Source organism: Argopecten irradians, unplaced genomic scaffold (assembly GCF_041381155.1).
Source record: "Argopecten irradians isolate NY unplaced genomic scaffold, Ai_NY scaffold_0043, whole genome shotgun sequence".
Classification (NCBI taxonomy): domain Eukaryota; kingdom Metazoa; phylum Mollusca; class Bivalvia; order Pectinida; family Pectinidae; genus Argopecten; species Argopecten irradians.
The window spans coordinates 3,222-75,310 of NW_027187510.1; the positions used below are offsets into that span (position 1 = coordinate 3,222).

Sequence of the window (72,089 nt, forward strand, 5' to 3'; positions counted from 1 at the left end):
ACGACAAAATACAAGGTAGAAAACAATGTCGATTTGATTTGTTATTTTATTGTTTACAGAATTAATCACCACCAGAAATCATTCAAATATATTTAATATTTATTCAGAATACTAATAATTTATACAGACATGTGAGAAATATTTGTCATTTTGCCAGAAATAGATCGGTAAATGGCGACCTCTTCATTTCCCCTGTCAGCGTAATCTAACGATTTTACATGTCATAAACAATACACGTTTTCTCTCTTTCGCAACGCAGTTTTTACATCAATTATTTTTTTTTAAAATAGTTCAAATGTTTATCTTTATGTTGATACCAAATTTAATTTATTCCATCACACGTAACTATTTTTAATATTTTTTTTGAAAAAAAATCACGATAATATGTTCAGTAAAAAGACACGAAAACATATTTGACCGACTTTTTTCAAAGGGCTGTGTTTATTGTAAAATATCATATAAATTCACTTAAAGCTTATTTATTTAAAGTGTTGTGGACCAAAGCCTATTTACAACTCTAAAAATCTAAATTTAGATACAACGTTTAGAAAAAAATCGAGAAAAATCGCTATTTTTTCACGATAATATGTCGCCAGCCAGTAATGGTATAAAGTAAGTAACTATTGTAACTGAAGAAAAATACTAAATCGTCTGCTCCTGTTTTTTATAAAGAAAAACTGTCATTTGTCAGCGGTGGGGCATCTTTAATGAAACTGTTTATGTAGAATAACATTGGAAAGATTTCGGACTAGAGTCAAAAATCAGTTTGATTTGACTGTAACTTACAGAGTTATTGCCCTTTGCACTAATAATTATTATTAGACCTTGTGAAAACGATAACTTAAGTAAATACTTACAGAGATTACCAGGGTTATGAAACTTTGGATTTAGACTAACATTGGAAAGATCTCTGACTAGTCTTGATTCGACTGTAACTTATGGAGTTGATTACTGTGTTGTGTAAATATTTTTATGTTCACAAAAAATTGTTTCCTATTTCGTGAATTTTTTGTGAAAAGGAACAAAAGACATCAGTTGGCTAATAAATATGGATCAAATATCAGGTGACTGTTAAGGTCCCATGGGCCCCTTATCCTGTTTCCGGTTTTTACGGTAAAACTTGGTTTTACCAGTATTGGGATCGCAATTCCGGAACTAGCTTTTTACCCCCCCCCCCCCCCCCCCCGGCTGGTGTCGTGAAGAATAAACTGAATAACCACACATTTGTGGTATATGTAGTTGTAATTTGCACCCAGATACAATATAAACTAGTTTAGAATCTTTCTGTAAACTTATTCAGCAGCATCAATATCAATTTAAGTGGATTGCGAAGAAAATAAGAAAATTTAGTGAACTGCATTTCATTATTAAGTTAATAATATTCACAAGGCAATTAACATATACAAGTGGTGTCGTGGTAAGTCCTGAGCTTTCTATGCTGACGTCCGGGGTTCAACCCTTGTCGTCGGCAGCTTACTTTTATTTTTTTTTATTTCATATTTTTATTTGTTGTTAATTCACCATGCTTGAAAATATTCTTTTATTTTGTCTTTATATTTATTTTTGTTTTATTTTATTTTTATTTTCCAAAAGTTTATTCCAAACATAGACATGTACTGTACAGTATAGCATATACACTAAATTACGAACATCCCACTATTACGGCCACTTATTTTCAGTTCCGATTTTTTTTCTCTTCAGAAATACAATCACACCGCTATTCCGTTTTACGACCAATTTTCATAGTCCCAACGACCACTAAATTAAAGGCCGGGCACGGGGTATAAAAGGGAGACAACTTGAGAAAATGGCTGGAAATACAAAATTTTGGCAGCTCTCACTTCAGAGAAAGATTCTCTTTTATTTCATGTTTTTCATTAACACCTTTATATTAAATTCTGTCATGGCAATTCATATTTTAGTAAGGAATCTGAATATGTAAATGGTTTTTTTTTATCAAAATTATCTTTTAGTAGTTATTTCAATGTATAGAATTATTTGGCAAGATAAGGGTCCTGTCAATCAAAGTTTGAATTTGCCGTTGATCTCACCGGAAGTTTATAGCGGATGTTTACAGACACACTGTTGCTATGGTCTAGGCTACGCATGCTGAGTAACAAGTTACCCTACCTTATCTCAGTTTTGGCGCTAATATCCAGAATCTCACACAGGTTTTATCCAATTACCAGAGTAAATACCATAGTTATGTACTATCCATAATCCAGTAATGTTAATGATACAAATCAAATACAACACAGAGCTTCTAGTCAATGGTTCATATTTCACCCAAAGGCCGGTATGATTTCACACTATAACACATTGATGACCAACCACTTTTTGTTTCTACATGAGAGGTGATTCTCATCAAAGAATAAATTCATGTGGTTAAGGAGTATCCAAAACCATCAACATTTAACCATTCCTTTGTATTATCAGCTTTTACATATCCTTTCTGTGTTATGTCGTTTCCCGCCATATCTGTCTTATTCTTCAACAATCCCAACTCACAAGCTCATCTTTGTCTTGTTAAATCACAAATCAAATTACTTCCTTGGTGTTTCCATTGTTCTCTCTTATTTCTAAATCCTTATATATTTTGTCTCCTGTTTGTGTTCAAGCATCAAAAGTTGCACAAACTCTGGGAATTTCCATCACCATCAGACGATGCCCTAGTTTTGTTATCTATAACTCCTTACTAAGTGTCTGGAGGGAGACTGATGGTCAGTCTTTAGCATTGACCGGATGGAAAATAAAGGGCATGGAATTTCAGTTTCATGTTACAGAGGAATGTTGTGAAGGGAGTGTAATCTATTAAATACATTACATCCATTTCAGCTTTGGATTACATATTCAAAATTGTTCATCATTGCACATTCCTTATAAAGGTTGAATTTGGTATTATATTGTTATAAAGAAAATGCATATATAACTCTTCAGTTGTTTTCTAAAGTAGGTTTGATCGTATGCAGCCTGATTATAAAAACATTTATTATAATTCCATAACTAACAAAAGGAACTTTATTTAATGATGTACGATTTTAAATTTGCTTTATTAAATAAAAGGCTACAAAAAATACTTCTTTAATAGAACTTTAAACACTATCATACCAAACAAATATCTTATACCGCTTATAAAATAATGTTATTCTATGCTAGCAGTAATCTTCCCTCACCATCTACAGTATACACTGACCATGTGGTTTAGACCCATGTGGTAGTGTTTACAAGCTGTACCAGAGGCTGGTCTCTATGCACTATAAGTATAGTCCCGCCTTCTTCCTTATCGGCTTAATTGCCAACCACCCGGTTTTTTAAGTAGGTCGTGCCCGGCCTAAATAAATGATATTTTGAAAAGAAGCATCGGAAAATTTTGAAAATATTATGAGCTGAAAGTGTAGACAATCGGTAATTTTTTGAAAATATTATGAGCTGAAAGTGTAGACAATATTCTCTTTACCTATAAGTATGCCAAATTTGGTGAAAATATATCAATAAATGAGATAAGGAAAATTCAAATGAAAAAAGTAAAAATACATATTGCGAAAAAACAAAACTGACGAATACTTACGTCCCACGATTGAAGGTTTATTGTTTTTATTTTTTTTGGTACTATTTTTCTATTTTTTTTTATGTCATCTGCCATTAAGAGTGGATATAATATATATTATAAAGCAAATATTCAGGTAGCTCAAGGAAGAGCATGTTTTTGAAACAAGATCTAGGTTCAAGTCCTAGCCTGAATATCTTAACCAATATCACAAAGTTTTTTATATGTACCACAGGTTCTTGTGGACATGAATATGTTTATAATATTATTTTTAAAGAAAATGCTAACAAAGATAATTACAACATATGCTTCATATATAAAGACACATGTATCTCGGCCTTATAAATACTAATTCCAACACATGTAAATTACATAACAAATTTTCTTTAAAAATAATAATATAGACATATTCATGTCCACAAGTACCTGTGGTGATGACCTGCAGTTATCTCAATTTGACATATTGTATCGAGATTTACATGTTAGCTCGAGATACTCTTGCCCTGATGACTGACACCAGACTAAGACATTATGACAGATGATGACCTGCAGCTGGCCCGATACCAAACGATGTTGGCCATGGCTTATTCCACGTTTTGATATAGCAGTGCACTCTTGCCCTAAACCAGACATCTACATGTATCTGTCATAATGTCTATAAGTCTGGTGTCAGGGCCAGAGTATATCGGGCTAGATTTATATATACGTATGTGTAAATATTGTGAACAACGTGTGTAGGATAGTAAAAACTAGCTAATTCTTTACTTGAATTGTGTTAAACAAAAGTTTCATGACACAAATCAGAAGACTTAAATGCTTCTTCAAAATTTGAATTGATACAGGTGTACCAGGTAATTGGTGGTTGTTTTTTTGTTACTATTTTTCTAACAAAAAAAATTCATGTCATCTGCGATTAAGCATGGATATAACATATATTGTATGTTGGACCTTTTTATCTTGGCAAGTCAACTGTAGATATGAAGCAAAAATTCAGGTAGCTCAAAGAAGAGCATGTTTTTGAAACAAGATCTAGGTTCAAGTCCTAGCCTGAATGTCTTAACCAATATCACAAAGTTCCAACATGTGTTAAAAAAAAATTACTACAATATCTTGCAAGATCTAAGGTGCAGTATACAAAAAGAATGATTATACATACATGTAAGTACATAAATTAAAAAAGTCATCTTCTGTTGCATGCATTCATGCATAAATAATATCCCAAAGTATTTTTTTTATATAAACTCATTTATGACAATTTCTCTTAATACTTTGGACCATATCGTGTTACCACGTGCACACTGTGTTGTTTATAGCGGTTTTTGATTGTTTTTAGAAACATAGAAAAGTTTATTTCAACTTTTAATAAATAAACTGTTTTATAATCAGCACATTTGGTCATTTTTAGCTCACCTGGCCCGAAGGGCCGGTGAGCTTATGTCATGGCGCGGCATCCGTCGTCTGCTCTGGCCCCTCGGGGGCTGGAGTGGTGGGGCCCAATAGGAGAAATAGAGGTAAATCCTTTAAATCGCTACTAGTCATAGAGTTCTGCATGGAATGTAACCAAATTTGGCCAGAAATATCCTTGGGAGAATAAGAACTAAGTTTGTATAAATTTTGGCTCTGGTCCCGGGGGGGCAGGAGGGGCAGGGCCCAATAGGGGAATTATAGGTAAATCCTATAAATCGGTACTTGTCCTAGAATTCTGCATGGATTGTAACCAAATTTGGCCACAAACATCCTTGGGGGAAGGGGAACAGAACTTGTATAAATTTTGGCTCTGACACCCCGGGGGCAGGAGAGGTGGGGCCCAATAGAGGAAATAGAGGTAAATCCTTTTAATCGCTACTAGTCATAGAGTTCTGCATGGAATGTAACCAAATTTGGCCACAAACATCCTTGGGGGAAGGGGAAGAGAACTTGTATAAATTTTGGCTCTGGCCCCCCGGGGTAGGACGGGTCGGGCCCAATAGGGGAAATAGAGGTAAATCCTATAAATCGCTACTTGTCCTAGAGTTTTGCTTGGGTTGTGACCAAATTTGGCCATAAACATCCTTGGGGGAAGGGGAACAGAGCTGACCCCCTGGGGGCAGGAGGGGTGGGGCCCAATAGGGGATTTAGAGGTTAATATTAAAATTCCTTCAGAAAAGAAACAATGAATCTGTATTCAGAACATTACTTGGCATTACAAACCAGGTGAGCGATACAGGCCCTCTGGGCCTCTTGTTATTTTATGCAGAGAAAATATTAACAGCGGTATGCTTTTACTGTATTTTATGCACTATATAGACAGTTAATTTCATTGTTCCCAATATTGTAACCAAATGCACTCAACTTCTATAACACAGAACGTGTGCAGCATTTTTAATGCAAAATAGCCTTTGTGTTTATACTGCCAGGCCTGACCATACTAATTTAAATCAGATCTAAAAGAAGTACATGTATACAATTGCATTCAACAAAATAATTGATTATGCCAGGTTTGCCTTTGGAAAACGGTTTGTAATTATCTAGTTGAGCTCTTTATAGGGCTCAGTTGTATAAATTGCTGGCTGGTAACAGTTAATGGGTGAATTACCAATGGAAAGAAAAGTATATGACTTTTGTAAGTTTTCTTCTCAAACTATATAAGGACCTATCGGATTGTAAATATAGTATCTGTTGTGATGATATTTATGGAGTATTTTCAACAGGATTGTCCCTGGATGGAAAGAGGGTGCGATTTGAAGATGAAGGTCATCCATCTCCTGTAATAAATATTCCGTAAGAGGGCACACCATTCATCATTCTGAACAATGAGGTGTATGAGTGTCAACACGGCCCCCAACGTATTAAAGGAGTAAGAAGCTAATTAATCTATATAGTAATTTATAATATATATATGTTGATGGAACTGTAGTCAAGCAGATGATACCATTGCAGTATATTTTAAAGTTGATGAAGTTTATGGTATCATCAGATGGTAGGCTATTCAAATTGCCTTTCGTCTATGGTCCGTGGGTGTTTGTCCATCGTCCATTGTCCAACCGTACACAATGCTTGTTACCGCTTTTTCTTAGAAAGTTCTGAAGGGATCTGTCTAAAAATTTCATATGTAGCTTCCCCTAGGGCACACATAGTGTCATGCAGATTTTCAGACTGATCAGAAAAACAATATGGCTGCTAGGCACCCATCATGGATTTTGGAAGTTGATATTTGTTCCGCTATTACTAAGAAAGTAGTGAATGGATCTGTCTCAAATTTGATATGTAGGTTCCACTAGGGCCCTAGTAGTGTCATGCTGATTTTCACACTGATCAGAAAACCAATATGGCCGTCAGGCAGCCATCTTGGTTTTTGGAAGTTGATGTTTGTTACCACTATTTCTCAGAAAGTGCTGAATGGATCTGTCTAAAATTTCATATGTAGGTTTCCCTAGGGCCAAAGGAATGTCTTCATGATTTTCAGACAGATTGGTAAACAATATGGCCGCCAGACAGCCATCTTTGATTTTGAAAGTTGAGGTATGTCACTGCTATTTCTCAGAAAGTACTGAAGAGATCATTGCAAATTTCCCATGTATGTTCCCTTAAGGCCCTAGTTGCACATATTGCATTTTGGGACCAATCAGGTAACAAGATATAGCCACCAGGCAACCATTTTGATTTTGAAATTTGAAGTTTGTTACCGCTTTTTCTCAGAAAGTACTGAATGGATCGTTCTCAAATTTTCATTTAGGCTCATCTAGGGGCCTAGTTCTGCCTATTGCATTTTGGAACCGATCGGTAAACAAGATGGCTGCCAGGCAACCATCTTGGATTTTGTTAGTTAAAGTTTGTGACCGCTATTTCTCTGAAAGTACTGAAGGGATTGTTCTGAAATTTTCATATAGGTTGTTATAGGGCCCTAGTTCTGCCTATTGCATTTTGGGACCGATCAGTCAACAAGATGGCCGACCACCATCTTGAATTTTCAGAGTTTAAAGTTTGAAAAGCAGAGAAAATAAGTTTTAAGTTTGAAAAGGTGAAAAAAGAAGTTTAAGTTTGAAAAGCAGAAAAAAGAAAAGTTTGTAAAGCAGTGAAAAGATCCCTCTTTCATTTGTCAGACATAGATCAATCTTTGGTGGGCGCCAAGATCTCTCTGGGATCTCTTGTTAGTCTTGATTTTAAAATGTAGATTTGAAATTGTCTTTTATATGTTTAGTTGCAAATATTACGGAACTGTGTTCTATTAGAGAAAGAGTTACATAAGAGCTGTGAGATGTTGATGAAAGGCTATCATGATGTATTTTGTTTTAATAGCAAAAGAAGGATGTACTGACCAGCAAGACAACCAAAAAATTGAAGTGTCCTGCAATGATCAGGATAAGGAGAATCATGAGATTCCCGGAATACAAGGTATTATGATAATGAATGTTCATAAAGGCCAATGAACGATTAGCAACATGTTAGGGTAATTGAAAATTTAATGAGTGTAGGGGATATTATAAATCACTGACAAAAAATTCTATAACAATTAAATGATACATACATCAATATATATTTTACACAAAATGGATTGTTTGTTTTTTCATCTTTGATACCTATCACTGTCGTTTTATCCACCTCCAGACTACTTGTATGTCGCAGTGAATCAGAAGACATTTCAGGAGGAAAAATTGACCAATCACAACCTTACAAAGACTTTATGTGAGGATTGTAAAGATAAGAACGCTCAACTTTAAAGTCATACACTGCACCATTATTTGATTATGTGGATGGACATCAAGGATCAAATATACCTGTCACACACAGAACCTCCAATTTAGCTATGATTTTTCAGGAGATTATATTACGACAGTGATAGTAACACCTTGTAATATGTAGAATAAGTTATTTGTTACTCTGTCGATTGTCAAATTTTTGTGTGATATTAAAAGAAATCAGTAGATGGAAACAATCTATGCATATATCATTATAACACGCCTACAGGGTTAGGTACACAGTACTGTCAACAAATAACTATGCTGTTATGTTTACTAGTGTATGTAGCAGGTACAAATAGCATTTGTATAACTGGATTCAAGTTTAGAAAAGCATAAACCTCAAGTCTTTTTTTTTAGCCCACCTGGCCCGAAGGGGCCGGTGAGCTATTGCCATGACGCGTCGTCCGTCCGTCCGTCAACATTTCCTTTAAATCGCTACTTGTCATAAAGTACTACATGGATTTTAACAAAATTTGGTCAGAAACTTCCTTAGGGGAAGGGGATCAGATTTTGCATAAATGGTGACCCTGACCCCCCTGGGGCAGGAGGAGCGGGGCCCAATAGGGGTAATAGAGGTAAATCCTATAAATCGCTACTTGTCCTAGAGTTCTGCATGGATTGCAACCAAATTTGGCCAGAAACTTCCTTAGGGGAAGGGGATCAGATTTTGCATAAATGGTGACCCTGACCCCCCTGGGGCAGGAGGGGCGGGGCGTAATAGGGGAAATAAAGGTAAATCCTATAAATCGCTACTTGTCCTAGAGTTCTGGATGGATTGTAACCAAATTTGGCCAGAAACATCCTTGGGGAAGGGGAACAGAACTTGTATAAATTTTGTCTCTGACCCCCCGGGGGCAGGAGGGGCGAGGCCCAATAGGGGAAATAGAAGTAAATCCTATAAATCGCTACTTGTCCTAGAGTTCTGGATGGATTGTAACCAAATTTGGCCAGAAACATCCTTGGGGATAAACACCGGCATGCCAGACCCAAATATTCTTTTGACATGTCTTTCTCTGCACAAGCTATGATAAGTTTAAGATTGCGTTATAGGTAACAACAGAGTTGTTAATAATGCGATATCATTCAACAGTCAAAACTCTTTCCCAGAAGTGTTGGGACCATTTTACCTATAAAGTGTTTCCCTCGGTCTCTGGCCTCGGGAAACAGTTTATGAGGTTGATCCCAACACCTCTGGGAAAGAGTTTTGACTGTTGAATGATAAGGCTTGAACCAACTGTATAATGTTTAATTGACCTATTGTCTATAACTAAGAGCACTATAGATCTGATATTGGGCATGTAACATGCTGGGATGAATCGCTACCAAGTATATGACCGTTAAGGCCCATTGGGCCTTTTGTGAAGAGTTATGCCCCGTTGTTACAAAATAATAAAAGTGCTATTCCACCTACGGTAAATTAATGAAGAGCTATCAATAGTACTTTGTCTCAATAATACTTTGACAGTATAGATGTGCCTACTCTACATCTGAACAAGATACCTGCACCTGCTTTAAAGGGATGTCCCATTATTACAATATTGGTTATGGACCATAAAGTTGCATTGGATGCCATAAAATTTTTCATAGAAATTTTAACATGATAAGATATTATGCATTATTAATATTTTTGTTGAAATAAATGGCATCTTTGACCATGTATACTGAAGGCTCTTTTTATATACCAAGTGGTATATTTAGGAAAAGTATGAAGTTGTTTTCACTAAAAAAATAACATGGAAAGTTAAAACTGGTAGTTGATTGATACTTTGTAATTAATGATTACCATAATAATCACATGAAATGCTGTCCATGACATCAACAAATTATGATAGATTCACAATGAGATTTAATGAATTTGAAGATAATTAAGACTGCTTTGCCTTTTCAGCAACTTCATAGACGATATTCATCCATTATATATATTTAAGGATTAACCTCTTACTTTGTTTAGTTTATGAGATGATAAACCCAATGGAGCACGAGGTAAATTGCGTAAACTAAACAAAATAAGAGGTTAATATTTATATTTACAATATTTTCATTTAACCATTGAGAACACCAGATTCCATTATTTACCGTGTGCTATTCGCCGTCAAAATTATACTGCCGTCATGTTTCACATTGCACAACGGCCATTCAAAAAAGCGTGCCGTTGACTGACAGCTTCATCCGCCCTTTCCAATGCAAATTACCCTACCTTCATTTAAGGTCTTACAGATAAAATTGGATATAAGTCTTTAATGACTAATGCATACTTCATTGCTACTATTTGTTGTATATATATAATAGTTCTTATATTTCAGTTATTTTATTCATGTCAAATAGCAATAACAGATTAAAAAAATTGTTGAATTGTATGCCTCCGTTTGCCTCGTGCATGTGTTATTTGTTAACATTGACACGTGATTTTGTGGAATGTCAAAGAAAGTCCGCCAAATGTTTCAGGTATTCATTCGCACCGAATTGGGTGCACTCAAGTTATTGGGAAATAAACATATTTGCTCCAACTTAGTTTATCAATACAGAAACAATGGCAATTGTAAATATAAAAGAATATTCATAATTATTATTTCATTTCATCTTTTTCAAAAGTAATCAACTAATAAGATCGAGAAAACATGTTATCAATAGATATGTATCATTCATATTGTCAACAGTTTAGACTCTATTTCCTCTCATATACCCCTATATTTTCAAACTGGGAAATTATATCTCCGTAACTGCGCACAGGCGATGAGCCAAAATTTTGCTCCATAACAACGACATCGATGCTATCAAAAATCACATGTACATTAATTATTTGCAAGAAAATTAAAGCATGTAACAACAAGGAAATTAACATTATTTATTTGGGAATGAAACAATGTTGTAAATATTGTTAACAAATATGCAGTTGCATATATTTCATATCCCTAATGTTTCAGTGGTTTCATAGCCGGACAAGGTGTTGGCAGGTCATATGTTTGGGATGTTCAAATTGTACCCCATTCAAAACAGTTTGACAGTGTATCCTGTGGCGTATACGTTTTGAAGGTAAAGTTAAATATTATCAAAACTTTTCCTACATGCATAGAAATAACAACGAGCAAACACTGATACTGAAAATAACATTTAATTTATTCGTGTACTTATTTCGGGGGTTTCTGCATAATCCTTTTTTATGTCATCTGACCCGAAGGGTCAGGATGACCTATAGTCATCATGTTTCGTCCGTCGTCGTCCGCCGTGCGCCGTCCGCCGTCCACCGTCCGCCGTGCGTTAACTTTTCACATTTTGAACTTCTTCTCAAGTTTGACCAGTGGGATTGAGCTGAAACTTACCTGAAATGATCCTGAGATGGTCCCGACAAAGTGTTGTTATTTTTCGGGTCAATCCGAAATCCAAGATGGCCGCCACAGCCACCATTTTGAAAACACATTTTGAACTTCTTCTCAAGTTCTACCGGTGCGATTTGGCTGAAACTTGCATGAAATGATCCTGACATGGTCCCGACAAAGTGTTGTTATTTTTCGGGTCGATCCGAAATCCAAGATGGCCACCACAGCCGCCATTTTGAAAACACATTTTGAACTTCTTCTCAAGTTCTACTGGTGCGATTTGGCTGAAACTTGCATGAAATGATCCTGACATGGTCCCGACAAAGTGTTGTTATTTTTCGGGTCGATCCGAAATCCAAGATGGCCGCCACAGCCGCCATTTTGAAAACACATTTTGAAATTCTTCTCAAGTTCTACTGGTGCGATTTGGCTGAAACTTGCATGAAATGATGCTGACATGGTCCCGACAAAGTGTTGTTATTTTTCGGGTCGATCCGAAATCCAAGATGGCCGCCACAGCCGCCATTTTGAAAACACATTTTGAACTTCTTCTCAAGTTCTACTGGTGCGATTTGGCTGAAACTTGCATGAAATGATCCTGACATGGTCCCGACAAAGTGTTGTATTTTTCGGGTCGATCCGAAATCCAAGATCGAAAGTCGCAACGAATGGCCACAGCCGCCATCTTGAAAAACATACTTTGAACTTCTTCTCAAGTTCTACCGGTGCGATTTGGCTGAAACTTGCATGAAATGATCCTGACATGGTCCCGACAAAGTGTTGTTATTTTTCGGGTCGAATCCGAAATCCAAGATGGCCGCCACAGCCGCCATTTTGAAAACACATTTTGAACTTCTTCTCAAGTTCTTCCAGTGGGATTTGGCTGAAACTTGCATGAAATGATCCTGACATGGTCCCGACAAAGTGTTGTTATTTTTCGGGTCAATCCGAAATCCAAGATGGCCGTCACAGCCGCCATCTTGAAAACACATTTTGAACTTCTTCTCAAGTCTACCGAAGGGATTTGGCTGAAACTTGCATGAAATGATCCTGACATGGTCCGGACAAAGTATTGTTAGATGACTACCATGACACTATATCTAATTAATTTCCTATATTTAAAGGCCCTTGGGCCTTTTGTTTGAAATAAAATTTGTTGAAAGAAATTGAAAATGATCCTGACATGATCCTGACAAAGTGACACCATATATAATTAATTTTACTATTGTCAAGGTAGTCAGATGACCGTTAAGGCCCTTTGGGCCTCTTGTTAAGTTATAAAAGGAAACCCGTTTATCGTTGACAGTATATTTTTAACAGTCATATTGATGGCAATATTATTTGACGTTACCATGTCAACATCAGTAACATCATAATTTTTATGTTTTTATGGCAAGGTGTTTGTATTTTATACCTTTTGAAATATAGATATCTGTATTTAATTAAAGATATCTCTATTTAGGTTTCATTTCCGTGTTAGAAATAATATCTTTATTTTGAAAAAAGATGTCTGTATATAATAGGTAGAAACCAAAACGGCTTGCCATATGTTTTAGGTGTCTTCCATATGATTTGGTTTGTTAACATAATAAAAGTGACAAGGGAATGTAGTTATGTGATTATGTTGCTTTCATTTAATTTCGGCAAATTCATCCACTTGCGAACAATTTGTCATCGAAAGCCAATGGTCATTAATGTCTTAATACATTATTTATATGGTTATATCACATTATCTATTTAAAACATGCACTCTACCAAGCAGCATGGAGTTTGACATCAGACTTATATCATATCTTGACAGTAAACCATAAATTATGCATATACATTCAGTTTGCTGAAAACTTCCTTAAAAAGGAGAGTTTGGAACTATCATGGACCAAAAATGACATCCAGCAAGAAAGGAAAAGGATAGCCATGCGAATCATGACATGTGGTTATGGTGAGTAATGCGGTCACACACGGACACATTCCTGTCAAGATTTGTGTGTTAGAAATTGATGTTGTCATGTAGATTTATTAATCTTCGTTTATCATCGATAACCAGATAGCTTAAACAATATAGCTTACAGATCATGGACTCGCGACCACGCAATCGCAATGGTTATGAAACCTAATATTTAGTGTATTGTCCATTTCCATGCGATTTAAAAAAAATTGGGAAAGCATCAACAATAATGCGATTTGTGTAGTTATTGGGAACAGCATGTCAGAATATATTGCTTGCAAATTTAATGACTTAATTGTGGTGCAATTCAATGATGTTGACTTTTTTTCAGAGAAACAACAGGAAACTCCATACAATGCAACGGTCAATGACAAATCACCAGCCGTTAAAGAAACAGGTGCGTAGGATGAAAGTATTTCTAATCGATGAAGAATGTTTTGAAATATATATTGAAACATTGAATTTAAACCAGTGCGTAGGAAGACTGTTTGTCTGCTTGACAAAACTTTTCTGTGCTTAATTTATCTCCTTTACTGAAATCTATTCATGGACTCACGGCCACATAATCGCAATGGTTATGAAACCTAATATTTAGTGTATTGTCCATTTCCATGTGATTTTAAAAAGTTGGAAAAGCATCAACAATAATGCGATTTGTGTAGTTATTGGGAACAGCATGTCAGAACATATTGCTTGCAAATTTAATGACTTAATTGTGGTGCAATTCAATGATGTTGACTTTTTTTCAGAGAAACAACAGGAAACTCCATACAATGCAACGGTCAATGACAAATCGCCAGCCGTTAAAGAAACAAGTGCGTAGGATGAAAGTATTTCTAATCGATGACTTTTCTGTGCTTAATTTATCTCCTTTACTGAAATCTAAAGAAGTTCATATATAATGATGCTATAAACTTATATTCATTTCATGGAAACAAGAAATAAGACGAATTATTTAACACCTACAATTTAAAACAAATAAAGTTTTGATTTACACCACTGTAACACTATAATTCCATATGAAAGTTTCTTTTGTTACAGTGTCGCATGAGACCAGGAAAAACCAAGACAGAGGTATGTGTCTTCACATGCATGTTGTACTTACAGTTAGAATTTACCTGGCCTTAATGTTTTTTTACTTACCTTTCCTTTCATTGATACTTTAATTTCGTTTACAGTTCTTAACATAAATATCTCTATAATAAACTGGATATTTAACTCACCAAATGTTCAAATACTTACGTAACAGCATTATGAAAAAATTCAAAATTGTAGTGTTAAAATTCTTTCCATGTTCAAACGACCAATGTACATATGATATTACAATAGTTCTCTAGAAATATTGCTTCACCACATTATTTATATATGTACATGTCAATTACTTCTATCATTACGAAAGACAATATGTCTTATATTTGACAGAGGAAACGCGTCTCATATGTTTACCCAAAGGTAAAGAAGAATGCTTACACATTTTGTGTCTGCAAAAGAAAAAAATGATGGCAGGTAAATATACCACAAGTAACAAAGTGTGGGATGGGGAAAGATTTTCCTCCCATTATCCTAGTGACGACATGAACATGCATGAGGCAATATATAATGGCACCTATACGACTTTCTAATTCAGCAATTAATATGATAATGAAGTATATAGATGTCTCAATTTCATCACGTCACGTGATGAAATATCAATTACAATAAATAAACCGGAAATATGTTTTGGATTTCCAATCATATACAATTTCCATGCAATTAATGATATATATTTATGTAATAACGGTATCATTATTATGTGGATTGAATACCATGATACCGGGTAGTCGAATAAGTCAAACATATTATGTTAGAAACTGTTTGCTGACAATATTTCTCTAAATATCTAAATTTATCTTTCAGAACATACTGGCAGTGTGAATGCTGCGAAGACTGGTATCATCCATGTTGTCTTGGTTTTGATGAAAAGCAGGAACCGCCACATTTCATTTGTAGAGAGTGTCAGGTACTACTACTTATCTCAAATATAAGCTATTTATTTCAACCCGAAACTTCGCAATTTGAAGGCTTTTCATTAAGAATGTGTTTAAAAGTATTTTCCAATTTTGAATTAGGGGCTTTTCATAAAAACATCAACAATCATTTAATCTGTAACTATTGTGATGCTGTTTACTGAGTGTGATAATGGTAATCAAATATAATTTGCTACTTTGGGATATGGTGATTAATGAATGATGTTGTAAATTGAGTGAATATATGTACTATGATGATGATGATGATGATGAATGAGTGAATGAAGACTATGAATAATTTATGTGCTGATATCTAATGTAACTTTTACATTTTGAAAATGTGAACACAGCCTGGCAACATAACTTCATCTTTGATGTTTTTTGGCTTCGTTGCCTGTCATTGAGATATCATTGTAGACTAAAATCAATACGTTTCCGTTAATACTTCAATGATTTCTCTCTAGGTTGGAACAAAGAAAAGGAAACAATTTCAAGGTAAAAAGACACTGTCACACCAAAAATCATATTTTCATATATCCTTTTACTACTTATATTATAAAAAGATAGTGATAATAATTCAAATAAAGTATTAATATTCCTGTGTCACAATGCTCAAAATAATGCTTAGTTGACAAAAGTATTTTTTACATATCATAATATTCCTTCATATATGATAATACCGTTTCCCCTTACAATAATCGTTATAAACATTTTACATCTTTTACAACAGGTAATGATGCTTTCAAAGACGGACAGTCATGTCAGGTAAAAACAGCTGCATTAACATTTATAATCTTTACATGTGTTGCATGTGTGCAATACAAATAATATAGCTTGTCAGTAGCCATTGCAAAGTGATGGTACATTTTGTAGGCAAAATCTCAAACCAACACCAGTGGAGTAAAGCGTATCATGTATTTGAGGACCATGTGGTAGATAGGCCTTTGGCTTAACATGTAAATCCATCCTCAATAAATAAAGTTTATTATTATTTCAATTATTACAGTAATCACTGTCTGTCTGTAAGCTTAATTCCTTAATGGTGATTATTTCTAACCACAGCATCATAGCAGAGAATATGAAGGAAAACATTTTTTTTTAATTTGCTTTTTAAGAAATGTATATCAGGTAATTCTATAAATAAAAAGTCAATACTCATTAACTGTTGCAAAGGTTACAACTATGAATTATGCCAGATTTATTGTAACATTGCATAATATATATCTAAAATGCATTTCATTGATCTTCAAAGACTGATACAGATGAATGGCACATGAAGATGGCAGTCCCTGTTCTACCATTGGAATCAACTCCTCCATTTACATTACTCGAGGTAAAAATAATCTTTTTATTCATTTTCTTAAGTTTAACATACATATTTCCATATATGTAGTTTGAATATTATCATTTATTGAAATATTTGTAAGACAGAAATAGAGAAACATAACAAAACATCTTTCCATATGAAGATAATTAACAATTAAAATGTAATTTTAATATATTTTATACATGCTGAAGGGATTACATTTGTTAGTATAGTCCCTAGGCTATGTACTTTATATTGTACTGTTTGTAAACAAAAGGAGGGCGCAGGGTGAAGGAGGTGATAGGTCACGCGCACTAATTTGCCTATATAACCTAATTACACTGTACGCAGAGTCATTCCAGCCTCTGCAGTAACCAATATGGACACTGGTCAAGGTCAGTTTGTTGCATGATTTTATTTGACTTTCCCGTTTGTGATTATGGATGACCGTGATGTAATGAACGTTATGATAATCGGTCACAGTTTTATACGTCGGTTACGTGATGATTTAACGGGTGAATGGTCAAATTTGGGGTTTGACAACGACTCGATAAGTGTTCATTGTTATGGTAAAGGTGGAGGTCGATTGAGAGATATCTATTCATGTATGTCTGATGCCATATCGACAATTAAGCCTAAGATAGTTTTACTCCAGATTGGAGGCAACGATATTGACTCGAGAGACTTTGAAAATGTTCGAGATCGCTTAGCGAGAGACTTGATTTCCATAGCTCAGTGGCTACGCGAAGGATTCTCTGTGCAACAGGTTGGGATTATGCAACTTTTCTATCGCGGGAAAACTCGACATATCACTGTGCAGGATTACAATCATAGCGTAGATAGTGTTAATGATGTCGTAAAGTCAATGTGTGGATCCATTGAAGGTTGTTTTTACTGGCGACATAAAGGTCTGAAGGACGCTGCATTTGATTGTTTGTGCAAAGATGGAGTACATCTTTCGGACAAAGGGTTACGTAAATACAAGTACTCAGTGCGTGGGGCAGTCCTTTGGGGACTTACGTCGGCAAACAGGGAGGCCGCGAAGCCACGTGACCGCTCCGTATAAGGTTAGTAGTACTATGAACACACGTTGCGACTGCGCAGACTTTGTTTACATCCGCCCAACTCTATTCATTCACACCACGAGCTTGGTAGTCATTGCGGCTGCGCGGAGTTTGTTTACATCCGCCCAACTCTATAGCTTTCCGTAGTACATCCGCCTATCTTGTTTATCAACTCATTTCTAAATGTGTCGTTTTACTTAGCGAGCACGTGTTCCCAGAAACGATTACGTGATGGTACGTTATTCTCTTCAATTATATTCCTAAGCCAGCTATAGTTACCACAGTTCGCGTTGCGGTCTGAATTTTGCATGATAAATTAACTGAGTGATTGTTTGATTAGGCCTATACTAAATCTGATATTAATTAGATAATTAGACAGCGTCCCATGGCTTGACAACTTCGGCTCACGGAGGGGCCTACTGTTGTTATTTGTTTCTTATAGATCTATATGAACTAATTCAAGTAGTAGCTGCTTCGTCATAATTGTATATTTCTAAGTTATTGCACAACATTGTTGTTCAATATTTTATACAATTGTTGCTGTTTGCTATAACAACATTTTATCAAGGTATGTATGTATTGTGCAGGGTTCATACCCGATTTAACAATACTTTATTAATTTCTGTTGTGCAGGGTTCATACCCGGTTTAACAACAATCTGTTATTTCTGTTGTGCAGGGTGTGTACCCGGTTTAACAGCAAATTGATATTTTTGTTGTGCAGGGTTTTTACACGGTTTAACAACAATTTGATATTTCTGTTGTGCAGGGTTTTTACCCGGTTTAACAACAATTTGATATTTCTGTTGTGCAGGGTTTTACCCGGTTTAACAACAATTTGATATTTCTGTTGTGCAGGGTGTGTACCCGGTTTAACAACAATTTGATATTCTGTTGTGCAGGGTTTTTACCCGGTTTAACAACAATTTGATATTTCTGTTGTGCAGGGTGTGTACCCGGTTTAACAACAATTTGATATTCTGTTGTGCAGGGTTTTTACCCGGTTTAACAACAATTTGATATTTCTGTTGTGCAGGGTGTGTACCCGGTTTAACAACAATTTGATATTTCTGTTGTGCAGGGTGTGTACCCAATTTAACAACAATTTGATATTCTGTTGTGCAGGGTGTGTACCCGGTTTAACAACAATTTGATATTCTGTTGTGCAGGGTGTGTACCCGGTTTAACAACATGTATATTTCTGGTGTCCAAGGGTTTTAACCAGTTTAACACCAATTTTTATTATATGTCTCTTGCGCCTGGGTTTTAATCATGGTTACTTCCCTTACATAATGCGCATTGTTAATATACAGAAATAATATTCCATATATAATTTCATTGGTTTTATAATTGACATATTTTCATGTTATTGTGTCTGCTTAGTGCGTGATACTGAGGGTAACACTTGTTGCCGTTCATCTTTCACTAAGGCTGTAAAATCTGTGCTGTTCGTTTATATGTATTCTGTTTTTACTTGTGCTTGTCCCACAAATTTATATTTTACAGACGCCACGAGACCTATACGCAGATCAAGAAGGCGAGCTGCAATCAATAATAATTTGGTAAACAGGCGAGCAACTCGGACACCTGCTGAAAATAATGACCAAACCATTGCTTCAACGCCAAATCCTGAGTCCCAGGCGGCAACAGAGGTTATGGCCTCTACAGCATTCCCGTCAACAGAAGGTCTGGCGGCGGAAATTCTTCGGCAGATGATGCAGAAGGGCATCACCTTCCAAAATGGGTCCCAGTCAACACCGGCCCAGTCTACGGTAGGGCTCCCCCATCAGCCTCAACTCGCCCAACAACTGCAGGTTCCTCAACCAACCCAACAGCCTCAACTCACCCCACAGCTACAACTGCATCAACAACCTCAGCTGAATAAACAACCAATCCTACAGCCATCGGTGACTACCCAGGGTCCCTCAACAACTTTTATCTCATCACCACAGTCTGTGCCTCCAGTGCCGTCCACCTCACAGACAGTTGTAATGCCTCAAACTTTCAATCAGCCTTTTGACATCCAGGCACCCGTTTCAAATGTTGTTAATAACCTTACAGGTAATGTTCATACTTTAACCAATACTTACAACAGCATATCCCGACCACTCGATGTGCATTTAGATGATAAAATTAGAGCAAAAATTATGGCTCATGAGTTTGTGGACTTTGGCAGCTTGCTGTCACATTCCCCAAACCCTGATCAATTTAAAATTCAGGTCCAAGGGGATAATTTGGCCGTGATCCCACAACACAAATCTTTTCAAATTAAATCGGTTGATCAGTGGGTGCAGGCATTTCACATTTATGTGTCTGTCTACATTCTGGCCCATCCAACCAAAACCGTCAGCCTCATGAAGTATGCTGACACCATACAAACTCTTGCGAGACGGTCGGGATTTGCTGCCGCAATGTTTTATGACAGTAACTTTCGTAAATGGCAGCAGCTTAATCCTGCTATGGCTTGGGATGAGCTGAATAATGAGCTCTACATGCAAGCATTGAGTATTGGTTTGAGATCCAAGGCAAGTACCCAGCAGCCCTTTCAGGGCAACAAACCCAACAAGTACCCAAAGGGGAAATGTTGGGATTTTCTCAAATCAGGGTCCTGCTCAAGAGGAAACCAATGCAAATTTGCTAATACCCATGTCTGCTCAAAATGTGGAGGGCAGCATAGCCATCAACAATGTAAGAAAAACTCCGACTCCCAAGGGGGTGGAGCTAAACCCAACCCAAACAGACCAAAAAATTCACAATGATGAGGGTGCATTTAATCCTCCTACTTTGCCTACTCCTGTCAACTATGCCGTATTATGCAAATATTTACATGGTTATGATTCTTCTAAAATAGAATTTTTGGAAAATGGATTTAAATTTGGATTTAAATTACAATACAAGGGAACAAGGGCATTCAGAGATTCGAAAAATTTGAAATCAGCTTTAGACAATGCTAACATTCTAAATGAGAAAATGACTAAAGAAATTTCAGCTGGTAGAATCGCAGGTCCATTTGCGAATCCACCTTTTTCAGATTTACAAATTTCCCCCTTAGGACTTGTTCCAAAAAAGGAACCTCATGAGTTTCGTCTAATCCATCACCTTTCCTATCCAGAGGGTAGCTCTATCAATGATGGTATAGCTTCAGAAGACACTTATGTGAAGTATCAGACTGTGTCTGATGCTATTGGTCTTATCAAATATTTCGGTAAAGGTGCCCTTATGGCTAAAACCGATATTGAAAATGCTTTCAGGATTTTACCAATCCACCCTCACGATTATAGTCTTTTAGGGATGAAAATTGGCCAAAATTTTTATTATGATAAAGTCCTGCCTATGGGTTGCTCTATCTCATGTCGCTTGTTTGAGGAATTCAGCACATCTTTACAATGGATTGTACAACACAAACTACAAGGTGTGGGGGTGGCACACATTTTAGATGATTTCCTTTTTGTCGCCCCAAACAACTCTGACAAATGTCAAACAGATTTGAATAATTTTTTACATCTATGTAAAATCACGGGGGTCCCAATTAAGCACAGTAAAACTGTACAACCCTGTACTACCTTAACATTTCTCGGCATAGAGCTCGATAGTGTAAAAATGGAAGCTAGATTACCTAGAGAGAAACTAGATAAAATAGGCAATCTTTTAGCATCATTCATTCGGAAGAAAAAAGTAACATTACGAGAATTGCAATCACTGATTGGGTTACTAAATTTTGCATGTAGTGTGGTTGCCCCTGGCCGTCCTTTCTTGCGCAGATTGATTGATCTGACAAAAGGTCTGACCAAACATTATCATCATATTCGTTTGACAAGTGAGGCAAAGGCTGACATTAAAGCCTGGCAACATTTCATTCAGTCCTACAATGGGGTGACTTTATTTCTTCCTGATATATGGGAGTCCTCCACCCATTTGCATTTTTACACTGATGCAAGCGGTTTAGGTTTTGGTGCTGTGTTGGGAACACAATGGTTTTTTGGGGAATGGCCCCATGTTTTCAACAAATACCATATTACCATTAAAGAACTTTTTCCAATAGTATTGGCTGTACAGCTATGGGGCAATGCCCTTAATAATAAATGCATTCTCTTCCACTGTGATAATTCAGCTGTAGTGGCAGTGCTTAACACGCACACAAGCAAAGAACCTACGGTCATGAAGTTAGTTAGGAAACTAGTATTAACATCTCTTCGATTAAATTTTATGTTTTGTGCTGAACATATACAAGGTAAACGTAATGTTTTGGCAGATCATCTGTCTCGTTTACAGGTAGACAGATTTCGGCTATTGGCTCCACACATGGACAGGGATCCGACTTCTATCCCGGACAACCTGTTAACCATCTAACAAGCCATGTACAGACACTCTTGATGCAGGCCATAGCTCCTCAGACCCAAGCGTTGTACAAACGTGCCTTTCAATCACTGGAACAATTTGTACTTAAAACTTCTTACCTTCAATCATGTTTACCTACAACAGTGGGCACCTTGATATACTTTATTGCACACTTAAATCATCAAGGTATGGCGTCATCAACTGTCTCCACATACACAGCTGCTATTGGTTACATCAATAGGTTGGCGGGTCATCCAGACCCTACACAGTCCTTTGTAGTGAAAAAGATGCTCTCTGCCATACAGCGGGGATCTTATCGCCCTGATACTAGACTACCTATTACTCCCATCATCCTAAGTAAATTAGTTGAGTCTTTACCACATACTGCCGTATCTCACTATCAGGTTTGTATGTTACGTGCTATGTATTTATTAGCATTTCATGCTTTCTTGAGGGTAGGAGAGATGGCTATGAACACTGTTAAGTCACATGTCCTGCAATTTCAGGATATTCAGATCATTCAAACTAGTGGACGGCCGACAAAGTTAGAATTAACTTTCAGGTCTTTCAAAGGCAATTACAATATACGCCCTGTTGTACTTGCTATTCATGCAAAGCAACAGAGTAGTACCACTTGCCCAGTCACGGCATTGTTTCAATTTGTCCAGTTGCGGGGCACTTATCCGGGTCCATTGTTTACCTTTCCTAGTAATGTCCCAGTGTCTTACCAGTACTTTAGTTCCTGTCTCCGCAGTTCTCTTGCTTGGGCAGGTTTCCGACCCAATCAGTACACAAGTCATAGTTTCCGTATCGGCGCTGCCAGTACAGCTGCTGCATCCGGGGTTCCGGACGAAGAAATCCAACAGATGGGCAGGTGGAAGTCTATGGCTTTTAAACGTTATATACGGCTTCCTACCCTTTTCGATGTCACCACACCGTAGAGTTAATGGTTTGTTTGGTGATCAGTTAACAACCTCACCCATTTTCCCCATATCTTGTAAAACAGATCAATTTTTCATTGCCCATGTATATGATTGGTGTCCTTGTATAGGAGACATTTTGTTAAGCTACCCAGGCTTTTCAAGATATCACTCACATTTCAAATCACCTGGGCATTGGGTCGAGGTGACTTAAATCCTAGTTAGTGTGCATCTTGTTACCATACTGTTTATTTGTTACCAGTATCATTGTACATTTTATAACAATTATTTTGCCATTTTAATTTTGGATCTTATATATATTTATCCGTTCAATCAATCTGGGCATAGGGTCGAGATTATTGAATCTTATAAATGTATACAAGGATAAATATAATAGTATCTTATGTTTTCATTTATCTTTTATTGTAGTTGTATTTGACATTTTTTACGTCTTCTTTAATACCATGGAATATACATATATATTCACGGATTCCTTGCTAGTTCCACTCAATCTGGGCATAGGGTCGAGGTTGGTGGCACTTAAAGTGTAACTTTGGTCTTATTTTGTTTTGTTTTATTTTACATATGTTGTATGTTATAAGACGGTGTGCCTGGATGTCATATGTCACTCTTGATCTTCATTGATAACTAGGTTGATAATGATGGACACTTATGTTACCGACCAGTGCGTGATTTGAGTGTACTTGCACTTGAAATTAATCAATGGACCATTCAGGTGAATATGTGATAGTGACACCGTGAAATATGGACCTACAAATTAGTTGGACCGTGAATTGTGATGACTTTGAAATTTACTCCCGACTCATTTTAAGCAATCAATCCCAAAATTCGTATTGTATGAACATGTATCTACGTATGGAACTTTGTGTTGCAACTTTAATTCATTTTCATATTTCTCACGAACTTTCCATCTGTTGTGTGATTGACCGAGAAGTTATCAATGCGAGGATTTTCTAAACGATCTTCATTCCGGTTATATCATCCTTCAATAACCATCTGCATTGTAACTTGAACTTGTATATACAATTGTTGAAGATTACCTTTTATTACTTAGTTATATTTGTTCATGCTATTTTGTTTTACCTCAAAACTGGTTTCAATGTATTTTTTAGGAACATCATCAATATATTTCAGACAGGGCTTCGGGTGGGGTATGGTTTCTGATCATGTATTTACATGGTCAGATACCATTGTGGCGGTTTATCCCCACCCAGGACCTAAGAATGCTGGATACAATTTTATGTTATTGAAATGTTTGTATTTCAATATATAATTCTAAACTGTCGTTTTGTAATAAACGGCCAATTTCAATTCAAACTTTATTTGTTGGGTTGTTTTTTCCCGATCTTTGGTCCAACAAGCTTGCCCTGTCTGAAGTTCACTGAGGTCATGTATAATTAACAATTAAAATGTAATTTTAATATATTTTATACATGCTGAAGGGATTACATTTGTTAGTATAGTCCCTAGGCTATGTACTTTATATTGTACTGTTTGTAAACAAAAGGAGGGCGCAGGGTGAAGGAGGTGATAGGTCACGCGCACTAATTTGCCTATATAACCTAATTACACTGTACGCAGAGTCATTCCAGCCTCTGCAGTAACCAATATGGACACTGGTCAAGGTCAGTTTGTTGCATGATTTTATTTGAACCCGCCTCCCTCCCCTGCTTCCTCCAATAGTGTTTTGTTCAAATTCATTTTTTAGGTGGGCGGTTTATCCCCACCTAGGACCTAAGAATGCTGGATACAATTTTATGTTATTGAAATGTTTGTATTTCAATATATAATTCTAAACTGTCGTTTTGTAATAAACGGCCAATTTCAATTCAAACTTTATTTGTTGGGTTGTTTTTTCCCGATCTTTGGTCCAACAAGCTTGCCCTGTCTGAAGTTCACTGAGGTCATGTATAATAACACTCTTTCATATGCTGATTTCAATGAAAGGGATACTCTAACAACGGTAACAAAATAATTTACAACCCAGGGCTTACTGAAATTACGAGTAAAACAACTTCTCCATTAACAGGATGATGATGTAAATGATGATGATGATGATGATAACGAAGAGGATCTAGAGCTGCCTGGCACTTTCTCGAATGAAGAGGTTGAAAACGGTGTAAGTAACAATTACACTTTTGTATGATTTCATCAAAACTGTAAAAAGTAAGCATGTCACTATCCTTTATTAAATCGTTTACTACAGTTATGTTTTTTCCTGAATCAAGCCTTATAAAAACAGTATTGTCACCAATATTCAAAGTAAATTGACATGTCAAATGGAAATTGCTGGGTGAATTAGACCGGAATTGCGGTCAGATTCTTGCTGCAAATTTAATTCATCAGATTAATACAGATTTTTTAGAGTATCATGGTTTAATACCTGCTATCAGAAAATACCTGAATGAAAAATGTATGAATATGTCAAATTGAATATCCTTCTACTCCTACTAACATTAAATAATTCATATAAATTGTACAATATAATGGGATAACAATTAACATTACTCTTACCGGTCGAAAGAGATGGGAAGACTTTGTTCAGCTGAATTATTTGAAATGGGTTGATATTTAAAAAATACACCTATACAGTAACAAAAAAATCTATCTTATTAAAAGCTATCTAAATTATATCTTGACCACAAATTGATATACATGGATGCATAATATTTTGGAAAAGACTTAGTTAGGTTATCAACTTTGTGCATGCTACATATACGATAAAATGTCTTTTTGTTCTCTTTTGCAAAATGTCATTTCAATTACTTAATTTGTATGGCAGCCAATCATGAAGTTATACTTGAATACTTATATATTTGAAAGTTTGGACTTCAAAGAGTAAACAAAGCCAATTTGTCGCCAATGTAAACTATTGAATTTACATTCATGCAATTTTAACCATGGCAATTAACTGTATGCTATCAACTTTATTACAGATTCTTTCTATATACAACTCATTATCTGGCATACCGTCAGGATCGGAGAAGAGGTAATTATTACTATTTCATGGCACACTTTTACCATTGCAACGCCAAAATTAAATGTTTTTCATTATAGTTACTTCTGGTGGTGAATTGATAGTATAACTCCCGTTTATTTCAAGCAAAGGCTACTCAACTCCATTTTTCAATATATTTAGTATGTCATATGCAATTTGGAATCGCACAAATGAATACATGATTGTTCGCATCTGACACTTTAATTGTTTTAGTACAGATCGAGGAACATGTAATAAAAGTGTTTGAACACTTATGCATGCACATGTGATAACCGTTACGTCTCTTTGGGCAATGCTCCATGCGTATGATGAATATACAATGTTCTACAATGCCATGTTTACAGTACAGTAGGTCTACCTGTGTTTGTACAAGCATATTTCTTGACCGACGTCAGACTTGTTTGAAAACTTCAGGACATATAACATTCGTGTTTTGAAGTGATTTCAAACGTAAACTTATCAAAATAGTATTCAGGTTATCGCAAAGTTTAAGACACTCTCACCTATCTTACTTAACTTTATCCTTCTGTACAATATACTTTAATCCTTAGATGTATATGTGTATCTTTCCTTCACGACCTTCATACCTGATGTTTATTATCCCCTGCCCAACGAAGTTGGCGGGGGATATACAAATGGGTTCCGTCCGTCCGTCCGTCCGTCCGTCCGTACGAATGGTTTCCGGAGCATAACTCTAAAACCAGTAGAGATATTTCCACGAAACTTCATACACACATTGGTCTTATGGTCTAGTAGTGCCTTTTGCTATTTTTAGGTTTTCATTTTTTGTATTTTTTTCCGTAACCATAGAAACATTGCTGAAAATATCATATTTTTGTAGCAGGTTCATTTCCAGAGCATAACTCTAAAACCAGCAGAGATATTTCCACGAAACTTCATAGACACATTGGTCTTATGGTCTAGTAGTGCCTTTTGCTATTTTTAGGTTTTCACTTTTTGTGCTTTTTTCTGTAACCATAGAAACATTGCTGAAAATATCATATTTTTGTAGCAGGTTCATTTCCAGAGCATAACTCTAAAACCAGCAGAGATATTTCCACGAAACTTCATAGACACATTCTTTTTATGGTCTAGTAGTACCTTTTGCTATTTTTAGGTTTTCATTTTTTGCACTTTTTCCGTTACCATGGAAACATTGCTGAAAATATCATGGTTAATGGTAAATGTTACTTTGCAAAACTCCACCCATCTTTGTGTATATAGTCTAATATAAATGTCAAGGCTGTATACCTGATTCAACAATTGCAGCCCCGCTCTACTTGAATTATGCTCCATCTTTCTTTAGTTCAACTTCCTTTTTCCTGTTTTTTTTTCATACACATAAGTCTCCACAATCACACTTACTTCAGCTTTGATATCTCCATTGGCGGGGGATCTGAATGACTATGTCCTTGTATTAACAATTTTGTTTCATGTCAATTATATTATTTCACAGTATTTTTCACGATAAGTTTATGAGAGGACCATGTAGACAGGCAAGAGGATATGGCATCCAGAAATTTAAACCTGAGGTATAAGCATTCATTCATTTGCCTAATACAATCACAGTACTTATTTCATATCATTTATAATATATGACTTAACACTTTTACCAGCCACTTTTAAATATATTTAGCATTTGGTACAGTTGTATTATCTAACATTGTAACCATTTCATAATCAATGATCATATTGTTATCACATGTAATATTTATAATATGCATCTGGATATTTTTCCGACTTCCATACAGAAATTAAAATAGCTTATAGTTTGGATAATTATTTACAAATATTATATATATGATGTTACAGTTGTACCTGGCTCTGGAGATGTGGTTGAGGAACACATTTTTAAAACAAATAGAGAAGGAGTAAGTATTCTTTAAGTATAATTATATAGCCACAATAACTTAAAGTTTTGTTATGTTTGTTCAAGTTTACCGTGTCATAATTCTACACTCTCTAGTACATTTAGACATTTTACATCATTCCAAAGCATCTTAATCAATCTGGTGAAATAATTCATTAAATTCATAATGAGTAGAAATATAAAACAGTTCTCTAACCTTTTCCACATTGCAGCTACTTCACAATGTGGGGAACTATACGCGGCGCAGGAGACAGTCTGCTACATCTTTTAAAGGATTCACCAGGGTTTGTGTTTGTACTTACACTTATTCCAATATGTGTTTGTGTACATTGTGTATGTCTTATTCCATGTACATTTGCATTACAAACCTCTTGCTGTGGTTAAATCTTACACATAAAACTATGGAATACCTACAATGTATATCAGTAGATTTTATCACTTTCATTTACAAAATATTTATTTTGACATAATTAAAAACAAATACTGGTGGTATTGCTATTCAGTTCTCTATTAGCAATGAACATGTGTATCACAAGTACTGATATGTATAATAATTTGATATGAATTTTCTAAAAAATTTCATCAATTTGACAACAAATTGTAATAACTGTGTTATGATAATTAATGTGAAAACTGTACATTGGACGTTTGTTGTGTTAATAATTTAACAAAAATAACATACAAACAACTGTAAACCGATGTTAGTTAATTGACATGGTTACAATAAAATTCAGTGACATAGCCCCACAATGTTTCTACAAAATTCAATTGAAATTATTACCATAGCAACCCAACTCAACAAAGAAAACAACCTAATAACCAAAAGTGCACAAACATTACTAGATAATTTCATTGAAATTTATTCAGTAGTTTAGGCAAATTTATCTGGACCAACTATTTCCATGGACACACGGACAGACATACAGACAAGCTGATTCCATTTTTGAATACCCTATCTCTAATCGGTCCTGGTTGGTGGGATAAATATTTTAATCGACAAGGTTTCATAGCTGATATTCCAAATTCCCAAGTTGTGAATTGTATAGCTACTAAAACTTATATCATAGGAGCTCATAATCAATTAATTTGACGACTTATTCAATCGGTGTCTCTATGCAAGCTACAGGCTTACTTTCGTTTCTTACAGAAATGCTGACTTGTACATATCACAAGTAATGTTCAGAGACGCCATTTCAAGGATCGTCATGGAAATTTCTTCAATCTTGTGGAAGACGGCGCATTCCATCTGCAAAGCGACTGAATCAGAGTCTTGGCGAAAATCTTTGAAGTTGTGTAACAAAAACCTTAAATCGTAATCTTCAAGTATATATATATCTATTCGTTGTATTAAACATTAGATAATGAGCCATAACGGGCCATAAATTTGGACATGCAATTTCATCCTAAGTAATCTATTCTAAAGCATAAGCTGTGAAACTCTTTCAAATGGACAGACAGTTGAATTACATCTTATCAAATCAACCTTAATTGCAATACAGATTTGATGTTCTGTAAAATTCTGGGTTTTTTTTAATACTTTTTCCATATTTACATGGATAGTTGAAATTACTAACAACACTGTAAAATTGTGATATAAAATTGTAGAGATGACTTGGCTACACAGTCTGCAATATGTACTCCTTTCAATGTTCCAACCTTTGGTGATGAATAACATGTTAAAAGATCGGTGTTATTGATTTCTATATTTGCAAATAACTTAATAAATTACATTCAACTTAAAATGTCTGTGCATGACATTTTCAGATATATCAAGTTCATTTCTGCTGTAAGTCTTAAAGATTACATTTTATGAAATTATAGTGTATTACAGTGTGTCACTAACACCGGTTGGCTATTTCATTCCTGTATTAATTTTATTGCTGTTACACTAGTTATATTTTAAAGCAACAAATGATGACCAATAACTAATTCTGTAATAGCTGGGCCAAAAAATCAAGCATGCTGAACCCCATTTTGTCAACAGTTTTTAAATATTTTAACGCTTTCTTTTCAAAAGCAACAACTTACAGAAATTTACTCATGTCAACTGTCTTTATGAAGTAATGAAACTTACAAAAAATGTACATTGTATAGTCATCTTCTAAGATTTATAAGTATAGTAACTATCATATAATGCTATTATGAGCAACAATAATGGGTTGCCTTTGTGATGTCACAATTTTCTTAATTGTGTATTTTTTAGACATTTTTTTTGTCTATCATGCAACTATGCACTGTAAAATATTGCTATTCATTTTGTGATATGTATATGGTCACAACAATTACATTATGGTTAAATACCAAACTTTTTTTATGAACAGCTATTTCAAGCAATATTGAAGAAGGAATTACTATAATTTTTAATTTTCAACAGAGAGGATATTTAAAAAGATTTAATCACAAAACACTTACAATGTAGAACAATTATTGCTTTAGGACCATATACATTGTACATTTTGTAAGGAATAATTCCTTTCAGAGACAACTCATTGAGGCTAATTCTGTTACAAAGCCACAAAGCAAAATATGACATAAATGTATTGTTCTATATTTCTTATGAAACTTGTAACAAGAAATATTGACAAATTCCACGACATTGTTAAGTATTGTGATTGATACTGTTATAATTCCACGACATTGTTAAGTATTGTGATTGATACTGTTATAATTCCACGACATTGTTAAGTATTGTGATTGATACTGTTATAATTCCACGACATTGTTAAGTATTGTGATTGATACTGTTATAATTCCACGACATTGTTAAGTATTGTGATTGATACTGTTATAATTCCACGACATTGTTAAGTATTGTGATTGATTACTGTTTATAATTCCACGACATTGTTAAGTATTGTGATTGATACTGTTATAATTCCACGACATTGTTAAGTATTGTGATTGATACTGTTATAATTCCACGACATTGTTAAGTATTGTGATTGATACTGTTATAATTCCACGACATTGTTAAGTATTGTGATTGATACTGTTATAATTCCACGACATTGTTAAGTATTGTGATTGATACTGTTATAATTCCACGACATTGTTAAGTATTGTGATTGATACTGTTATAATTCCACGACATTGTTAAGTATTGTGATTGATACTGTTATAATTCCACGACATTGTTAAGTATTGTGATTGATACTGTTATAATTCCACGACATTGTTAAGTATTGTGATTGATACTGTTATAATTCCACGACATTGTTAAGTATTGTGATTGATACTGTTATAATTCCACGACATTGTTAAGTATTGTGATTGATACTGTTATAATTCCACGACATTGTTAAGTATTGTGATTGATACTGTTATAATTCCACGATTGTTAAGTATTGTGATTGATACTGTTATAATTCCACGACATTGTTAAGTATTGTGATTGATACTGTTATAATTCCACGACATTGTTAAGTATTGTGATTGATACTGTTATAATTCCACGACATTGTTAAGTATTGTGATTGATACTGTTATAATTCCACGACATTGTTAAGTATTGTGATTGATACTGTTATAATTCCACGACATTGTTAAGTATTGTGATTGATACTGTTATAATTCCACGACATTGTTAAGTATTGTGATTGATTGATTACTGTTATATATGTTATCCACGACATTGTTAAGTATTGTGATTGATACTGTTATAATTCCACGACATTGTTAAGTATTGTGATTGATACTGTTATAATTCCACGACATTGTTAAGTATTGTGATTGATACTGTTATAATTCCACGACATTGTTAAGTATTGTGATTGATACTGTTATAATTCCACGACATTGTTAAGTATTGTGATTGATACTGTTATAATTCCACGACATTGTTAAGTATTTGGATTGATACTGTTATAATTCCACGACATTGTTAAGTATTGTGATTGATACTGTTATAATTCCACGACATTGTTAAGTATTGTGATTGATACTGTTATAATTCCACGACATTGTTAAGTATTTTGATTGATACTGTTATAATTCCACGACATTGTTAAGTATTGTGATTGATACTGTTATAATTCCACGACATTGTTAAGTATTGTGATTGATACTGTTATAATTCCACGACATTGTTAAGTATTGTGATTGATACTGTTATAATTCCACGACATTGTAAGTATTGTGATTGATACTGTTATAATTCCACGACATTGTTAAGTATTGTGATTGATACTGTTATAATTCCACGACATTGTTAAGTATTGTGATTGATACTGTTATAATTCCACGACATTGTTAAGTATTTATATTGTAAATTCCACGACATTGTAGTATTGATTACTGTTATAATTCCACGACATTGTTAAGTATTGTGATTGATACTGTTATAATTCCACGACATTGTTAAGTATTGTGATTGATACTGTTATAATTCCACGACATTGTTAAGTATTGTGATTGATACTGTTATAATTCCACGACATTGTTAAGTATTGTGATTGATACTGTTATAATTCCACGACATTGTTAAGTATTGTGATTGATACTGTTATAATTCCACGACATTGTTAAGTATTGTGATTGATACTGTTATAATTCCACGACATTGTTAAGTTTGTGATTGATACTGTTATAATTCCACGACATTGTTAAGTATTGTGATTGATACTGTTATAATTCCACGACATTGTTAAGTATTGTGATTGATACTGTTATAATTCCACGACATTGTTAAGTATTGTGATTGATACTGTTATAATTCCACGACATTGTTAAGTATTGTGATTGATACTGTTATAATTCCACGACATTGTTAAGTATTGTGATTGATACTGTTATAATTCCACGACATTGTTAAGTATTGTGATTGATACTGTTATAATTCCACGACATTGTTAAGTATTGTGATTGATACTGTTATAATTCCACGACATTGTTAAGTATTGTGATTGATACTGTTATAATTCCACGACATTGTTAAGTATTTTGATTGATACTGTTATAATTCCACGACATTGTTAAGTATTGTGATTGATACTGTTATAATTCCACGACATTGTTAAGTATTGTGATTGATACTGTTATAATTCCACGACATTGTTAAGTATTGTGATTGATACTGTTATAATTCCACGACATTGTTAAGTATTGTGATTGATACTGTTATAATTCCACGACATTGTTAAGTATTGTGATTGATACTGTTATAATTCCACGACATTGTTAAGTATTGTGATTGATACTGTTATAATTCCACGACATTGTTAAATATTGACAAATTCCACGACATTGTTAAGTATTTTGATTGATACTGTTATAATTCCACGACATTGTTAAGTATTGTGATTGATACTGTTATAATTCCACGACATTGTTAAGTATTGTGATTGATACTGTTATAATTCCACGACATTGTTAAGTATTGTGATTGATACTGTTATAATTCCACGACATTGTTAAGTATTGTGATTGATACTGTTATAATTCCACGACATTGTTAAGTATTGTGATTGATACTGTTATAATTCCACGACATTGTTAAGTATTGTGATTGATACTGTTATAATTCCAAATCGTTGACCAATACTGTTTCATCTATTATTGTGTAGTACGTTGTCAGTGGCAACAAGAACAAGTTACAAGAACTCAACTCTTTCCCGCCAAATTAATGGCTGTTCCATCAAATGATGTTTTTCACTATACAAACATATAACTTTTATATTTATACTTTATTTTTCATTTTTTTTCTTCTTATAACGGGAATACCTATATAAATGTAAATATAAGCATTGGTTGTCATTTTTTGACATGCATTGGTGTGTAACATACATTGGGTGTTCTAGCATCTAGCTAACGCGCACCATTGGCTCTGCTTGAACACCCAATGTATGTTACAAGTTAAGATTTATATAAGAATTGAAGAATAATAAAGAACTAATATGACACATAATCATTATGACTTTGCATTTTCTTTATCTAACAACGAAAATCGTACTACATCATTACTAATATTCCCTGGTGTTTCAATTCAGCTTATTCTGGTTAAAATGAAGACTGATTTACTCTGCCGGATATATCTGAAAAGAACAACGTGATATGTGGTGCCTGTGGTGCCCCATCATCGGTATACGTGACGTCATTAAGGGTAACCCCCGCCTGAGGTGAACTGTGCCTCAGTGCTTGGGATTTGAAAAACATAAGTTTTTCTTGCAAGATTTAGACTTTTCTTGGTTAAAATGAAGACTGATTTACTCTGCCGGATATATCTGAAAAGAACAACGTGATATGTGGTGCCTTTGGTGCCCCATCATTGGTATATGTGACGTCATTAAGGGTAACCCCCCCGCCTGAGGTGAACTGTGCCTCAGTGCTTGGGATTTGAAAAACATAAGTTTTTCTTACAAAATTCTGCTTTTCTTGGTTAAATTGAAGACTGATTTACTCTGCTGGATATCTCTGACAAGAACAACGTGATATGTGGTGCCTTTGGTGCCCCATCATTGGTATATGTGACGTCATAATGGGTAACCCCCCGCCTGAGGTGAACTGTGCCTCAGTGCTTGGGATTTGAAAAAACATAAGTTTTTCTTGCAAGATTTAGACTTTTCTTGGTTAAAATGAAGACTGATTTACTCTGCCGGATATATCTGACAAGAACAACGTGATATGTGGTGCCTTTGGTGCCCCATCATTGGTATATGTGACGTCATTAAGGGTAACCCCCCGCCTGAGGTGAACTGTGCCTCAGTGCTTGGGATTTGAAAAACATAAGTTTTTCTTGCAAAATTCTGCTTTTCTTGGTTAAATTGAAGACTGGTTTACTCTGCTGGATATCTCTGACAAGAACAACGTGATATGTGGTGCCTTAGGTGCCCCATCATTGGTATATGTGACGTCATAATGGGTAACCCCCCCGCCTGAGGTGAACTGTGCCTCAGTGCTTGGGATTTGAAAAACATAAGTTTTTCTTACAAAATTCAGACTTTTCTTGGTTAAAATGAAGACTGTTTACTCTGCCGGATATCTGACAAGAAAAACGTAATATGTGGTGCCTTAGGTGCCCCATCATTGGTATATGTGACGTCATTAAGGGTAACCCCCCCGCCTGAGGTGAACTGTGCCTCAGTGCTTGGGATTTGAAAAACATAAGTTTTTCTTGCAAAATTCAGACTTTTCTTGGTTAAAATGAAGACTGATTTACTCTGCCGGATATCTCTGAAAAGAACAACGTGATATGTGGTGCCTTTGGTGCCCCATCATTGGTATATGTGACGTCATTAAGGGTAACCCCCGCCTGAGGTGAACTGTGCCTCAGTGCTTGGGATTTGAAAAACATAAGTTTTTCTTACAAAATTCAGACTTTTCTTGGTTAAATTGAAGACTGATTTACTCTGCCGGATATCTCTGAAAAGAACAACGTGATATGTGGTGCCTTTGGTGCCCCATCATTGGTATATGTGACGTCATTAAGGGTAACCCCCCGCCTGAGGTGAACTGTGCCTCAGTGCTTGGGATTTGAAAAACATAAGTTTTCTTACAAAATTCAGACTTTTCTTGGTTAAAATGAAGACTGATTTACTCTGCCGGATATCTCTGACAAGAACAACGTGATATGTGGTGCCTTTGGTGCCCCATCATTGGTATATGTGACGTCATTAAGGGTAACCCCCCGCCTGAGGTGAACTGTGCCTCAGTGCTTGGGATTTTAAAAACATAAGTTTTCTTGCAAAATTCAGACTTTTCTTGGTTAAAATGAAGACTGGTTTACTCTGCCGGATATCTCTGACAAGAACAACGTGATATGTGGTGCCTGTGGTGCCCCATCATTGGTATATGTGACGTCATTAAGGGTAACCCCCCGCCTGAGGTGAACTGTGCCTCAGTGCTTGGGATTTGAAAAACATAAGTTTTTCTTGCAAAATTCAGACTTTTCTTGGTTAAAATGAAGACTGATTTACTCTGCCGGATATATCTGAAAAGAACAACGTGATATGTGGTGCCTTTGGTGCCCCATCATTGGTATATGTGACGTCATTAAGGGTAACCCCCCGCCTGAGGTGAACTGTGCCTCAGTGCTTGGGATTTGAAAAACATAAGTTTTCTTACAAAATTCAGACTTTTCTTGGTTAAAATGAAGACTGATTTACTCTGCCGGATATCTCTGAAAAGAACAACGTGATATGTGGTGCCTTTGGTGCCCCATCATTGGTATATGTGACGTCATTAAGGGTAACCCCCCGCCTGAGGTGAACTGTGCCTCAGTGCTTGGGATTTGAAAAACATAAGTTTTTCTTACAAAATTCAGACTTTTCTTGGTTAAATTGAAGACTGATTTACTCTGCCGGATATCTCTGACAAGAACAACGTGATATGTGGTGCCTTTGGTGCCCCATCATTGGTATATGTGACGTCATTAAGGGTAACCCCCCGCCTGAGGTGAACTGTGCCTCAGTGCTTGGGATTTGAAAAACATAAGTTTTTCTTGCAAAATTCAGACTTTTCTTGGTTAAAATGAAGACTGATTTACTCTGCCGGATATCTCTGAAAAGAACAACGTGATATGTGGTGCCTTTGGTGCCCCATCATTGGTATATGTGACGTCATTAAGGGTAACCCCCCGCCTGAGGTGAACTGTGCCTCAGTGCTTGGGATTTGAAAAACATAAGTTTTTCTTGCAAAATTCAGACTTTTCTTGGTTAAATTGAAGACTGATTTACTCTGCCGGATATCTCTGACAAGAACAACGTAATATGTGGTGCCTGTGGTGCCCCATCATTGGTATATGTGACGTCATTAAGGGTAACCCCCCGCCTGAGGTGAACTGTGCCTCAGTGCTTGGGATTTGAAAAACATAAGTTTTTCTTGCAAAATTCAGACTTTTCTTGGTTAAAATGAAGACTGATTTACTCTGCCGGATATATCTGACAAGAACAACGTGATATGTGGTGCCTTAGGTGCCCCATCATTGGTATATGTGACGTCATTAAGGGTAACCCCCCGCCTGAGGTGAACTTTGCCTCAGTGCTTGGGATTTGAAAAAACATAAGTTTTTCTTGCAAAATTCAGACTTTTCTTGGTTAAAATGAAGACTGGTTTACTCTTCCGGATATATCTGACAAGAACAACGTGATATGTGGTGCCTTAGGTGCTCCATCATTGGTATATGTGACGTCATTAAGGGTAACCCCCCGCCTGAGGTGAACTTTGCCTCAGTGCTTGGGATTTGAAAAACATAAGTTTTTCTTGCAAAATTCAGACTTTTCTTGGTTAAAATGAAGACTGATTTACTCTGCCGGATATATCTGAAAAGAACAACGTGATATGTGGTGCCTTTGGTGCCCCATCATTGGTATATGTGACGTCATTAAGGGTAACCCCCCCCCCCGCCTGAGGTGAACTGTGCCTCAGTGCTTGGGATTTGAAAAACATAAGTTTTTCTTGCAAAATTCAGCTTTTCTTGGTTAAATTGAAGACTAATTTACTCTGCCGGATGTCTCTGACAAGAACAAAGTGATATGTGGTGCCTGTGGTGCCCCATCATCGGTATATGTGACGTCATTAAGGGTAACTCCCACCTGAGGTGAACTTTGCCTCAGTGCTTGGGATTTGAAAAACATAAGTTTTTCTTACAAAATTCAGACTTTTCTTGGTTAAATTGAAGACTGATTTACTCTGCTGGATATCTCTGACAAGAACAACGTGATATGTGGTGCCTTTGGTGCCCCATCATTGGTATATGTGACGTCATTAAGGGTAACCCCCCGCCTGAGGTGAACTGTGCCTCAGTGCTTGGGATTTGAAAAACATAAGTTTTTCTTACAAAATTCAGACTTTTCTTGGTTAAATTGAAGACTGATTTACTCTGCCGGATATCTCTGAAAAGAACAACGTGATATGTGGTGCCTTTGGTGCCCCATCATTGGTATATGTGACGTCATTAAGGGTAACCCCCCGCCTGAGGTGAACTGTGCCTCAGTGCTTGGGATTTGAAAAACATAAGTTTTCTTGCAAAATTCAGACTTTTCTTGGTTAAAATGAAGACTGATTTACTCTGCCGGATATATCTGAAAAGAACAACGTGATATGTGGTGCCTTTGGTGCCCCATCATTGGTATATGTGACGTCATTAAGGGTAACCCCCCGCCTGAGGTGAACTGTGCCTCAGTGCTTGGGATTTGAAAAAACATAAGTTTTTCTTGCAAAATTCAGACTTTTCTTGGTTAAAATGAAGACTGATTTACTCTTCCGGATATCCCTGACAAGAACAACGTGATATGTGGTGCCTGTGGTGCCCCATCATCGGTATATGTGACGTCATTAAGGGTAACCCCCGCCTGAGGTGAACTGTGCCTCAGTGCTTGGGATTTGAAAAACATAAGTTTTTCTTGCAAAATTCAGACTTTTCTTGGTTAAAATGAAGACTGATTTACTCTGCCGGATATATCTGAAAAGAACAACGTGATATGTGGTGCCTTAGGTGCCCCATCATTGGTATATGTGACGTCATTAAGGGTAACCCCCCCGCCTGAGGTGAACTGTGCCTCAGTGCTTGGGATTTTAAAAACATAAGTTTTCTTGCAAAATTCAGACTTTTCTTGGTTAAATTGAAGACTGATTTACTCTGCCGGATATATCTGACAAGAACAACGTAATATGTGGTGCCTGTGGTGCCCCATCATTGGTATATGTGACGTCATTAAGGGTACCCCCCCCCCCCCCCCCCCGCCTGAGGTGAACTGTGCCTCAGTGCTTGGGATTTGAAAAAACATAAGTTTTTCTTGCAAAATTCAGACTTTTCTTGGTTAAAATGAAGACTGATTTACTCTGCCGGATATATCTGAAAAGAACAACGTGATATGTGGTGCCTTTGGTGCCCCATCATTGGTATATGTGACGTCATTAAGGGTAACCCCCCGCCTGAGGTGAACTGTGCCTCAGTGCTTGGGATTTGAAAAACATAAGTTTTTCTTACAAAATTCAGACTTTTCTTGGTTAAATTGAAGACTGATTTACTCTGCCGGATATCTCTGACAAGAACAACGTGATATGTGGTGCCTTTGGTGCCCCATCATTGGTATATGTGACGTCATTAAGGGTAACCCCCCGCCTGAGGTGAACTGTGCCTCAGTGCTTGGGATTTGAAAAACATAAGTTTTTCTTACAAAATTCAGACTTTTCTTGGTTAAATTGAAGACTGATTTACTCTGCCGGATATCTCTGAAAAGAACAACGTGATATGTGGTGCCTTTGGTGCCCCATCATTGGTATATGTGACGTCATTAAGGGTAACCCCCCGCCTGAGGTGAACTGTGCCTCAGTGCTTGGGATTTGAAAAACATAAGTTTTTCTTACAAAATTCAGACTTTTCTTGGTTAAAATGAAGACTGATTTACTCTGCCGGATATATCTGACAAGAACAACGTGATATGTGGTGCCTTAGGTGCCCCATCATCATTGGTATATGTGACGTCATTAAGGGTAACCCCCCGCCTGAGGTGAACTGTGCCTCAGTGCTTGGGATTTGAAAAACATAAGTTTTTCTTGCAAAATTCAGACTTTTCTTGGTTAAAATGAAGACTGATTTACTCTGCCGGATATATCTGAAAAGAACAACGTGATATGTGGTGCCTTTGGTGCCCCATCATTGGTATATGTGACGTCATTAAGGGTAACCCCCCGCCTGAGGTGAACTGTGCCTCAGTGCTTGGGATTTTAAAAACATAAGTTTTCTTGCAAAATTCAGGTTTTTCTTGGTTAAAATGAAGACTGATTTACTCTTCCGGATGTCCCTGACAAGAACAACGTGATATGTGGTGCCTGTGGTGCCCCATCATCGGTATATGTGACGTCATTAAGGGTAACCCCCGCCTGAGGTGAACTGTGCCTCAGTGCTTGGGATTTGAAAAACATAAGTTTTTCTTACAAAATTCAGACTTTTCTTGGTTAAAATGAAGACTGATTTACTCTGCCGGATATATCTGACAAGAACAACGTGATATGTGGTGCCTTTGGTGCCCCATCATTGGTATATGTGACGTCATTAAGGGTAACCCCCGCCTGAGGTGAACTGTGCCTCAGTGCTTGGGATTTGAAAAACATAAGTTTTTCTTGCAAAATTCAGACTTTTCTTGGTTAAAATGAAGACTGATTTACTCTGCCGGATATATCTGACAAGAACAACGTGATATGTGGTGCCTTAGGTGCCCCATCATTGGTATATGTGACGTCATTAAGGGTAACCCCCCGCCTGAGGTGAACTGTGCCTCAGTGCTTGGGATTTGAAAAACATAAGTTTTTCTTGCAAAATTCAGACTTTTCTTGGTTAAAATGAAGACTGATTTACTCTGCCGGATATATCTGACAAGAACAACGTGATATGTGGTGCCTTAGGTGCTCCATCATTGGTATATGTGACGTCATTAAGGGTAACCCCCCGCCTGAGGTGAACTGTGCCTCAGTGCTTGGGATTTGAAAAACATAAGTTTTTCTTACAAAATTCAGACTTTTCTTGGTTAAAATGAAGACTGATTTACTCTGCCGGATATATCTGACAAGAACAACGTGATATGTGGTGCCTTAGGTGCTCCATCATTGGTATATGTGACGTCATTAAGGGTAACCCCCCGCCTGAGGTGAACTGTGCCTCAGTGCTTGGGATTTGAAAAACATAAGTTTTCTTGCAAAATTCAGGTTTTTCTTGGTTAAAATGAAGACTGATTTACTCTTCCGGATGTCCCTGACAAGAACAACGTGATATGTGGTGCCTGTGGTGCCCCATCATCGGTATATGTGACGTCATTAAGGGTAACCCCCCGCCTGAGGTGAACTGTGCCTCAGTGCTTGGGATTTGAAAAAAACATAAGTTTTTCTTGCAAAATTCAGACTTTTCTTGGTTAAAATGAAGACTGATTTACTCTGCCGGATATATCTGAAAAGAACAACGTGATATGTGGTGCCTTTGGTGCCCCATTATTGGTATATGTGACGTCATTAAGGGTAACCCCCCGCCTGAGGTGAACTGTGCCTCAGTGCTTGGGATTTGAAAAACATAAGTTTTTCTTACAAAATTCTGCTTTTCTTGGTTAAATTGAAGACTAATTTACTCTGCCGGATGTCTCTGACAAGAACAAAGTGATATGTGGTGCCTGTTGTGCCCCATCATCGGTATATGTGACGTCATTAAGGGTAACTCCCACCTGAGGTGAACTTTGCCTCAGTGCTTGGGATTTGAAAAACATAAGTTTTTCTTACAAAATTCAGACTTTTCTTGGTTAAAATGAAGACTGATTTACTCTGCCGGATATCCCTGACAAGAACAACGTGATATGTGGTGCCTGTGGTGCCCCATCATCGGTATATGTGACGTCATTAAGGGTAACCCCCCGCCTGAGGTGAACTGTGCCTCAGTGCTTGGGATTTGAAAAACATAAGTTTTTCTTGCAAAATTCAGACTTTTCTTGGTTAAAATGAAGACTGATTTACTCTGCCGGATATATCTGAAAAGAACAACGTGATATGTGGTGCCTTTGGTGCCCCATTATTGGTATATGTGACGTCATTAAGGGTAACCCCCGCCTGAGGTGAACTGTGCCTCAGTGCTTGGGATTTGAAAAACATAAGTTTTTCTTACAAAATTCTGCTTTTCTTGGTTAAATTGAAGACTAATTTACTCTGCCGGATGTCTCTGACAAGAACAAAGTGATATGTGGTGCCTGTGGTGCCCCATCATCGGTATATGTGACGTCATTAAGGGTAACCCCCGCCTGAGGTGAACTGTGCCTCAGTGCTTGGGATTTGAAAAACATAAGTTTTCTTGCAAAATTCAGACTTTTCTTGGTTAAAATGAAGACTGGTTTACTCTTCCGGATATCCCTGACAAGAAAAACGTGATATGTGGTGCCTGTGGTGCCCCATCATCGGTATATGTGACGTCATTAAGGGTAACCCCCCGCCTGAGGTGAACTGTGCCTCAGTGCTTGGGATTTGAAAAACATAAGTTTTTCTTGCAAAATTCAGACTTTTCTTGGTTAAAATGAAGACTGATTTACTCTGCCGGATATATCTGAAAAGAACAACGTGATATGTGGTGCCTTTGGTGCCCCATTATTGGTATATGTGACTTCATTAAGGGTAACCCCCCGCCTGAGGTGAACTGTGCCTCAGTGCTTGGGATTTTAAAAACATAAGTTTTCTTGCAAAATTTAGACTTTTCTTGGTTAAAATGAAGACTGTTTTACTCTTCCGGATATCCCTGACAAGAAAAACGTGATATGTGGTGCCTGTGGTGCCCCATCATCGGTATATGTGACGTCATTAAGGGTAACCCCCGCCTGAGGTGAACTGTGCCTCAGTGCTTGGGATTTGAAAAACATAAGTTTATCTTGCAAAATTCAGACTTTTCTTGGTTAAAATGAAGACTGATATACTCTGCCGGATATATCTGACAAGAACAACGTAATATGTGGTGCCTGTGGTGCCCCATCATTGGTATATGTGATGTCGGTAGTAAGGGTTACCCCACGCCTGAGGTGTACTGTGCTGCAGTGCGTGGGATTTGAAAACAATAATATACCACTGAATGTTTTATACAAACACACGGGTATACCCTTTGTCGTGTTTGTAATATGTGTTAAATTTCTACTTCTACATATAAACGTTCTGTTTCATCGCTAAACTAGTAAATTAACTGTCTTGATGCATTATAATTTAGTAACTGTCAATCAAATTTGACCTGATGCATATTCATTAGTGCTCTAGTGCGTGGACTTCCTTGCCCGGTGGTACTTAGTTCTACTCACTGAATCAAGCGTAAGGCTAATGTAGGCTACACTGCATGGATTAAAAACAACTCGTAAACTGACAGTCTATTGTACATATTCTGAGACAGATGCCGTTTTAATATGTCCTCCTAATATATTGCTTAATTGTATTAAACCATACCCGTTATCAGATGACACATGTTTTGTTGATCAGTTGCAGTCTAAAAATAGCACTGATGATCAAAGGCATGCGTTAATGTCACGCAAGGGATAACCGTAAACCAAATCTAAGTGACAAGTACTGACAACTAAAGAAGACAGACTTGAACAATCTGGTAGCTTGAAAATGGAAATGATCAACATAATTAGATATACACTGCAGTTTTACATGACACATATAACGTTACCGTACACAATCATTGAATGTACATTTACAGGGGGAGGGGGTGGGGGCTTAGTAAACAACAGGTTTTTATAAATTAATTGCACTGAATGTCAAACACTCAATGTCAGCCTCTTCTCTTTCAAGCATTTCAGAAACCAACAAAGTTTTTAATTGATTTTTTTATATTAAAAATTTATTCTAAAAAATGTTCTATATAGACTAGTAGATCTAATAGTAATTTGTCTAGTTTGTTTGAGTACCAAACTTTCTCAGTTGTGTGGTCAATTCCGGAACAAACAATATTTTACTAAACTAATAACTTTTGGGAATAGATCTAAAAAATCATATATCTCTCTCATTATACAGTTACATTTTAAAACTTTAAGTCATTTCTGTTAAGGTATTGTACCACTATTTGACTATTTTTTTCATCTGTAACGAATAGCACTTGGACAGCTACTGTAGTTATTTTGAAAACTAGTTATCTTCATCAATATCAAATATGTTGGCTTTAAATATATTCATACATGTAAAGGCTAAATAATAACAATAATAATGATAAAAAAACCCAAAAGTACATCAAAATAGGTATTTTCTGTTTCTTATGAACCAAGAATTTTGTTAATTGATTTTCATATATCCTATTTCCCAAGCTGTATAAGGGAATCCAAGGATTTACAATAATATCAATTATGTATTTCGAATTGGATGTACATTAGAGTTCCTACAGAAAAAACACTAACCAACAGTCAGCGCTTGGAAATGGTCTTGTAAATGTCATGTCCGAGAGGAGAAAACAAAAAAATCTTTTATTTATTTTACATTGATTGCGAAACAAGTTATACAACTTATACAAATCACTTTGGATGACATCTGACTTTCAAAGGGTTTGCTTTCAATTAAATACTTAATTTTTTACATGTCACATAAAAAGTTTTCACTAGGATTGAATAAAGGGAGGTAATTTGCCTATTTGTTCATCTTTTAGCATAATGCTAGATACAATTAAAAGAATTTAGCCAAATTATTGGAATGTCTCTAATTGTAACAGATTTCTTGTTTAGCCAGGCCGATATTGTCTATTATTACCATTTTCTTATTTATATTGGAAAAAAAGTTTCTTTTGATAAAATAGGAACAGCGGAAACTTTTACATGAGCTCGAGTATTAGTTTAATGTCCTATTAACAGCCAGGGTCGTGTCAGGATGTGAGGTTTGTTGGTGGAGGAAAGCTGGAATACTCGGAGAAAAACCAACAACCAGCAGTCAGTACCTGGTTACTGCCGGAAATGGGGTTCAAACTCATGACCCGGAGGTGGAGCTAGGCTTGTGTACATCTTAACCACTTGGCCACTGCGGCCCTGACTTTTACATGATAATTATACCAAGGCATTTCAAAATAGTTGATGTCATGCCATTATTTAAATTAAATATCAGAATCAGTGTTTATTACAGGGTCATTTTGGAGATGTCTAGACTCTAGAGGAAAGTCTGAGTACCCGAAGAAAAACCACTGACTAGCAGTCAGTACCTGGAATCTATGCCACATGGGATTCAAATTCGTAACCAAAAGGTATAGGACTTGTGGTAAATATGTCGAGGCATCTTAACCACTCTGCAACCACAGCCCCAAACAAGTTGCTCCATCTTTTTCACCTTCTAAATAACCAGTGCGTCCTAATGATCAATACTGGTGAAATTTAAGGACAGAAAACAAAATTAATCATAAACTTGAAATTAAAGTGATTATGAAGTCATTTTGCAGGGACAAATATTATGCAAACATTTTGTGTTTGGCTTAAAATTGCAAATAGAATAAGGATTTTAACCTGGGATGTGAAAGGGGAGGTAATTAGCTTATTTGCTCACTTTCACGGCTAGAATTCATTTCAAAACTACCTTATAATAACTTGTTGGGTGTCATACAATCCATATTTTTTTTTTTTTTTTTTTTTTTTACATTAATTCTGGTTATTTAAAGTCGGGATTTAGATCTCAGACTCCAGTTCTGGCCATTATTTTAGAGTGAAATCCCCCGACCGACCGACCCTATTTTTTTTTTGCCAATGTAACCCTAAACAGACATATTTTTTTTTGCGTTATTACCAATTTCTTACTTATATGAGATAAAACAAAGTCTTTTCGATAAAATGGTTGTAGCGGAGTCTTTTACCTGATTATTCATAAACATGCATATTTCCAGGGCACATGTAAAAATGTGCCTGTGATTAGTTTAAATATATCACGTGGCTAAGAACATTCAGGCGGGGGGTGAAACATCATATTTCACTGAGACGCATGTCCCATTGGTAACCGCTCATCTTTCACAGAGTTATCTCCCCTTATGATTGTACAACAATGATGGACGAAGCGTATTTACTTTAACACGGAAATCCTTAACATGCCCCCACCCCCACTGGTACTCATCATGGATTTAAGTAATATTATTAATAAATAGAATAGCAGATTTTCTGTATAATAAACGCTATTGTTATAGTAATTTGAGTAGTTCTGGACATTTCTCCACTGATGTGGTTGGGTTCAGGTTCGGCCTACCAATTATAATTCTGGAGAGCAAGCTATTCTTTGTATTACAATGTACATTGTACTACATATGTAGTCCATATCTGTAAGCAGGTCACAGTGATACCAATTACTACTTTACTTTCATATATAAGAACCGGTTTTTTCCAATATAAATTATAACTTTTAATGCATATTGCATATTCAGAATTATCACTTTTGAGTGAAGTCAATAATATGTCCAGATCAAATTGAAATATTATGTAATCATGACATTGGGATTTTTTGCTTCATTTCATTGGAGAAGCTTATTACTATACATTTTCTATTTAAAATCTTTGAACCTATTTTGTTCACCATAAAGGTGTGTTAATGTGTACATTCAGGAGAATTTTTTGGAGAATTACCACGAATTATCATGGTCCTTTTACGTCTCTCATTTCATCCGCAACACCCCTTAAGGTGTTGCCCCACTGGTACTCCTTTGTTTATGACAATGAAATAGCCCCCCCACCCCAATCCACCCCCGTTGTCACGATTCCGTTGATATAAATTAGATTTGATACATACACGTATAAGAGGCGCCCGACCAGTATGAAATACTGCTTTTCGATACATGCGACGGTATGTTGTAAATCGAACCGTCTCGCCCGGCGTACATTTTCATAATTAGCCGCGTGTAATTAACGGAAGTTCACTGCCTATAGTGTTCGGTTACAACCGTTAACTTCCGAAGACTGCCGACGAGATGTTGCGATTGTATCCCATTGTTCTATGACGTCATCAATAACGTTACCATGGAGCGTCACAATATCTTTCTCGGCAATTCTAAGTTATGTGGCTTATATATATATCACTAGTATACCATGCAGTTATTTCTACTGTCCAGTGTCTGGTCAAGCCTGCAGTCGAGCGCACAGACCGTGACCGCGTAACGGTAAATGGTGTGCCTTTCACTCAATATACTAAATGCGCTGACACGCGTCAGAATGTGTACTGACAATGTGTACACGAGTTTCTCGTTATGGCCTATGACACTTGAAGTCAGGGGTATAAATACCCGACGACAATCTACTGTCATCACTTAATCTTGAGACAATCATGAAGACGAAAGCAAGAAACTCCCGACTCGATCAACGATTCACTCTGCTGAATAGCGAACGTTATGGTGGCTGATTACGGCCATCTCGTGTTGTGTTGTCGCCTTGTCGTGTTGTCGCCTTGTCGAGTTGTCGCGGTCTCAAACTGCGACAACCCGAGATTTAACAGTTAAAATGTCGACCTGTCGCGTTTCCGAACCGCGACAAGTCGACAACACGACAAGGCGACAAGTCGACAACACGACAACACGACATTTTGTACACGCTAATTAGCGCGTACAGAATCTCGTGTTGTCGCGGTAAAATGTCGACTTGTCGCGTTGTCGACTTGTCGTGTTGTCGAGTTGTCGTGTTGTCGTGTTGTCGACTTGTCGTGTTGTCGAGTTGTCGTGTTGTCGACTTGTCGCCTTGTCGTGTTGTCGAGTTGTCGTGTTGTTGCCTTCCTGTTACACATGCGCAAACCATGTAGAATAAACGCCATCTTTGAAAACAGCAAAAGTAAGAGTTTCCTTGGTGAATATTTATTGTTTTTAGAAGATATTCGATTCCCAAAATGATATTTACGATTGATAACTCTCTTGAAATGTTTATTGAACAGGAATAATAACAAAAACGGGAATATGCTCCAAAATGTTGCTTGTACATACTGCATGTAATATGTTATTTGTTTATTGCTTAAAACTTCATATTCAAATACGATGAATTTAGGTAGCTGAGATTATGTGTGTACAGTCGGTTGATGTGTGTAGTACATAATATATGTAAATATTTGTATTTAGTCCATGCATTATAGTGTACAAATGCTTGTTCATAGCTACTTTCATCTCACTATTTTTACACTGGATTTTCAAGAATATGACCATATGTCATCACCAACAAATATCAATAAAACCTTCAGCATTTGATGTGGAAGTTTTTGTGTGAAAATATAAAATTAGATTCATATAATTAAAAATCATACCAGGTACATGCCAGCATTTGCAACATTGCACTTTTATATAGCTGAAAAATTAAGTGGGAAGACATGTATGTACAAGGTGTTGTACTTGGAATCGACCTTGGGACCTCAGGTTTCGGATAGTAATGTTTTACCACAAATCTAAAGCGACTTTTGTTTATCATCCAATTGTTCTGACGATATCACTTTTTATAAAATTCAGGCAATCCGGACGCGATTATTTTTTAAGCTTCTAGCCTACTTGACATAAAACATATTATTTCGTTAATACGAAAATGCTGCGTTTATTTGTGCAACACATATCCTCGATAATCCAGGAGTTACTATCACTGTCGTTATACCCACCCCTGAACGATCTCGTAGTAAAACTGGAGGCAATTCGAGGGGAAAAAACTGACCAATTATTGGCCTGTATAGACTTCTTTTGAAACAGTGCAGAGTAAACGACAAAGGACCAAACATTAGCTGCTCATCGCACGCAGAGCCTTTTATACAGCTGTAACGACAGTGATAGTAACCCCTGGAATAGCGAGTCAGATAAAGTTAGTCAGTCGTAATTGTTTTTGATTTTTGGATATAATGAGATATATATATATGTAGGTATCTGTGATATACTGAGACACGCATGCGCCAGATTCTCACTAAATGTGACCGATTTTATTATATAGATTATATATGGAGTTATTGCCCCTTGCAATGATAATTATAAATTGAACCTTGATATTAAATTTCTCCAAGCTTAATGAAACTTTGTAAGCAATCTAGTATTAAAAAGATTATAATTTGTAGAAATATACCCTTTGCGATAACATAACCATTATTGTATCTCGTGTACATATTGATAAATACGATGTATGTAAATTTCGTAGACTAACATTAGTAATATTATGCTTGTCAAGATATTATTAATGTTATAATATACATGCAAGCTTTAGTTATTTCCTTTATAAAGTGTGCCAAAGCGATAGTGTTATTCTCACTAAAAGAAAAGTAAGTTTCAGTATGTGTTTTGGTGAGGTTCACGACTCCGAGATCGGATCGCTTAGTGCGAACTTGACAAAAATAACGATGAATGTTATACTATATATACAAAGTTATACATATATGTGTTCTGAGTTGAAAGTCATCTTGGTGTCTCTTCTTTCCAGGTGGATAGCATAATGCCAACAACATATTCTTCTTTGGGAACCACGTCACCATCTGGTGTATTTGATAATATCCTTTTATTTCACGTTCTAATGTATATATATAGGATCTTAAATGAGTTTTCATTTCATATGAGATTTTATGAAACGAGTCTAAGAAGTTTTTTTTATTTTTTCGAGCCTTGGGGAGCAAAAACTAAAACTTCGAGACGAGTTTCATAAAATCTCATATGAAATGAACACAAATTTAAGATATTTTTTATCACATAACTACAAAAACCTAAATTTCAAAGAATCCCACGTCAAAATATATTGCGAAAATCCAGCGAAGGCCGCCATTTTGTCCCGCCGTCCTCGTAATCCTTTTTCTGACGTCATTTAATTGTTTCTGCCTTGACGTAACAATGAATTTTCAGCCAATGAAAATCGCTCCAGGTCATAATACACTAGTGACATACGCAAAAATATTTCACGGGCGAATTTACTGAATATCAGGCGGATTATGTGATAAAAGAATTCCTTGTCTGTTGTATGGCTATTCTCTTAAATGGAATCTGTAATATAATGGAATATTTTCTTTAACATCAACCAAGAAATAACCTAATACGAGAATTTTTTTTCGGAGGGTATACAAATACAGAAATCATCATGATATTGAGCATACGCCACAACATGGAAATCAGGTATTTAAATAAAATAAAAGTCTATAAAGATAAACACGACAGACTTCAATGTATTAAAATGATTAGTATAAGAAGCGTAAATACATATGTACTGTGATTGGAACCAAACTTAAATTCAACACGTAAAATAACTGTAGAAAAAAAATTTCTCTGAAACCAATTTAGTGTAAACAAAGTACCTTTCCGTAAGTTCAAAAATACTGCAGTAAACCCAAGTTTGCTGATATAATGTGTGTCTGTATGAAATGAATATGATAGCTGTAACACGTAAGCGATATGTCTATGTACTTTGATGATTGTGTTTGTCCTCCATACGAATGACAAGCGCAGCTAGCTTTAACATCTTTCATCATTCTACCTTTTTAGCAGGAGACAATTAAGAAGGATTCTGCGATCAATGGGACTACAACGACGCTCTTGCTCTGTTGATATCCTTACTGAAGCTTTGCAGGTAAAGGATGTCCAGTATTAGACATTAACGAAAACAACATAAATTCAACGAACTATGTGCTATTGTTATTATATCTGTTAGATGATCAACATATTCAGAGCATAACGTTTCAAATTATGAGAGCAACTTAATACATGTGTATTTTCGTACTTTTAGGAGGAACTTCGGGGTAGCGGATCCTGCCTTGGATATCGCAGCATGACTAGAAGATTGTTGAGTAGCCATGGAATTGTCGCTCCCAGGTTAGAATCTTCCAGATTTTATAAATATTCCATAATATGAGTCATATGAGAGCGTATGTTTGTTTGTTTGTTTGAGTTTTACGGCCCATCGACAACTAAGGTCATTTAGGGCCAAACTACAAGTCATGCATTAATATCAGGATAAAAGTTCAGGGTAAGAAAAAGCAAGTAAGGACTAAAACACAGATTGTAAACGTTAATTTGATAAAACAAAAAGGAGGTTTGCATGGGATAAAATAAATTTGGCTAAAACACATGAGAAAACTCATGCACAATGTTGATGAAACGATGAAATGTTGAGTTGATACGATGTATGATGAGAAAACGTTCATATTTTGCTTAAAATACCGATCTCTTTGAGATAATTAAAAATACGATTATGTCTCACGGCATGAAACAAAGTGTACATGTCGGAGACATCGTAGTATTTATCTCGTATGTGTTTAAAATCAATACAATGCAATAAAATATGCTCCACTGTGAGAGGAGAATCACATGCATGGCATGTAGGAGGATCCTCCCCTCTCAATAGATAGGAATGTGTAAAATATGTGTGTCCAGTTCGGAGCCGAGAGAGTACAACTTCCTCTCTGCGGTCTCTCCGACTGGACAGTTTAGGATTAAGTGTAGGTTGAATTTTAAACAGTTTATTGTTTGTTTCGGTAGACCACCTTTGTTGCCAATGGTGTTTGATGGCTGACTGAATTGAAGGTTTGATGTCGGTGTATGGTAGTTTCAAATCTGTTTGTGCTAGGCGAAGAGCAGTCTTAGCTGCTTCATCAGCCTGTTCATTCCCCTTTATACCCACATGACTGGGAATCCAGAGATAAGTAATTTGAGTTTTAGAAGATAATCGAAATGTTCGGATTAAAAGATTTTGGATTAGAGTATTTCTAGGGCTTCTTGATTTCAAAGCCTGAAGAACCGAAAGAGAGTCTGAACAGATGATTGCCTTTTCAATGCGGTGTTCTTCGATATGGTCAAGCGCCAGACCGATAGCACATGCTTCCGCAGAGAAAATGGAGGCAACATCCGGGAGTCGGATAGAGGAGCAGTGATTAGATGTACAGCATGCTGCCGCAACATTATCACCATCTTTTGATCCGTCAGTGTAGATCTGAACATGGTCAGGGAAAGCCCTAATGCACTCCCGAAAGGAGGATTTGTGTTCTTCGGGTAATGCACTGGATTTTGCCCTCTCATGTAGAGATAAATTGATATCAGGTGTTTGAATGAGCCATGGTGGTACATCCGATACGGTGTACTCGTCAATGGTGTCGAAAGTTATATTAAGTTCCAGCAAAAATTTTGAAATTCTGATGCCAAATGTTGGTATGAGCTTTTGATTTTGTGTAAATATTTCTTGGTGTTGTGGATTGAATACAAGGTTAAATGCAGGATTTTTGGGGTTGGATTTCAGTTGAGCAGCATACTGTAAGGATAATTTCTTTCGTCGATCGTCTAGAGATGGCTCATTAACTTCCACATGGAGACTCTTCACAGGTGTTGTTCGAAAAGCTCCAAGTGCCAGACGCAGTCCGTGATTCTGTATAGGGTCAAGCATCTGTAGATAGGAGCTGCGAGCCGATCCATAGACAATAGAGCCGTAGTCAAGTTTTGATCTAATAAGTGCCCGATAGATACGTAGAAGCATTTCACGGTCTGCACCCCAATCAGAATGGGAAAGAACTCGTAGAATGTTCAGCGCCTTCGAGCACTTATCCTTCAGATGTTTGATATGTGGAACAAAGGACAGTTTCGAATCAAATATTAGTCCAAGAAATTTAGTTTGTTCAACTACTGGAATTTTAATTCCATTGAGTGTGAGGTCAGGATCATTGTGCGGTTTTCGTTTTTGACAGAAGTGCATACAGACAGTTTTTGATCTTGAAAATCTGAAGCCATTTTCGTCAGCCCAATTTTGTAATTTGCCTAAACATTGTTGTAGTTGTCGTTCTATAGTGTGCATGTTTTTTTGATCTGTAACAGATCAAGAAATCATCCACAAATAGAGACCCTTCCGTAGATTGGCCAAGACATTTAGTTATGCTGTTAATTTTTAGTCCAAAAAGTGTGACGGACAATATACCACCCTGAGGGACGCCCATCTCCTGTGTTTCTGTTTCTGAATAAGTTGAACCCGTTCGAACTTTGAAATGCCTGTCAGATATAAAATTTGATATAAACTTTGGCAAATTACCACGTATACCGATATCATGGAGATCGTTCATGATTCCATATTGCCAAGTTGTGTCGTATGCCTTTTCAAGGTCAAAGAATACGGCCACAAGATGTTCTTTCTTGGCAAATGCTTCTCGTATAAATGTTTCTAGTCTAACTAAGTGGTCTACCGTTCCCCTGCGGTTTCTAAAGCCGCTTTGCAAAGGACTTAAAATATTGTTTGATTCCAGGAACCAAACTAATCTGGTATTTATCATACGTTCTAGAGTTTTACAAATACAACTCGTCAATGAAATAGGACGATAGTTATTGGCATCAGTAGCATCTTTCCCGGGCTTCGGAAGGGGTATAATAGTAGATTCCTTCCAAGACTCGGGAATTTTGCCAGAAGAGTAAACTTGATTAAATATAGTTAAAAGACATTTTTTAGTGAAGATTCTGGTAATTGTTTTAAAAACATATATGGAATTTCGTCTGGTCCAGCTGCCGAGTCCTTTGATTTCTCAAGGGACTCGAGCAATTCTGGTATCTCGAAAGGCCTATTGTAACTTTCACTATTGGAGGATTTAAAATTAAGACGTCTCTTTTCCTTTTCCTTTTTAAATTTTTGAAATTTTTTGGAATGATTTTTGATGGATGAATTTTTAGCAAAATTTTTGGCAAAGGCGTCAGCTATTTCGGATTTTGAAGAAAATATTTTATTGTTGTTAATGAGGTGGGAGGATGGTGTTGCTTTTCTTTTCCCACTGATTTTTCCAATCATTTCCCAAACTTTCTTCGAAGATGTATTGGAATTAATTTTTGAGACGTACTCTTTCCAAGTACTTTTCTTGTCGGATTTGATAGACCTTCGAGCTTTTGCTCTCCAAATTTTAAAATTGTTATAGTTTGAGACGGTTGGCGAAGCCAAGTACCGCCTCAGAGCGGAATTTCTACCAGATCTATTGATAAATGAATCATTTGAGAGACGAAACTTTGTAGGTTTTGGCACGGATTTTGGTATGGTTTTTGTAGCGATAGAAGTGAGCGCTTCTGTGAAAATTTTAATGGGGTCATCGAGGTTCAAAAATTTATCCTCAATGAGCTCCTCTGCGCACAAATTTTTAAATTGAACCCAGTCCGCCTTATGTAGATTCCAACGAGGAATAGGCTCCTCAAGTTTTGGTGACCCTATGTTTTTAAGTATAATTGGAAAGTGATCGCTCCCACAGAGATCACCGTTGACCATCCAATCATAATCCAGAAGAATTGATGGATGGCACAACGATAAATCAATGTGGGTAAGCGAGCCAGAGGCAGGGTGTAAATATGTTGGGGCATTGGTGTTATAAAGACATAAGCTGTTTTTATTAATAAAATCTTAGATACGTCTACCTCTATTGTCAGTGCCTGGGGAGCCCCAGAGGCTATTATGACCGTTAAAGTCACCCATGATAATATATGGCACTGGTAGTTGTGATACGATGTTACTCAGTTCATCACAACTAAATGGAGTATTTGGAGGTAAATATATAGAACAGACTGTTATTTTTCGGTGAAGAGTTGCGCTTATAGCAACAGCTTGTAAGGTGGTATTTAGCTGAATGTGTCTGTGAGGAACGTTTTTATGCACCGCCACCGCCACACCACCTGATGGGCGGCCACCTGTTGTTGGAGTTTTGGTGTATAGTGTAAATTGTCGGAGATTGATGGTGTCTTTCAGCATTATTTCTTGAAGGCAGAATATGGATGGGTTTTTTGTTTGTATAAGATGTTTTAATTCTTCTATGTTCGCTTTAAATCCACGTATGTTCCATTGTATGATAGTGTTTGTCTCTATGTTGGTCCCTGAGGATAGTTTGTCGGACCGACAGGACTACTTGAAGTAGGTTGTTTGGTGGCGATAAATGTGTTGTCACCAAACTCGCTGTCGTCCGATAGAACATCATAGATGTTCCGTCCAAGGATAGGGTCATCTGATCCCTTACTGGGTTTGTTGTTTAGTGCAGGGAGCCTCGCCAGCTTTACCTTGGTGGTTTTTGTCTGGCGTTGCTCCTGCGGTGGTGTATTTGCTGGTCGCTTGGCTTTCTCAGGGAGTTTTTTTACGTCAATAGACGGTGAAGATATAGCACGTCTATGACGAGCGGCGGTAACTTTTTTTCTAATGTTCGGTGTTTGGTGTTGTGTAAGTCCTGGAGACGCCGGTGGGATTGGCGTTTTAGCTCCAGGTGGTTTTTTGTTGTGGTTTTTGTTGTGGTTTGTGTTGTGGACCAGACTTGAACCTATCGTGCATAGAAAACTGGATCCAAAAGTTACACGGGCATATGAAAATCAAAAGCAACCAGAGAATTCGAAGTGCATCGTGAAAATGTACACAAAATTTATTGCCGCCAGGTAAGTTATAAACCATTCCCATCTCTCACTTGAAACCTGCAGTTTATTTCGTTTTTCAGTTTAATTCTAAAACGATTTAAAGTATATCATAATTATATAGCTGTAAATATTTGTTAAAATGGTATGTTAACTCCTCCATCCTTATCACATACATATGTCACTATCCTAGATAAGTAATTATTAACTATTCTGAAAATTTGTAGTTAAATACATGGTTGAAATACATCTGCCTTTTTTTTTTAGACCTGACAACTGTAACAATGATGCCTTTTACCTCAGACCTAGGAAATACACTCAAGGAAATGTATGGTATCAGGATGCGCCAGTTGGGGTTCACATCCTTCAGCAAACCGTAAAACGTCTTTGTGAACAAGCTGGGTTTCAAGGATTTTATACAAACCATTCTCTCCGCGCTACGGCTGCAACACGACTATATGGTGCCGGAATCGATGAACAATTGATTTCGGAAAAAAACCTGGCCACCGATCAAATGCAGTTCGTGCATACAAGCGCACTAGTGACCAGCAGCAGTGTGACATTAGCAATATTCTTAGTGGAAATTCTAAAATGTCAAAGTTCCCAGATTGGAAAGTGCAAATGGAGGGAACACTGAAATAAATATCGAGACCGGTGCTGTCAAGATACATGTTAAATACTGAGAAGTGTTTGCTCAATATAAAAGCAAAATTGTCGGATTTAACTACATATGTGTTACTGTTGCAAATGCCATTGGATTATTAAAATATGGGTGTCCAGATTTTTGGTTTGGATTATTTTTTCAGATATACAAAAACTGTCCAAAAATCTAAAAATAATGGACAGTTCGTATTAATAATGGACTGCTAACCGTAATAATAGACAGTCAGCAGTCCATTATTACATATAATGGACTGTAACAACAATGGATGATGTAATAGTTATGTTTTAAATATCGATAAAACTAAAGTAATGATTTTTGGTAGAGGCCATGTACCAGATAACCTGCAGCTTGTGTACAATGGAAATTACATAAAAATAGTAAATTATTTCAAGTTTCTAGGGTTTATTTTTTCAAGAAACGGATTAACACAAAAAAATATTAAAGAATTACACACAAGGGACCTTAAAGCATAACCTTTCAATTGATTGTAAACTTGATGTTTTTGAGAGAGTGATAAAACCCGTAATATTGTATTGGAGGATATTGTAACTTCAAATTATTAGAGAGATTACATCTCAAATTTTGTAAACATATTTTGAAAGTTACAACTTCAACACCAAATTATGATATATGGTGAGCCTGGGAGATACCCACTGAGTATTGATATAAAAGTTATGATCAGTTTCTGGGTCAGAGTAGTTGACGGGACACAAAATAAACTCAGTAACAAGTTAAATAAAGTTTTAACCCATTGTAATACACAATGGACAGCCTTCATTTAGGATATATTAAATGAAATTGATTTGGGAATTATTTTTGATTCTCTTGAATTCGAAAGTGTTAATTGGTTAAAACAAATCAGTCTTCCAAAGACTAAAAACTAAATTCATACACAATTGGAGACAAGAGGTATTTGATTCACAGAAAGGACCAAATTATAGAATATATAAACAAGATCGTATTCTAGAAAGATATCTGATTGAACTCCCTCCTAAACTGGCTGTAGCTTATTGTAAGTTTAGAACATGTAATGTTAAACTTCCTGTTGAATATGGAATATAGCAAAATATACCAAGAATGGAAAGAATATGTAATTCATGTACTAAAATGAAGTTAGGCGACGAATTCCATTATTCAATTATTTGTTTCAATGTAAAAAAAGAAAGTTATTCGTACAAATAGAGGAAAACTACTGTCTAGATATTACTTCGAGAGACCAAACACTTTTAAATTCAATTTTGTAACAGAAAACGAGCTCATTTCACTGATTAAATTCATTATTATTCTAACATAGGCTATTGGTAACAATATTTATGTCCATCTTGTCTACCATTTTGTATCATATCTGTAAACTAACATATACATATATACTGTAACTGTATAGAGATGCATGCGCAAAACAAATTACTACTTATTGACTTAATTGTAAAATTGATATGTGTAATTCTCTGTACCGTAAACTTCAGTTTATGAGAATAAACAAGAGGCCCAGAGGGCCTGTATCGCTCACCTGGATTTCTGTTAGTAATTATCACAAGAGTTTGATAATTAGAAAAATAAGCAAAATTGACTCCCAAAGTTTAATTTTGAATCACAACCATACAATGATGCTCTTGATACCATACAAATATGCTATCAAATACATAGGTTCAGAGACAAAGTAATTTATATGAAAGTAGTAGCCTAATTGACCTTTTTGACCTCGCATCTATTGCCGTCTAAGGCCCCGGGGGTCAGCCCTATCATTTGTACAATTTCAAATCCCAACCCTATAAGGATGCTACCATTGCATTATAAGTGCTCTTCCATTCTTAGTTGCAGAGAAGAAGTCGTTTGTATGGAAATAGCTAAATTAACCCCTTTTGACCCCACCCTTCAGGCCCCCGGGGGGTCAGCCCAATCATTTGCAAAATTTTGAATCCAAACCCTATAAGGATGTAGCCATTGCATTATGAGCGTAATCCCATGTTAAGTTGCAGAGAAAAAGTCATTTATATGGAAATTGACCACTTTTGACCCCGCCCCTCAGGCCCCCGGGGGTCAGCCCTATCATTTGCACAATTTTGAATCCCCACACTATAAGGATGCTACCATTGTATTATGGGTGCTATACCATGCTTAGTTTCAGAGAAGAAGTCGTTTATATGGAAATAGCCAAATTGGCCCTTTTGACCCCGCCCCTCAGGCCCCCCGGGGGTCAGCCCCATCATTTGTACAATTTTGAATCCCCACCCTATAACGATACTACCATTGCATTATGAGTGCTATCTCTTGCTTAGTTTCAGAGAAGAAGTCGTTTTTATGGAAATAGCCAAATTGACCCCATTTGACCCCGCCCCTCAGGCCCCGGGGGGGTCAGCCCCATCATTTGTACAATTTTGAATCCCCACCCTATATCGATACTACCATTGCATTATGAGTGCTATCTTTTGCTTAGTTTCAGAGAAGAAGTCGTTTTTATGGAAATAGCCAAATTGACCCCGCCCCTCAGGCCCCCGGGGGGACAGCCCCATCATTTGTACAATTTTGAATCCCCACCCTATAAGGATGCTACCATTGCATTATGGGTGCTATCCCATGCTTGGTTTCAGAGAAGAAGTCGTTTATATGGAAATAGCCAAATTGACCCCTTTTGGCCCCGCCCCTCAGGCCCCCGGGGGATCAGCCCCATCATTTGTACAATTTTCAGTTAGTAGCCCATAAGGATGCTACCAGTCAAATTTTGTTGAAATCCGACCAGCGGTTATGGAGAAGAAGTCGATTGTTGACGGACGACGGACGACGGACGCCGGACGCTGCGGTATCCCATAAGCTCACCTCGGTCCTTCGGACCAGGTGAGCTAAAAATGTCATTGTCATTCGATTAACAAATCGATCATTGCTTTTTACCGACAGAATTGACCAATAGCCAGGTGTAATATAGCCACGCCTCGTGCTCACAAACGCACGTGTTTCTATTCAATGTCGGAGCAAACATTGTAGCACACACAATACAAAATACAAAGTCACGTGCGGTTTGATTGACAGCTGGCGATCCGCCAATTGATTACAATCTAGACATATGTGTTAAATGAAATACAGCACTTAATTAAAACGTATTACTTGATATTGGCTTATGAGTTACTTGATATGCAATGGTTTAATGTTAATTTGTGTCGAAATAAACAATGTTTATTGTTAGACTGGAAAGATGACATTCATTTGTAAACTTAAACACAATATATGCCTAGAGATCAAACGTTGACGAGAGATACTCGGATATATTCTTAAGTTTATAAAAACATTATAATTATATAGACGTTAACAATACCATATATATAACGTTTAGCAGAGCGTTGACATGTATAATTGACTTATATGGATAGTACGGCTATTGACCAATCAAACGTCGTTTCAAGTTGATGGGAATAACTTGAAATATTCAAAACAGTTTTATAAAACTTATTCATTACATCATTATATCACTTTGTTCATTTGGGAAATTTATTAGATAGTTAAAAAATATCATTTATGTACCATAATATATACCGCGCGACCATGAGAGGTGACTGTGAAGGGCTTCTACACTGGTGCCGCAGAGCCAACTCTACCGCACATGGACGAGGTAAGAAAAGCAAAACACAAAGAAAGCATTTGTAATTGACCCAAAACTTTATTTGTGTGTGTGTGTTATATACATATTTTTCACTGAACACGAAGACACGTTTTATATAAATTTGACAACGAATATGAAATTTATTTATTATTTGTATCTTTTTATTAGCCGTCTGTGTTGGAGCTGTCTGTCCTCTTCCCACCATCAGCCTTTGAGAAATTTGATTTCACCTTCATTGGCGACAGAGGTGCTACTAGGTATGTATAATGTTGATTATGATGATTTATACATTGTTTGGTATTTGTTTGTTTGTTTGTTTGATTCAATTAACGTCCTTTTAACAGCTATGGTCATGTAACGATGGCCTCCCATGTATGTGGTGTGTTGCGTGTATGTTGTGCGAGGTGCGTGTTTTGGGAGACTGCGGTATATTCATGTTGTGTCTTCTTGTATTGTGGAACTTTTGCCCTTTTTATAGTGCTATATCACTGAAGCATGCCGCCGAAGACCCCAAGCAACACACCCCACCCGGTCACATTATACTGCATTGTTTGGTAAATTGTAGTCTATTTAAATTAACATTAATAATGACAAGTATATTACAACATACATATAGCATACGAGTTACTATAATTATCTAAGTAATTTAACTTATTTAAATCTTCAGGAGCTTTGGCCTATCCCCTGTTCGTTAGGATGCTACTTTTCCTATAGAGGGGAGACCCTCAGCCTCTGCTACTAATGCGACTGCGAGGAGTGCCGAATGAGTATTGCATGCAAAAATATCATATTGATTATGCATTTGATATTTCTTTTTCTTACATAAAAATTATTATTGAATGCAATTAAAAACAGCAGAATTTGACTGTAATATTATATTGTGAATTGAATAAAATTGGAAACGGAAAAATTATTGCAACATCTACTTTTTTACAGACTTGACACATCATTTGACGTGAGGAATGTGATGGATCCAGCTATGGATATCGACCCTCTGGATGATACATTCGATCTACCGGACCGGCCTCGCAACATCCCTCCCATTTTAGATCAGTATGTATCAATGATAATATAAGTGTACATTAATTAATCCCATTCATTGATGTTTTCTGTTTTAGAATTTGGAATCACTACCCGTAAATTCAGAACTATTTAAAGTACCTGCGATAATTTTGGAATCACTACGCGTTATTGAGATGACATTTTGCTTATCAGTTAATGATTTCTTAAATGATTTATAGGTCCCTTGATGACGTAGTCCCTACAGATTCTGTGTAAGAGGACCAGCCCATACGGTATGATATCGTAGAGTATGGTTCCAACAAGCGCCGATGCAAGCTTGTTTCATAGTGAAAATCAATGATTTTTGTAAAAAGTTTCATTTTAGATTTTCTTTATAATTTTCTGTTTTTGTAAATAAAAGGTCATATTAAGTAAGAAAAGGGAATTAGAAATCAAAATGCACTGAAGAAAATATTTCAAGAATTTAGAATAATTACACAAAGAAAGTATGGGAAACAATCTTTCTCAAGATACATACGTGTCAGCTTTATTGAATGTAATTTCTTTCCTTTGATCATTGTAACAAGATTCTATCCAAGCCGTGTGTTATAAGCGTTGGCTTGTTAACGAACAAAGGATATCGACATTGTGGTAAAACTAGTATTCGAACAGGTAACACGCAGAAGTATGGAGCGGAACAAACTCTGGATGTTTACTCTACTTCGAAGTGCCCTAACCTTACAAAATTTGTCAGCATTCACAGACTTGTGAGATTGAATATTTGTGTGGAGAGAGTTGAACAGCCGATTGAAATTTGATGTTTTGAACGTATCAACTCGGAACTGTGTTAACCATACTTTGAACGGGAAAAATGGCCCGACAAGAACGAAGGTATGTCAATTTCTGAACTGTTGTCTGAAAGTAGAGAAACTCTCTTTGAAGATGTGAAAAGTAAAATATACATGTAATGATGACACAAATGATGACTATAATGAGCGAATGTCCAGCATCAGTTTGCTGCAGATAGAAACACAACGTCGATGCTCATTACTTCAACGTATGCTACCTATGGGCTTCCATACAATTATTTCTGATTAGCGTTCAAGTTATATAAAGTTACACAGACGTACATTAAACCTAAATACCTTCCAAATACCAAATATAAATGTTTGTATATGAAAGTACGATAAATATTACAAACATAATTTGGTATAAGTCAAAGTTATGAATGTTTGGAGCTGAGAGACCCGACAGCGTATATTGATCAGTAATACGCGTCCATATAGAGTTGATATTCTAAGTCAAGAAAAAAGAACGCCTTATAATAAGTCAAGAAAATAGTTTTATTCCTAGTATTATATTATTAGATTATTCACATTACCTTTTTTGTTGCAGGATTGCTTCTCAGGCTGAACGGTAAGGCTGGACGCGCCAACTTGCCGTTCTACATACTGGTCCCTCTGCTACTGGAAGAAGCCTCCCTGGTGAAGATCAAGATGCGCCTGGTCTCCCAGAACGCCCTCCAACGCCACCAGAGGACCACATATCGCAGGATCCAAGGAAGGATCACCGCGCTGTGGGACAATTATGATGCCGATATGTTATCCACTTCAGCCTTCCTCAGGAGAGTCGGACACATTTATGCACCGCGACCCGCGTTGGAACAATGATTTGCTTTAGATGTGACGCGAGTGTTTTTCATGGACAACTATGCGATCGGATATTATGTGACTTGAGTGTTTTCCTGGACTTCTACGCAATTGGATATATGTGACTTTAGTGTTTTCCTTCTATGCGATCAGATATATATGACTTTCGTGTTTTCCTTCTATGCGATAGGATATATGTGACTTTATAGTGTTTTCCCGGAATTCTACGCGATCAGATATATATGTGATTTTATACCTTTTTTCATCTGAAGTCTGCCAAGGGTGGGGCCTTTGGGGCAGCCTTCAAAAATATAAACAAATATCCCCACATAGGAGGGCTCTCATTCATCATACCACTTACATGCATGTATTATAATGACTCACATTTATCCTATAAACCTAGACATTAATAAAAACAAGAGATCCCAGAGGGATCTTGGCGCCCTCCAAAGAATGATCTATGTTTGACAATGGAAAGAGGGATCTTTTCCCTGCTTTTCACACTTATTCAAACATACTACACACGAAATTTAAGACAGATCGCTTCATTACTTTCTGAGAAACAGCGGTGAAATCCAAGATCGCTATCTTGTTGGCCATCTTGTTGACCGATCAGTCCAAAAGGTACTATGCACAACTAGGGCCCAAGGGGAACCTACGCATGGAATTTGAGAGATATCCCTTCAGTAATTTCTGTCAAACAGCGATAACGATCAAAATCCAAGATGGCGGCCAGTCAGCCACTTTGTTGACTAATCAGTTAACAAATGCAAAATGCAAAACTAGGGCCCTAGGGAAAACTACATATGAAATTTGAGACAGATCCCTTCAGTACTTTCTGAGAAACTTTCAAAATCCAATATGGCCGCAGGTCGGCCATTTTGTTGACCGATCGGTCCCAAAATGCAATTTGCACAACTAGGGTCCAAGGGGAACCTACACATGGAATTTGAGAAAGATCCCTTCAGAACTTTTTTAGAAATAGCGGCATCAATTTTTAACTATCAAAATCCAAGATGGCCGCCGGTCGGCAATTTTGTTGACTGATCGGTACCAAAATGCAATATGCACAACTAGGGCCCCAGGGGAACCTACACAAGGAATTTGAGAAAGATCCCTTTGGTACTTGTTTAGAAATAGCGGCATCAATTATTAACTATCAAAATCCAAGATGGCCGCCGGTCGGCAATTTTGTTGACTGATCAGTCCCAAATGCAATATGCATAACTAGGCCCCTAGGAGAACCTACATATGAAATTTGAGAAATATCCCTTCAGTACTTTCTGAGAAATAGCGGTAACAAACTTTAACTATCAAAATCCAAGATGGCGGCAGGTCAGCCATTTTGTTGACCAATCAGTCCCAAAATGCAATATGCACAACTAGGGTCCTAGGGGAACTTACATATGAAATTTGAGAAAGATCTCTTCAGTACTTTCTGAGAATTAGCGGTAACAAACTTTAACTATAAAAATCCAAGATGGTCGCTTGTCGGCCATTTTTTTGACCGATCGGTCCCAAAATGCAATATGCACAACTAGGGCCCCAGGGGAACCTACACATGGAATTTGAGAAAGATCCCTTTAGTACTTTTTAAGAAATAGCGGCATCAATTTTTTCCTATCAAAATCCAACATGGCCGCCGGTCGGCAATTTTGTTGACCGATCGGTCCCAAAATGCAATATGCACAACTAGGGTCCTAGGGGAACTTACATATGAAATTTGAGAAAGATCCCTTCAGTATTTTCTGGGAAATAGCGGTAACAAACTTTAATTATCAAAATCCAAGATGGCCGCCTGTCGGCCATTTCGTTGACTGATCGGTCCCAAAATGCAATATGCATAACTAGGGCCCTAGGAGAACGCACATATGAAATTTGAGAAATATCCCTTCAGTACTTTCTGAGAAATAGCGGTAACAAACTTTAACTATCAAAATCCAAGATAGCGGCAGGTCAGCCATTTTGTTGACCGATCAGTCCCAAAATGCAATATGCACAACTAGGGTCCTAGGGGAACTTACATATGAAATTTGAGAAAGATCCCTTCAGTACTTTCTGAGAATTAGCGGTAACAAACTTTAACTATAAAAATCCAAGATGGCCGCCTGTCGGCCATTTTAATGACCGATCGGTGCCAAAATGCAATATGCACAACTAGGGCTCCAGGGGAACCTACATGTGAAATTTGAAAAAGATCCCTTTCGTACTTTGTGAGAAATAGCGGTAACATGAATTGTTAACGGACGGACGACGGACGAAAGGCGATTTGAATAGCCCACCATCTGATGATGGTTGGCTAAAATACAAACAAACAAAAACAACATCACACACACCATCTCACACACATACAAAATGCACATACCTACATTAAGACACACGCATGCATACAAAAAGTAGGTACATTTTTTTGTATGTTTGATTAATTAAGGTACATATACATGTACAAAACATATACAGATGCTTACATGTCACACGTGTGTGACACATGAACATAAACAAAAATATTACGAACATGAACATGAACTTGTATAGTCCTGGTCTCTTCTCATGTAAAAAAACAAACATGTATGTATTTAAACGTATAATAATATTTAAAACATGTACTTTGTTTGTTTGATTAACGTCCTATTAACAGCTATGGTCATGTAAGGACGGCCTCCCATGTATGTGGTGTGTTGCGTGCATGTTGTGCGAGGTGCGTGTCTTAGGAGACTGCGGTATATTCATGTTGTGTCTTCTTGTATAGTGGAACTGTTGCCCTTTTTATAGTGCTATATCACTGAAACATGCCGCCGAAGACACCAAGCAACACACCCCACCCGGTCACATTATACTGACAACGGGCGAACCAGTCGTCCCACTCCCTGTGTGCTGTGCGCTAAGCGGTAGTAGAAACTACCACTTTTATAGACTTTGGTGTATCTTGGCCAGGGGACAGAACCCAGAGCCTTCCTCACTGGGACGAACGCACAACTCAAGGCCAAAGGTGAGGCGATGCCAAGGGAGGCATTAGGAAAGATAAAGTCATTTTAGAAGGGATACCAATAAACCAACCATTACCCTTAAAGTTTACGCGGAATGTTTAACAGAGGAAGAGCATTGGATGTTGTCTCCGAGAATGACGTGGTGGAAGGGGAGACTACACCTATCTTCATTTCAAGAGATAGGGTGTTTGAGGATGCATCGCTGGAATTGTCTGAGGCCGATAATATCAGATTCCCCCATAGAGGCCAACTTACATGGAGAATTTTTCGGGCTTGCTTTGAAGTCTATCAAGGATTTTCTCAGCAAGGAGCTCGATAATGGCGAGATCGAATTAATCAAAACTCTGCCAAACCTTGTCTAACTTAAGTACTTACTACTACGCTGGACTTAAAATGGGTAGGACTATAACGGTCCTACAACGATACACCGCATTGCACCGAAAACCGCGATGTCTTGCTTCGGTTCGCTTCATGATATATTCTGCATGTGTTTCGGTTCGATTTGGTTTTTAGTATTACTTGCAACTTCCGGAATACCAAAGGTATATACAACACAAAATATGATTGGTTCCTTCGACAACAGTAAGCCAATAGCTATCGCGTAGTAGGTTGCCCGTTAAACAACTAAATAAAATGGCGGAGATACAGCTAAGGAAACCTCCAGCTTCTTTCTGTTCACCTGTTTGGCAAAATTTGGCTTTCGAGTGACTGTTCAGATCAAAACAACACCTTCCACATGCCAAATTTGTTTCACATATGTTAGTTGTAAATCTGGCAATACTTCAAACATGGCCACTCACCTAAAACGAAAACACAACATTTCGTTCGGCGGTAACGGTTCTAACGAAGACTCGGGATCCGGGCCATCTACGTCCAAGAAACTCAATACACAATCTAAAGGTCAGACAACATTGCAGAATCTAATGCAGTCTAAGTCTACGCTATCGCGTATTAGTTCTAAATTCGTATCATTGACTGGAGCCATTTTCGATTGTTGAAAGTGAATCATTCAAGTATATGATGAAAATAACGGAGCCGAGGTACACCATCCAGTAAGTAGAGGAAAAATCCAAATATAAGAATCTCTGACTCTATACTCCTAACTGAACTCTCCAACTAACTCTTAACTAACTGACTGATGTATCTCCTTAAATCAGAATCCTAAATCTACTCTAAATTATAGTGACAGACGGCAATTGCCGTTCTACTCAAAGTTCTCACGATAGAGTGACATGTATTTCTCAAGGCAAAAATAGGTGAGAAACAATTGACATGTCTATGAATATAAGTGAAATGTTTTAGATAATTGAAGGCTTAATCCTTTCCTGTTTGTCCAAGGAAGTAAGGGATTAACTCTGACACCTTTAGCTAGGATATACTTTGTTTTTGATTACAGGTAAAAATAAAATGACTTTTGACGGCCCATCGACAACTGAAAGGTCATTTAGGGCCAAACTACATTTAGGTCAGTCATGCATTAATATCAGGATAAAAGGTCAGGGTAAGAAAAAGCAAGTAAAGATTAAAACACAGATTGTAAACGTTTATTTGATAAAAAAAATGGTTTGCATGGGATAAAATTTCGGCTAAAACACACGAGAAAACTCATGCAAAATGTTGATGAAACGATGAAATGTTGAGTTGATACGATGAAATGTTGAGTTGATGATGAAATGTTGAGTTGTTACATGATTTAAGAAAAACGTTTATTTTAAAAATACCGATTTCTTTGAGATAATAAAAATACGATTATGTCTCACGGCATGAAACAAAGTGTACATGTCGGAGACATCGTAGTATTGATCTCGTATGTGTTTAAAATCAATACAATGCACTAAAATATGCTCCACTGTGAGAGGAGAATCACATGCATTGCATGTAGGAGGATCCTCCCCTCTCAATAGATAGGAATGTGTAAAATATGTGTGTCCAGTTCGGAGCCGAGAGAGAACAACTTCCTCTCTGCGGTCTCTCCGACTGGACAGTTTAGGATTAAGTGTATGTTGAATTTTAAACAGTTTATTGTTTGTTTCGGTAGACCACCTTTGTTGCCAATGGTGTTTGATGGCTGACTGAATTGAAGGTTTGATGTCGGTGTATGGTAGTTTCAAATCTGTTTGTGCTAGGCGAAGAGCAGTCTTAGCTGCTTAGCTGCATTCCCTTTATCACTGGCCTGTTTTAGAAGATAATCGAAATGTTCGGATTAAAAGATTTTGGATTAGAGTATTTCTAGGGCTTCTTGATTTCAAAGCCTGAAGAACCGAAACAGAGTCTGAACAGATGATTGCCTTTTCAATGCGGTGTTCTTCGATATGGTCAAGCGCCAGACCAATAGCACATGCTTCCGCAGAGAAAATGGAGGCAATATCCGGGAGTCGGATAGAGGAGCAGTGATTAGATGTACAGCATGCTGCCGCAACTTTATCACCATCTTTTGATCCGTCAGTGTAGATCTGAACATGGTCAGGGAAAGCCCTAATGCACTCCCGAAAGGAGGATTTGTGTTCTTCGGGTAATGCACTGGATTTTGCCCTCTCATGTAGAGATAAATTGATATCAGGTGTTTGAATGAGCCATGGTGGTACATCCGATACGGTGTACTCGTCAATGGTGTCGAAAGTTATATTAAGTTCCAGCAAAAATTTTGAAATTCTGATGCCAAATGTTGGTATGAGCTTTTGATTTTGTGTAAATATTTCTTGGTGTTGTGGATTGAATACAAGGTTAAATGCAGGATTTTTGGGGTTGGATTTCAGTTGAGCAGCATACTGTAAGGATAATTTCTTTTCGTCGATCGTCTAGAGATGGCTCATTAGCTTCCACATGGAGACTCTTCACAGGTGTTGTTCGAAAAGCTCCAAGTGCGAGACGCAGTCCCTGATTCTGTATAGGGTCAAGCATCTGTAGATAGGAGCTGCGAGCCGATCCATAGACAATAGAGCCGTAGTCAAGTTTTGATCTAATAAGTGCCCGATAGATACGTAGAAGCATTTCACGGTCTGCACCCCAATCAGAATGGGAAAAACTCGTAGAATGTTCAGCGCCTTCGAGCACTTATCCTTCAGATGTTTGATATGTGGAACAAAGGACAGTTTCGAATCAAATATTAGTCCAAGAAATTTAGTTTGTTCAACTACTGGAATTTTAATTCCATTGAGTTGAGGTCAGGATCATTGTGTGGTTTTCGTTTTTAACAGAAGTGCATACAGACAGTTTTTGATCTTGAAAATCTAAAGCCATTTTCGTCAGCCCAATTTTGTAATTTGCCTAAACATTGTTGTAGTTGCCGTTCTATAGTGTGCATGTTTTTTGATCTGTAACAGATCAAGAAATCATCCACAAATAGAGACCCTTCCGTAGATTGGCCAAGACATTTGGTTATGCTGTTAATTTTTAGTCCAAAAAGTGTGACGGACAAGATACCACCCTGAGGGACGCCCATCTCCTGTGTTTCTGTTTCTGAATAAGTTGAACCCGTTCGAACTTTGAAATGCCTGTCAGATATAAAATTTGATATAAACTTTGGCAAATTACCACGTATACCTAAATTGATTTGTCCTCAAATCAAAAATTGAGGTGCAATATGAACATCATACAAACAATTATGGATATATAGACATGTACAGGAATGAAATAGGTATAAGATATCAATGACCATGAAATGTTTTGTATATGGTAAGTTGCATACTTTATTAAAAAATAAAACAACTTAGTAATGATAATGAGCATCTTATATTGTCAATGAGAAGTCACTTAGTATACAAATCGTTTAGGCAATGCAGATTTGATAAGATATATAGTGACCTCCTATAATAACGCATATTATACTGAACAAAAAAAAATAAGCAATTAAAATGAAATAAAAAAAAAAAAATCAGTATGAACCTATCACAATCATACGGTGTATGTAATACAGTGTTGCATGATTGGAATATAGTTTCATATTAGGTTAATTTGCAAAAATAGAGTATGTACAGGTATATGAAAATTACATATGTACATTATAACTACCCGGTACCGGAATTGTATTTAAAAAAAAGTACATGATATGACCAGTATCATGTATATACATAGTATGAAATATTTCATAACATACATATAATCTTCTCAGGGTAAAAGAGAATTTTGCAAAATCGGAAACAAAAACATTTGATAGTAAATATTTAAGTAGTGAAGTACAATCATGTATAGATATTCATAAGATCACCATCTCAATAATGGACACATTAGGAAAGATTCAGATCAAGAGCATCTGTTTGGATGTTTCTTGAAGTCACTTTTGGTAGAAAGTATAAATACATTTGGCCCTTGCATTGAAAAAGTTATTTGAAATATGATGACGATATGTAAGGATCTGGACATCAGTTAGGTAATGAACGACGATGACTGTTCTGGACATCGGTTAGGTAATGAACGACGATGACTGTTCTGGACATCGGTAATGTAATGAATGACGATGACTGTTCTGGACATCGGTAAGGTTATGAATGACGATGACTGTTCTGGACATCGGTTAGGTAATAATCGATGATGACTGTTCTGGACATCGGTTAGGTAATGAACGACGATGACTGTTCTGGACATTGGTTAGGTAATAAATGACGATGACTGTTCTGGACATCGGTAAGGTAATGAACAACGATGACTGTTCTAGACATCGGTTAGGTAATGAACGACGATGACTGTTCTGGACATCGGTTGGGTAATGAACGACGATGACTGTTCTGGACATCAGTTAGGTAATGAACGAAGATGACTGTTCTGGACATCGGTTAGGTAATGAACGACGATGACTGTTCTGGACATCGGTTAGGTAATGATCGACGATGACAGTTCTGTACATCGATTGGGTAATGAACGACGATGATTGTTCTGGACATCGGTAAGGTAATGAATGACGATGACTGTTCTGGACATCGGTAAGGTAATGAACGACGATGACTGTTCTGGACATCGGTAAGGTAATGAATGACGATGACTGTTCTGGACATCGGTAAGGTAATGAATGACGATGACTGTTCTGGACATCGGTAAGGTAATGAATGACGATGACTGTTCTGGACATCAGTTAGGTAATGAACGAAGATGACTGTTCTGGACATCGGTTAGGTAATGAACGACGATGACTGTTCTGGACATCGGTTAGGTAATGATCGACGATGACTGTTCTGGACATCGGTTAGGTTATGAACGACGATGACGGTTCTGGACATCGATTGGGTAATGAACGACGATGACGGTTCTGGACATCGATTGGGTAATGAACGACGATGACTGTTCTGGACATCGGTAAGGTAATGAATGACGATGACTGTTCTGGACATCGGTAAGGTAATGAATGACGATGACTGTTCTGGACATCGGTAAGGTAATGAATGACGATGACTGTTCTGGACATCGGTTAGGTAATGATAATAAAAAGCAAAGACGTTGTTTAACACTGCTAATCACAGGTAGAGTTGGAATTTATCTGGCTGATTCTCTGCATATATGATAAATAACTAATGCAACACTTTGGAATCTTGGCCATGTCAAGTATTACACACTCCTTGTCCTTTAGACATGTGATCTTTTTCAATGAGCTGACAACAATGTTATGGTTATGACACTCAATAATCGCAAAAACATTCGTGTGAATCATATTGGGTAAGGTTGACATCATATCCATGGCAGGTACTGGCTTTGGTTTGTTTGTTTGAGTTTACTTAAACGCGCCCATCGACAAAACTAAGGTCATTTAGGGCCAAACTAACAAGTCATGCATTAATATCAGGATAAAAGTTCAGGGTAAAGAAAAAGCTTAGTAAGGTGAATAAAAACACAGCTTGTAAAACAGTTTAAATTTGTTAAAAAAAGAAGTTTTGCATGGGATACAAATAAATTTGGCTAAAAACACATGAGAAAACTCATGCACAATGTTGATGAAACGATGAAATGTTGAGTTGATACGATGTATGATGAGAAAACGTTCATATTTTGCTTAAAATACCGATCTCTTTGAGATAATTAAAAATACGATTATGTCTCACGGCATGAAACAAAGTGTACATGTCGGAGACATCGTAGTATTTATCTCGTATGTGTTTAAAATCAATTTTTTTGTTGTTGTTTGTTTGAGTTTTACGGCCCATCGACAACTAAGGTCATTTAGGGCCAAACTACAAGTCAGGCATTAATATCAGGATAAAAGGTCAGGGTAAGAAAAGGCAAGTAAAGATTAAAACACAGATTGTAAACGTTTATTTGATAAAAAGGTTTGCATGGGATAAAAGTTTCCGGCTAAAACACACGAGAAAACTCATGCAAAAAGTTGATGAAACGATGAAATGTTGAGTTGATACGATGAAATGTTGAGTTGATACGATGATTGATAAGAAAAACGTTCATATTTTATCTAAAATACCGATTTCTTTGAGATAATTAAAAATACGATTATGTCTCACGGCATGAAACAAAGTGTACATGTCGGAGACATCGTAGTACTTATCTCGTAATGTGCTTAAAATCAATACAGTGCACTAAAATATGCTCCACTGTGAGAGGAGAATCACATGCATGGCATGTGGGAGGATCCTCCCCTCTCAATAGATAGGAATGTGTAAAATATGTGTGTCCAGTTCGGAGCCGAGGGAGCGAGAACAACCTTCCTCTCTGCGGTCTCCTCCGACTGGACAGTTCTAACTCGGATTAAGTGTAGGCTTGAATTTTTAAACAAGTTTATTGTTTGTCTTACGGTATGACCAACCTTGTTGCCACATGGTGGTTGTATGGATGGCCTGACTGAATTGAAGTTTGCTTGATGTCGGTGCTGTATGGTCAGTCTTCAAATTCTGATTCGCGTGCTAGGTCGTAGAAAGCAGTCTGTAGCTGCTTTATCAGACCTGTTCATTACTAGTCCCCGTCTTATACCACACCATGACTGGGAATCCAGAGATAAGTAATTGGTGAGTTTTAGAATGATAATCGTAATGTTTCGATTAAAAATTTGGATTAGATGTTTTTCCTAGGGACACATCTTGGATTTCAAACTCTTAGAGAACCGAAAGAGAGTCCTGAAACAGATGATTGCCTTTTCAATGTGGTGTTCTTCGATATGGTCAAGCGCCAGACCGATAGCACATGCTTCCGCAGAGAAAATGGAGGCAATATCCGGAAGTCGGATAGAGGAACAGTGATTAGATGTACAGCATGCTGCCGCAACATTATCACCATCTTTTGATCCGTCAAGTGTAGATCTGAACATGGTCAGGGAAAGCTCTGATGCACTCCCGAAAGGAGGATTTATGTTCTTCGGGTAATGCACTGGATTTTGCCCTCTCATGCAAAGATAAATTGATATCAGGTGTTTGAATGAGCCATGGTGGTACATCCGATACGGTGTACTCGTCAATGGTGTCGAAAGTTATATTAAG

The 72,089-nt window shown here is 36.8% G+C and overlaps 3 protein-coding genes, 1 long non-coding RNA gene and 1 pseudogene across 4 annotated transcripts; all 5 read left to right on the forward strand.

Annotated features, from left to right (window-relative positions):
- The first annotated feature begins 17,009 nt into the window (after positions 1-17,009).
- On the forward strand, positions 17,010-25,018 carry LOC138311528 (uncharacterized). Its single transcript, XM_069252843.1, has 3 exons — positions 17,010-17,237; positions 19,412-19,966; positions 22,178-25,018. Exons 1-3 carry the CDS (start codon positions 17,222-17,224, stop codon positions 23,182-23,184), a joined length of 1,578 nt encoding a protein of 525 aa, XP_069108944.1. The 5' UTR covers positions 17,010-17,221; the 3' UTR covers positions 23,185-25,018.
- Positions 17,235-17,908, forward strand: LOC138311529 (uncharacterized). Its single transcript, XM_069252844.1, has one exon. It carries the CDS (start codon positions 17,282-17,284, stop codon positions 17,906-17,908), a length of 627 nt encoding a protein of 208 aa, XP_069108945.1. The 5' UTR covers positions 17,235-17,281.
- Positions 25,019-25,093: 75 nt separating the features above from the next.
- Positions 25,094-30,861, forward strand: LOC138311530 (uncharacterized). The gene is made up of 6 exons (XM_069252845.1): positions 25,094-25,303; positions 26,121-26,173; positions 27,639-27,714; positions 27,995-28,053; positions 28,265-28,336; positions 29,200-30,861. The coding sequence occupies exons 3-6, from the start codon at positions 27,658-27,660 to the stop codon at positions 29,366-29,368; spliced, it is 357 nt and encodes a 118-aa protein (XP_069108946.1). The 5' UTR covers positions 25,094-25,303; positions 26,121-26,173; positions 27,639-27,657; the 3' UTR covers positions 29,369-30,861.
- Positions 30,862-49,463: 18,602 nt separating this feature from the next.
- On the forward strand, positions 49,464-50,263 carry LOC138311531 (uncharacterized). Its single transcript, XR_011206678.1, has 3 exons — positions 49,464-49,557; positions 49,924-50,008; positions 50,165-50,263. It is a non-coding gene; the product is annotated as an uncharacterized lncRNA (long non-coding RNA).
- A 23-nt stretch (positions 50,264-50,286) lies between these two features.
- Positions 50,287-55,463, forward strand: LOC138311532 (uncharacterized; annotated as a pseudogene).
- The last annotated feature ends 16,626 nt before the right edge of the window (positions 55,464-72,089 follow it).

Coding starts and splice junctions, on each gene's coding strand:
- LOC138311528 (XM_069252843.1), top strand. Junction 19,967..22,177: donor TGTTGTTAATAACCTTACAG/GTAATGTTCATA, acceptor TCTCGTTTACAG/GTAGACAGATTTCGGCTATT.
- LOC138311529 (XM_069252844.1), top strand. CDS start 17,282: ATGGATGACCGTGATGTAATGAACGTTATGATAATCGGTCACAGTTTT.
- LOC138311530 (XM_069252845.1), top strand. CDS start 27,658: ATGAGAGGACCATGTAGACAGGCAAGAGGATATGGCATCCAGAAATTT. Junction 28,054..28,264: donor TTAAAACAAATAGAGAAGGA/GTAAGTATTCTT, acceptor TCCACATTGCAG/CTACTTCACAATGTGGGGAA. Junction 28,337..29,199: donor CTTTTAAAGGATTCACCAGG/GTTTGTGTTTGT, acceptor CGTTTCTTACAG/AAATGCTGACTTGTACATAT.